At 35.1% G+C, this 65139-nt stretch overlaps 8 protein-coding genes and 1 long non-coding RNA gene across 11 annotated transcripts; 3 read left to right on the top strand and 6 right to left on the bottom strand.

The window, feature by feature from the left end:
- The first annotated feature begins 6715 nt into the window (after positions 1 to 6715).
- Positions 6716 to 9242, top strand: LOC130714766 (uncharacterized). The gene is made up of 3 exons (XM_057564712.1): positions 6716 to 7820; positions 8219 to 8491; positions 8876 to 9242. The coding sequence occupies exons 1-3, from the start codon at positions 7116 to 7118 to the stop codon at positions 8927 to 8929; spliced, it is 1032 nt and encodes a 343-aa protein (XP_057420695.1). The 5' UTR covers positions 6716 to 7115; the 3' UTR covers positions 8930 to 9242.
- Positions 9187 to 13570, bottom strand: LOC130714765 (nudix hydrolase 19, chloroplastic). Of its 2 annotated transcripts, none has more exons than XM_057564710.1 (6): positions 12881 to 13563; positions 12494 to 12634; positions 12296 to 12400; positions 11707 to 11806; positions 10273 to 10365; positions 9187 to 9740 (listed from the first exon to the last, which is right to left on the bottom strand). In XM_057564710.1, the coding sequence occupies exons 1-6, from the start codon at positions 13367 to 13369 to the stop codon at positions 9499 to 9501; spliced, it is 1170 nt and encodes a 389-aa protein (XP_057420693.1). In that variant the 5' UTR covers positions 13370 to 13563; the 3' UTR covers positions 9187 to 9498. The 2 variants fall into 2 exon arrangements, with proteins under 2 accessions (XP_057420693.1, XP_057420694.1); XM_057564711.1 differs by having other exon boundaries at positions 9633 to 9768; positions 12881 to 13570.
- Positions 13571 to 15610: 2040 nt separating this feature from the next.
- Positions 15611 to 17955, bottom strand: LOC130712113 (zinc finger CCCH domain-containing protein 39). The gene is made up of 2 exons (XM_057561956.1): positions 16821 to 17955; positions 15611 to 16183 (listed from the first exon to the last, which is right to left on the bottom strand). The coding sequence occupies exons 1-2, from the start codon at positions 17599 to 17601 to the stop codon at positions 15939 to 15941; spliced, it is 1026 nt and encodes a 341-aa protein (XP_057417939.1). The 5' UTR covers positions 17602 to 17955; the 3' UTR covers positions 15611 to 15938.
- Positions 17956 to 22731: 4776 nt separating this feature from the next.
- On the top strand, positions 22732 to 24912 carry LOC130709854 (uncharacterized). Its single transcript, XR_009010212.1, has 4 exons — positions 22732 to 23648; positions 23748 to 23825; positions 24129 to 24245; positions 24555 to 24912. It is a non-coding gene; the product is annotated as an uncharacterized LOC130709854 (long non-coding RNA).
- A 149-nt stretch (positions 24913 to 25061) lies between these two features.
- LOC130709853 (RNA-binding protein involved in heterochromatin assembly dri1) lies at positions 25062 to 29878 on the bottom strand. Of its 2 annotated transcripts, none has more exons than XM_057558978.1 (4): positions 29821 to 29878; positions 26408 to 26749; positions 25457 to 25527; positions 25062 to 25320 (listed from the first exon to the last, which is right to left on the bottom strand). In XM_057558978.1, the coding sequence occupies exons 2-4, from the start codon at positions 26743 to 26745 to the stop codon at positions 25307 to 25309; spliced, it is 423 nt and encodes a 140-aa protein (XP_057414961.1). In that variant the 5' UTR covers positions 26746 to 26749; positions 29821 to 29878; the 3' UTR covers positions 25062 to 25306. The 2 variants fall into 2 exon arrangements, with proteins under 2 accessions (XP_057414961.1, XP_057414960.1); XM_057558977.1 differs by lacking the exon at positions 29821 to 29878 and adding an exon at positions 27348 to 27465.
- A 5626-nt stretch (positions 29879 to 35504) lies between these two features.
- On the top strand, positions 35505 to 38743 carry LOC130711777 (pentatricopeptide repeat-containing protein At1g08070, chloroplastic). Its single transcript, XM_057561516.1, has one exon. The coding sequence runs from the start codon at positions 36542 to 36544 to the stop codon at positions 38741 to 38743; it is 2202 nt and encodes a 733-aa protein (XP_057417499.1). The 5' UTR covers positions 35505 to 36541.
- A 43-nt stretch (positions 38744 to 38786) lies between these two features.
- Positions 38787 to 40048, bottom strand: LOC130711779 (early nodulin-93-like). Its single transcript, XM_057561518.1, has 4 exons — positions 39573 to 40048; positions 39354 to 39415; positions 39157 to 39232; positions 38787 to 39061 (listed from the first exon to the last, which is right to left on the bottom strand). Exons 1-4 carry the CDS (start codon positions 39667 to 39669, stop codon positions 38973 to 38975), a joined length of 324 nt encoding a protein of 107 aa, XP_057417501.1. The 5' UTR covers positions 39670 to 40048; the 3' UTR covers positions 38787 to 38972.
- Positions 40049 to 41747: 1699 nt separating this feature from the next.
- LOC130711778 (early nodulin-93-like) lies at positions 41748 to 42931 on the bottom strand. The gene is made up of 4 exons (XM_057561517.1): positions 42706 to 42931; positions 42484 to 42545; positions 42264 to 42339; positions 41748 to 42039 (listed from the first exon to the last, which is right to left on the bottom strand). The coding sequence occupies exons 1-4, from the start codon at positions 42914 to 42916 to the stop codon at positions 41951 to 41953; spliced, it is 438 nt and encodes a 145-aa protein (XP_057417500.1). The 5' UTR covers positions 42917 to 42931; the 3' UTR covers positions 41748 to 41950.
- Positions 42932 to 54372: 11441 nt separating this feature from the next.
- On the bottom strand, positions 54373 to 56603 carry LOC130715013 (protein kinase PINOID 2). Its single transcript, XM_057565000.1, has 2 exons — positions 55898 to 56603; positions 54373 to 55332 (listed from the first exon to the last, which is right to left on the bottom strand). The coding sequence occupies exons 1-2, from the start codon at positions 56503 to 56505 to the stop codon at positions 54474 to 54476; spliced, it is 1467 nt and encodes a 488-aa protein (XP_057420983.1). The 5' UTR covers positions 56506 to 56603; the 3' UTR covers positions 54373 to 54473.
- Positions 56604 to 65139: the final 8536 nt, after the last annotated feature.

Genomic DNA, 65139 nt, shown 5'->3' with positions numbered 1-65139 from the left:
TAAGTTTATTTGGTTTCTTGAACATTGATTTACTGTTTTATTCCGTGATATAGATGACTTTGTTGTCAATGTTAGTTTGATTGTCTAATATTGCACTTTTGTGTGCCAAAGTTGGGGTGGGTTCTTTCTTTTCATATTGATGTCAATCTGATGTTATTTGTGTGGTTTGCCATTAGCAACCTAATTCTTATATAAGTTTTCTGGAAAAAAAATTTCATAGATGCTTAAAGGTCTTCATTATCTTTAGTTATTATAACATGATGCTCATCTGTCTTGATGATGAGTGTTAAAAATGATACTCAGGTATGTTTTTATAACATTAGATAGTAGCATGGATCCCAAGGCAGCCCCTAAAAGGCATTTTATGTGTGGGGTTTTAACCAAACACATAAACTTCACAGTAACATGAATTCCAACTGCAACATGGTTCAGAATCAAATTTTATCAAATAAAGAACCTCTTCTGATCATTGATCTGACTATTGTGTATCTGCCAATGTTTTTTCTTTTTGTCCATGTCTGCCCGTTGTAACAGTTGCTTTACTACCAAGCATATGTTTAGAAATTTGATTTGATAGACTTTGGTGGGGGAAAGTGATAATTGAAGGTTTAATCATTGATGCTCTGTTTGGTTTGGTCTGGCAGTTGCAGAGCTTGAGAGTGGATGGTGTCACCGTGAACTGCTGAAACAGTTGAAACAACTTCCATTTTCAGGAACTACTTTCATTCCCTGATTTTCTTAATCCTATTGTGCCGCCACCATGGTAATCAAGTTTGTTTCCTTTGTGGGCAAATTGAAATTTGAAATGATGATTAAAGAAACTTAATTATCAGTATCAATTAGTAATAATTGAACAACTTCGGTTGTGTGTGAAATCCTCCCTACTATTGCTTATTGCAGGACCTTGCCTAAAGTTCATTTGCACTGAACTATGTCAAGAACTAAATTCTATTATGTTCTTATGCCTATTTTTAAGTCAACTTTTGACCTATGATGTTTTATTCTCTTTTTTTCTCTATTTCATTAGTTGAAATTTCAGAAACAATTAGAACTAACTGAACCATGTTACTGATGCTGCTATGCTTTCATTCCTAATATTGCAGATGAGTTTTGCTTCAATTGCATTTTGCGTTGGTCCAAGGTGGCTGCTGGGAAGCAACGTTCTCCACCTTCTGTAAAATTAGCTACTGATTATATCTATTATGTAGACAGAATTTTTTTTATCATATATGGAGTTGATAGTAGTTGCTTCCGGCGTCAATATGTAAATACATATGTTAAGGATAGGTTTGGCAAAACTTTTCTATCAATAGTGTTGTCAATTCAGAATTAGTATAAGCAAGATCAAGAAGCAATTTAAAATCACCCAGATTTTGGAACTGGTTAAACTTGGTCAAGTTAGTCAAGCATTTAATAATTCATGAGAATGACCACCTCGATCTCTAATCTTTGATTCTTCAATTACTTTTAAGTTTTAAGAGTTGCAAATAAGTAGAATAAAAAAATCTGCAAAGAGTACTCTAACTTCTTTTTTTCTATCTATGGAACTTACCTTTAGAACTTCAGTAGGTGTTCTCTGTTTTTCCTCATACACCAATTATGTAAAAACGGCTTCGGGTTTTTTGTTGATTAATCTTCATTTATGTACTCAATGGTCAATTCTTTTACTTACATCAACCATGTAACTATAGGATAGTCCAGCAGTTGCACACTCATTTACCAAAACGCTCCAATTCTTTAAGTGAAACACACAAATTTAAGCCCAACTTCATTTTCCCTTTATCTATTATTGTTAGATAAGAGTAAACATCAAAAGTCTCATGTCACTTTCCCAATATAGATGTATCAAACAATGTAGTCCAAGTATAAAATATATACAATGGACATGATCAATTGATCACAGTAGTTCAGACTACTCTTCGGTTCCTTCACAATCCTTTAGGATTTACCTTTCACAATCTTGATTTGTGCTATTATCACACCTTTTTTCTAAGATTAATATGTGTTCTGAATGCTTTATTGGTGATTTCTTATATGTATGCTTTGTGTTATTGTCTTCATGTTCATGAAGAATATGAAACGATTTTCTGTTGACTTGGATTAAGCTTAGTTTGATGTATCAAATACAATAGACATATTCTCCGTGCAACGCGCGGGTAAAAAAACACTAGTATTAACTTAAATAAAGTACAAGGAGTACTTTAACACACATGTATCACTAATGTGAGAATAATACCAATCAACAAAATCTTACCTTATAAGCTCTCTTTCTCTAGCAATAACTTTCAACTCCACTTTGCAAGTAAAGCATTATTTAATACTCCCAAATCTCTAATTCTCAACCCACCCATTTCTTTAGCCTTACAAACAAACTAACCCATGATATTTTATTTTGCTCCTCATTTTACCCCACAAGATAGTCTTTGAACACCATGCAACTTAGCACTCACAAATAAATGAACTTTCTAAAAAGAGAAGAAAAATAAGGGTAGAGAAGAGAGTATCGATTAATCAAGCAGATGTTGTGTTTCTTCCACAAGAAAAATTTATTCCTTATCCTATTCAACACATGTTCCCACAATGTCACCCTTCTTAGATTCCCACCAATTCCAATTGGGATACTCGAATAGATAAAAACTATATCTATAACTCCACAATAAAGCGATGGTACAAACATATTCATAATCTCATTATGCTCTTGTGAAAATTAATCTTTAGTTTCGATTTGAATTCAAAGTTCCTCAGCACACTCTTAACCACTAGCATATTCTGCACCATAGGCTCACTCATAAACAATGTATTGTCTACAGATTGCAAGTGACAAACTACCTACATACCTCATGCACCATCCCACTCAACCCTTCTGCAACCAAAAGATAAAGGAAATACGTCATAGAATCACATTGCCTCATCCCTTTAAACATTTTAAAATCAGTTGTCGAGCTCCCATTAATTAAGGCTGAAACTTTAACTATTTCCAAACAAACTCATATCGATTGCACTCATTTTCATCAAACTTCACTCTTCTTATCTAAGAACTCCCACAACACTTAATCATAAGCCTTTTCAAAATCAACAATTAAAACGAAACAATGTTTACCACCATTTCCCCTCATTTAGCAAATTACTCATGGCATCTTTATAACCTTTCCCCCCCCAACTTTCAGCATCCTTTAATCTAGGTTCTTCAATTCTCTCCATCTTCCCTATAACATGTACATCTTTATCCATGGTTTCCCCTATTTCGCCATCTTACATTGCTGAGGTTGGGCCTTCGCGCCCGGGGTATCTTACCCTGTCCTATGTTATTTGCTTCGGGCTTTCAGCCTCGTGTCTTTGAATGGATTTGGAAACTTTGACAAAAAAAATACAAACCTACTTCTATGATGAAATAAATATGAAAGTCAACGGCATGGACATCTATGGCATTATAAAAATCACAACCATCATACCCGTATTTGCTCTATTAATTCAGAACACACACAAAAGCTAAGAAAGTTCCATTGAAAAACTTTGCTTTATCAAACATGATTACACAATAGGAACTACTCGCAACTAAACGTAGCACAATAATGAAAATAATCAGCACACTCTCGAACCACCTACTCACCACAAACAACAAAAAGACACTTCTTTAAGGAACAAATCTATTTTGAACACAATTTATCACAAATTGACCACAATACACCCCAAAAAGTGTTAAACTAATCAACTTCATAAACTCATATGAGGAGAAATCTACCTCTATAAGAAAACTACGGGGGATATGTTGTCAGTTTGACGGATTACAGTAGTATATTGAAGTGTTTTATGGTGGAAACTTTGGTTAAAGGCCACATAGGGTGCCACTTTGGAGGCCAATATTGATCTACGTTGAGCTGAACAAAAATTTAAACGCACACGCTAGCTTTTTTGGGGAAAATATTACTTACACACTTAAAAAAGAGGTGGAATGAGGAGAGAGATAGGAAGAAAAGAAAAAAGTAAGAGAGAGAAATTATGAGATGTGATAGATGATAAGATGAAAAGTAAGAGTGTATATATTATTGTTGCTTCTTTGGTTAGATTTTTTCCATACTCAAATTAATTTTAAAAGAGTATTGAACACATACAATATGAACCAAGTAAGTTTGGTTTAATTATCTTTGATGAAAACGGTACCCTAATAATTACTTCGTCAATTATTCCATGTTGATATGCTAGTGTATGATTTACCCATTTGATAGTGTAATTTGGTCACGATCACTGAGATAATCTTTCAACCCTTGACAATCGTACACACCCTTTTCATCACGGAGAGCGGTAGACCCTTCATCCTAGAACCTTCTTGTAGAGTTCCAATCATTCAAAACAACAATCAAATGCACAAGCATGTCCTCATCTCACTTGGCAACTCTTGGGTCCCCAACTTCCTTTGTAGCAGACATCAAACACAAGTGGGGTAGAAAAAACACATACCAAGTGAAGCTAGTTAATGTGTAACTTCCGACACAAAGTTTTGAAGCATTTCAACTCTAGTTCATTCAATACAAAACAATTCATAACCGTTAGGCTTAATCAAGTTTTTGGTCCCTAACCTTTGTCATAAATATGGCTTTAGTCCCTCGCCGGAGTAAAGGTGGGGATTGGTCCCCAGTTTTTGGCAAAATGATTGGCTTTGGTCCTTCCGGCCGGTTGGGTCAACGCCGGAGCTCCGGGATGCCCATGTGGCATGGCCACGTCATTTAATGAGTCCATTTGGAATTTTTTTCTTTTTCATTAAAAAAAAACCTTAAATCCCTCCTAATTAAATTCTTCCCTTCCCTGTGCAGATCCTCCTCCACCTTCAATCTCTGCACCGTAAAGAACAAATTCATCTCTTCTTATTCACTTCAATCATACCACCATTCCCAAATTAACTCACCAACTAATACCAAAATTAAATCACCAACGAACAATTAATCCCAATCTGATTGTAAATTACAAATTATATACTGAAGATGTGCTGAAGCTGCTGAAACGGTGGATGATTCATCCTCTGCGGTGGTCACCACTCACAACCACGGGCACAACCTTCTCCTCCTTGTGGTAACTGTCTGTTTTTCTCTTATCAAGTTATCATCTTATGAAAAAAACTGGAGAAATTCATCTTCCTCCAGCAAACATTCATCTACACTCAAGAACCCAGATTTCAAGAAGATAATCCCAAAAATTCTTAAAACCTCTCCTTTTCCTCCTTCCTTTTCGTCCTCCTTTCTCTCTTTCTCGTGTGCCCAAAACCTCCATCTCCAAACCCAAAACCTTCATCTCCCAACTTCTCCGGAGAGAAAACCCATAGAGAAAAATTCCAACTCCAATGCTTTCTTCTTCCTGAAATAAAACTCAAAGATCAATAAAACCCATTTGTGTTTTACTCCGATTTAGGTTTTTCTCATCTTCTACGTCCACGCTTCGAGCTTTCTGCTTCTTTTGGTTTTTTTCTTTCTTTCTCAGAGATGCCTCGATCTGGGAGGGGCTTAGGTTGGGGTGGCTCGATCTGGGTGGGTTGGGGTTGGGGGTGACTCGATGTGGGAGGGGTGGGGTTGGGGGTGGTGGCTTGGTGTCGGGGCAGCTCGATCTGGGTGAGACTGGGGTTGGGATCATCTTCATCTCCATGTTCATCTATTTGTTATTTTATGGGTTTGGGATTTTGTTTTCTAGGATTTCTGCTGCACTTAGGTGAGTGTTTTAATTAATTTAAAGGAGGTTAATTAGGGAGGGTTTAGTATTTTAATTATGGGTTTTTCTTAATAAAAAAGAAAAAAAAATCCAAATGGACTCATTAAATGACGTGGCCATGCCACATGGGCATCCCAAAGCTCCGGCGTTGACCCAACCGGCCGGAAGGACCAAAACCAATCATTTTGCCAAAAACTGGGGATTAATCCCCACCTTTACTCCGGCGAGGGACTAAAGCCATATTTATGACAAAGGTTAGGGACCAAAAACTTGATTAAGCCTCCGTTAAATATGTAGACATATGATTTCGAGCAGATATTCGATTGACATACGGTTTAGCGGCGATTTTAACTGTCGGCCGCTAAACTTTATCTCACTCTATATCATATGTGGAGTAACATTAGCTTATAGAAAAATGTATTCATTCTACATAGTACTAGATATTTAATGGTGAAGACCGCAAGCAAATAATTAGTGATGGGGAGTGGGGACAACCACTCAGCACAAGACACATTTCCTGTGACAACCATTGAGCATAAGACAAATAATTCTTCCCTTTCTTTAACTTGAAAATTTCAGAAAATATTCCATTGGCTAGTGTGTATGAAGCAAAGCAATCAGACTATCAGAGGAAAGAGTTGATTGGTGCATGAACATGACGTCCTCAGATTTCATCAAAAGCACACGTATCAAATCTTCATTCATTCCTGTGTAGTCCTTGCAGAAAGAAACGAAATGGTATCTAATAATTCAGTAAGACAAACAAACCGCAGAGACATGATATCACATGTATGGCGGCTGAAGATCATAAAATAACAGTTTGCAGTAGTTTTAATGGACGGACCATCACTAACGTTGGTATGTTACAATAATGAAACCTTGGCCCTTAGTGAAAATTAATAATAGATATAATGCAAGTGGACAATTATACAACCACTAAAAGACAGACCACAAATATCTTAAGGTTAATTGTTGTTACCTACCTATATTTGGATGTAGTGGTAAATCACGGTGAAACCAAAATCACGGTAGACAGCCCCAAAAGCTAAGGGAAGTTACTCCTGTCTACTTGTCTACTGTGATTTTGGCTCACCGTGTATCCATACATGCACTAAGATCCTTGGAGGTTATTTGAATTTGAACTATAGCCCCTTTAGTCATCGAACATGTCTTGTGTACCTGCGGTTCTGGCTTTAGAATCTGTGCTAAGATTGGCTAGAATCCGAAAGCTGAAACCCATGAAAGCTCAGCAACACTCCTGGATTTTAGTGCTGTGTTGACTGTGACAAAATTATCTTTCAAGGGCACTTGTCAAGTTTTCACTGGTAAAGATGGTAAAACTGATGGAAAGAACATCTATACATAGATGTATAAAGTTCTGACACATTCAGAGAAAAGCATCTTGTAGATTGTTAGAGATGATAGAAGGGGGCATAGTGATGTCCATACAGACACCAAATCACCCTCTATTTCTTACTGGTGATGCCTTTAAAAAGAGAATTCAGACTCAAAGCAGAACAAGATCAAGTTCAGGTACAGTTTTGCAGGTTTCTTCAGCTCTGCTTACAGATGAGAATGGAAGCTATCCAGAACCAGGTACTTCCTTCATGAGATGTAAGAGACCTTCTTGCCTTCTAAGCCAACCAAACACTGTTGGTGTTATAGGTGGTGTATCAGTACTATCAACTCTTATTTTCTTGGAAAAGCTTGCTTATTGGGGTTCAAGAAATGGTAAGGAATGTCCGCCTTTTGTGGTCTGCAGTGATCCTATGTTAAGCAAAGTGCTTTCATCACGCGGTCCCTTTCCTTCTGCAAGGAGCAGAATGGCTCATATCAAACTGAAGCAGGACCAGGTAATTGAGAATTTGAAGTACACAATGAACTTTCTTCAGCAGTCCGGTGCGCGTGGCTTGGCCATGCCCTGCCATCTATCACACGCGTGGCACGGCGAAATTTCGGAGGATGGTTCCCTTCCATTTCTTCATGTTGGTGACTGTGTGGCCATGGAACTCAAGAAAGCTAAGCTGAAGCCAATTCATGCTACAAATACTGTGCGGATTGGACTGCTTACTACAGATTCCCTTTTTGTAGGTAGTTATTACCAGGATAAGCTTCAAAGTCAGGTATTCCTAATGTTTCTTTTCTTTTAATCTACCCCCCCCCCCCCTCATGTTAGTCAGTAGTCTAAACACTTGGCAAGTTCAACGTTGTATTGGTAGCTATCAACTTATCTACAAGAAAATGAACAAAATAAGCTTCGATAAGTGCTCTTTGGTCTGCATCCAAACAGGTACATTATGGTGGTGCATCAGTATGAATTTTCTTTTCTGTGCATATTTGGTGGTAGGAATAATTCTTGCATGAATATAGTACTCATTTGTCATAACCAATTAAAATAACTTTAGCATGAATTTTGATACCTTTATCATTATTAGTATTAGCCTTGAACGTTGACCTATAGATAGTAGTGACATAGTGTACTTATACAAGAGTTGTTCATTGTGGTAAAATTCTTATGCAGGGATTTGAAGTAGTGTTGCTAGACAAAGAAACTGAGGAACACACACTGGTTCCTGCAGTGGAGGCTTTGTCAAGAAAGGACATTGAAGGGGCAAGGAACTTACTGAGAATCGCGATCCATGTTCTTTTGGTCAGGGCAGTGAACGTGGTGATTCTGGCATCTGATGATCTGCTCGGTGTTCTCCCTCACAATGATCCTCTTCTCAGGAAATGCATAGACCCCATGGATGCTTTAGCCAGATCAACTATACATTGGGCAGAAACAACAGCAAAGGTACAGCAGAAATTGTAGTATTCCCTTCTTCCAAAATCCTGGCATCATGATTTAACTATTCCTGTAAAAAAGCATATCCGTGTATACATAACCTTTCTTTAAAATATAAAAGAATAAAAAGAGAATTTGTTGTGAAAATTGGTTTTTGCATCACTAAGCAAATAACAATAGTTAACTTCATGAGTCATGTGAGTTCTTAAAATTTAAACTTCTGAAGTTGACCAATTATGGGGTAGCTCAATAGCAGAATTTAAGATAGGCTCTCATACCATCTTGATATTCAGGTATGGGCCTAACTTTACATAAAAGCTCATTAGAGCGAAACACTGAAAATTGTACTACCGCTTACAAAGATTATTTTAACCACATTTCTACTCAATACAGAGCCTTAACCATAATGCGTCATTCACCAATAGCAAGAAAGCTGGAAAATATTGAGAATGTCTTGAATGTCAACCTTCCTCCACAACAAAAGAAGCACTAAATTTCAGTGTTCAATCCCCAGTTCTGCAGAAGTAAACAAGCAATGGGTCCAGAACTGTCCTTGAATGAAGTATCATACCAAACAAGCAAAGAAATAACAAGACCAACACTAGCCTTGCATGTTAGATAGTAGAAGAATGGTGCAGTACTACCACAAACTTTAGGTAACATGAGAATATGATCAGTTGTATGGTAAGCACAGGGACAAAATGTAACCAGAACAGAAAGCAGATCTTGTAATATTAATAAGATCATTGATCATATAGAATATTAGTTGTACATGAAAAAATAATGCAGAATAGAAAATCAAGCTATCAATTTTGAGGAGTGTAGAATCTTCGTAACAACTTGATGAGAAAATTCCATCACCTGCAAGTACCTCTCTATATTCTTGGAGATAAAATGATAGATGACACAAATAATTTTTATTTCCAACTGTGAAAAATAATTTCAGCCACTCCTATGACTTTGTTGACTTTGTCATAGAACCTATATGTCGCTTTGAATTGCATTAACACCATTAACTACATTTGATCTGAGAAGGCCCAAGAGGAAATAAGGTGATGAGCTATTGCATAGGGTCCCGGAACATATATTGGAGCATCTTCCCCACTTTCCACATTGAAATCAGTAGCCAAGCTCCTATTATTATTATCTACTCCTTTACACATTTGTTCCACCTTAGCTGCTGCAGTTCTTTGGGCTTTCTTGTATTTAGCAGACGCCAATGCTTTTCTTACATCTTCTCTACTGTACCACTTAGCATCTAGATAAGCAAGATGCAGAATCAGTTGCTGCAGATCCAATAAACAGAAGCAAAGGCAATGGGAGATTGTAGTGTGGGAAGGAAGAAAATGCTTTTAGATATTAATCATTGCACAAGTTTATGTCTAAAAAATATGCCATATATACAAAAATAGAGGATTGCAAACGGGAGTGAGGGAAAATGAAGAAAAACAGTATTTTCTCAAGACATCATCTACTTCTTTCTTCTCTTACTGCTATTTTTCTCTGTGTTTACAAACAAAAAGCTTACCACATACCATTATTTCTAATGACATCTTCCTAACAACTTGCTGCATATTATTTCATGATATTGAAGCTAATACCGAAAGAAAAATAGCCTGTGTAAGTTCACAACCCAAAGGAAATATATGCATGAAGCCTGTCTGACTCACATACAGGTTTTTACAAGTTAACTCACCACTAGAAGTCAAGCTCAAGCATATAAATAAAGGAAAAAGGAATCATCAGCTGGTTAATAGTTAAGTTCAACTAAATAAAGGAAGTCAATGTACCTTCTAACTCATTCTTGTCCACAGTTATTTCAAGGGATTTTGCATATGCAAAGAATCCAACCATCAGCTGGTATGGAATGCTACTTGGGCCAACTAGCAACAAATGCAATAAAATGATACCATTAAAGTATTCACATATATAAAAAAGGGATAATATATTTGTAAACTCGATAAGAAAAATAGTAAAATACACTTTACCACTACACTAGACTATGTTTGGCTGTTTCTGAAGACTATCTAGTGCATACATACGAGAAGAACTACAAGTTTTAAATAGACTTAACATATTCAAGATATTAACTCTGATTAAGTTACTTTGATCATGGCCAAACCACCACTTAACTGCAAGTGATTAAATTCACATCTTCCAATAGCCACATATAACAAAAAAGAAGAAGCAAGGGAACAAATAAGATGGATCAAGTGCTGTTGTTAATAACAGGACTGCAAATGTTTGAGCTATTTACAAATTATTCGAACATTAAATTTTGATAAAACTCGTTTGTTTAACTGCACATAAGCTCAAAGCTTGAATTTAGACTGGATTATACAAATAAGTTAAGCTCAAGCTTAACACTCATCTGACATCTTCACTCTCATCTAATATGCTCCGTTACTGAGTATAAACATAATACATTTACTCATTCTACATAGATGGTACAAATTCAATCACAAAAATGTTATATTGTAGATGACAACGTACGTTCTATAGATTTTTCTTCACAAGTTGATTTAACACTAAATGCAGTGCATGTATATGTTAAAAGAAGCAAGCATAGTTACCAAGCAAGTAATTATATTTCCTTATGAGGAGAAAGACATTATGTAGCCAGAAATCATCATAATAAGAAAATCAAAACTACGTAACCTCACCAGAGTTGTCTCACTAATGAAGATTTTTTTTAAGAAAATATTTTTTCTTTTTTTCTATCATAAATATGATTACTAATAACTATATTAATTAAACTTAAAAGACACTTCAAGGATAATTTGTTTGAAGGGGAAGAATAATCAAATCATAAATGAGCTAAATAAGTGAAGGTCAAGCCTCATCATTTTAAACAAGTTGAGCTTAAGCTTTAAACTTGGCTTGTTTAAATAAACAATAATGACTATTTGACATCTATTTCATATACACCGAAATTTCATGCGACATACAGTGGAAACGGAAGAGAGGGATGCAAAGAAGTGTGAAATAAAAGGGGTCTGACTTAGGTAGCCTTTTTTTCACAAATGAAGCTTGGGCCATCAAATGCTCAGCTTTGTTTGAGTGTTGCTCATATCCCTAAATATTGTACAAATTACCAAAAGATTTTCTATCAGATTGTTATTAACTCAACATTACATGTTTCTCATAGGCAATAAACAGAGAAGTAATAAAATCATCAAAGCACATAGTTAAATTAACATTAAGTATTGTAGCATGAACCATACCAGGCCACGGTTGAGAACTGTGATATACAACCTCTCCCACTTCAATACCCGTCTCTTCCCATGTTTCTCTTCTCACAGCTTCCTCCAAGCTTTCTCCTGGCTAAATGCAGAGGATACGAACTAATAATTTTTTTATATATGTGAAAAAAGGATCAAAACTAAACAAGTAAACAAACAGTAAAAGATGAATTCTTTAGCCTATGAAACTGAGCTTTATGGGCATCTTTCTTACTTTTATATAAGAATGTTGAACTTTTCAAAGGTTAAAACCTTACAGTGTTTTTTTTACTGTCAGCATGCACCACTACTTACCAACTAGAAGATAGAAATGAAGTCTGAGAATTTCAGACCACAAAAATGGGAGTTTTTTGGGATCACAAACAGAAAATGTCACTTTAGAAGATGAATACTATAGCCATTGCCTGTTATTGTACACAAAACAAAATTCAAATGTATTTCTTCTCTATTTAGTCAGTAAATGGTAGCTAACAGGAACAAGAAATTATGTTTCATGCTGTAACAAAAAAGTGAAAAAACTTTTGAGTGCCTACAAAATTATAACGGTTTTAAATTCAATTAAGAGATGCACCTCTGTGAAACCAGATAAGCAGCTCCACAATTGATATACATGCTTCGGTCGTTTACCCAAAAGGACAAGATCATTCTCTCTATCAATTACAAGCATAATGACCACCTGCATCAAGGAAGACAGGAAAACACTTGAGCCAAAAAGCACTTGATGATCATCCACACATCAAATCAACACTTGAAACAAAAGCCATCAAACCGGGTCAAGACGTGGATATATCCTCTTTTTGCACGAATCATTGGAACATTTCTTCCGTCTCCCAGCTTCCACAGGGACAGTTTTCTCTCCACAATGTCCACAAAATCGTGAAGCATTATGCCATTCTAGCAGTGCCTTAGCCTGGCCACGCCAAACCCAATAATTAGAAAGTTGCATTGACATTCCCATTTCCTAACAACTACTAATAGACTAAAATTGATAAAAGGCCAGCAAACTAAGATAACTACTACATAATTGCTGAAAGCTTCTATAAAATTTTAGTACTTAAAATGAAGAAATATTATAGATTTCAGATTTCACAAGCAATACAATACAAGCACTAACAAAATCTACTTGTATTTATCATCATGTTACAGGATAACTTACATGACCAGCAATAGCCAAGTCCCCCGTTGCCTTCAAATCCTCCCAGTCAGTAGCCACCATGAGCGTCCGGAGCTCCACAAAACCCAACTCCAATTCCCCACCAAATTCAGGTGCCTTAGCAGAAACATCAATTGCCCATAAAACAGCATCGTCCTCTGCACTCAAACCCAGGTACACCATCGACTCTCCACTCAACTGGGCACCCGTATTTCCCAACATACCCCTGAAATCCTCCAACTCGATCCAACCTAGATGCCAAATCGGCGGCGAGCCACCGGAGCCGGCAGTGGAAGAAGAAGCTAAGGGCTTCCCATTTCTAAACGGCAGCACCTTAAAACTCGGGGAAAGGGAAGAAGAGAGAGTGGTGTCTAGGATTCTGGCGTTGAGAGCTTCTAGAGCTGCAGAGGGTGAAAAGGGGTCATGGGAAATCGGGAGTTTGGGCCGGAGTGGGTTGCCGGCGAAGGCATGGAACTGCAAGCTCATGGACATGGTTGGTGAGGGAAGAAGAAGATCACTTGGTTTGTAAGATAGACTCTGTTCTGGAAAGAGATTGCAGTGCAGGCGAAGAAGGAGGAAGAAGATTTTCAACGTGTTGTTTTGAAGGTACAGTACAACAACTGAGGAAACAAAAAGGTTGTCTGGTAATGGTGGTTGGTCTTCGATGAGTGTCTACGGTAATGACACGCTTCATGTTCTGGATTTTGGGTCCCAATCATTAAAATATCAAATACAAAAGTCAATTTTTCTCACCTTTTTAGTCTTTTTGGATAATTTGCTATTTGCTATGAATTTGCCATCCGGCTAATTTTTTTTTTTTTTTACATCGGAAAGATAAATTACATTCGTCGGGATTCGATCTCTGGACCTCCCCCTATCTAACTCATATGTCCTACAACTTCTACCACTTGAGCTATCCTACGGGGACTTCAATCTGGCTAATTTATATTCATGCAAGGCTAGTTAATTTTTTTTTAAAAAAAAATAATTCAAACCAAACCACATAGTTATTTTTACAAAGCTATATCAAACTAATCCACATAGTTATATATATACAATCAAATCGAGGCCCGACTAAAAAAACAGCTAACCTAGCAAAACACCCAACTGAGGGAAAAAAAAAAAAGCACTACCCTCCACAACCAAACCTAGACACCAAAGCATCAAAATCCTAATACCAACAGCAAAACCACAACCAAAAACCCAAAAGAGCACCCTCACCTAAAAAACCACAAAATAAACAAACTCAAAACCAGCAAAAGAGAAGAAAAAAAAACAAAACTCCTATGCATAAAGGAACATAATCAACAAGCGGAAAAAAAAATGCCTCCTCCTTAGATCAAGGAAATGTTAACCTCCTCCTCTAAGACGACCTACGCACACGAATCTTAGTCGCTATTTGGGTCAGAGCAATCTCATTTGTACAAAAATACATCATGTCTAAATTTTCCCCCATCAAAAGGGGATTACTCACCCTAGTCAAAATACCATGTAGCTCCAAAAACTTCGCCTGTGAAAGCCTCACATGATTCTCTTTGTTTGCTTCCACACCATTCCCTCCGCTAAATAAGTACCACTAGAAACCCCCACTTGATCCTTCTTCTTTGCTTTCTTCTCACATTTCATGGGTCTTCCCCTAGGCCTTGGGTTTTTAATTAACGACCTCGAGGTTGAGAAGCATCACAAGGGGGAGTCGAACGGAGCTTATTCCCCTCTCTCAAAGATGCAGCCTCCATCACGAGAGACATCCTCTAGAGGTGAATCAACAATCCTCTCCACAAATCCAACAGCATGGCAACCCCCCCCCCCCCATCATGAGGAGAAGAGCCCATAGCCAACACCCGCTCAAACACAACATCGAGGGGGACCTCATAGAAGTTAAAAATCTAGGTCCCATACAAAGACTAGAAGAAGAAAAAAAAAGAAATCATCTACAGAAAAATCTCGAACGCGTAGCACCATCTCTTCCCAATAACAATGCACATGCCGAGATAAGGAAGAAACTGTGCCAACACAAGCCGAAGAACCCAATGCCTTACAACTAGCCTCACCTCCAAGTTCATTAACAACAGTTAACCTGCGAACAAAAAAACAAAATATATGGGAAAGAACCGTGATCGTTAGCCTCGAACACGACGAGCAATCCCTTCAAAGAACATAAAACATCCTCTCTTCATCCGCAGAGAAAAACACCTCCCGCCAATCTTCCACATTCCTTGGCACGACCCCTCGCCAAGAAGGAACAAGAGGAACTAAAGCACACGATGACCCCCCCCCCAATATTTGAGGATGGAAAAACCTCAACCTTATGCAAAAACGAAGCCCTATTCGTCACTACATTCTGCCCCAAAGTTCTCTGCCGCGAAAACCTTGCAAGAGCCACCTTTAAGACTGCTCCACCCACTCAAACGTTGTCAGAAGACGGATCACCCGAGACGCAAGCTGCAAAAATAAGTAATGAACAAAGCCGAAACAAAAAGGCCGACCCTAAACCAAACCACATAGATATAATTCGTTCTGTTTAACAAAGAAAATATTTCATTGACATTTTATTTTCACTGACAACAAGAGTAAGATAGGAAGAGAAGAGAAATGAGTGATAGTTAATACAAACAGCTATAAAAAAACACCACATACCAGCTAATAGAACTTGTTCATATAACAATTCTTCATTAACATTTCTCAAAATATAAACACCACATACCAGGTGTCAGGTTATCACAGTTCCATGTATGAATAGAAATTAAAAAAGTATATGTAACTTAACCTATTTAAGGCCTGGGTTTGGGTTCAGAAATAACACAATTGTTGAACCCAACCCTGATTCCGACACAACGACTTTAGAATTGTACTTTTGTAACAAAATCTATCTTAATTCTTAAATCCAGAAAAAATCGCCCAAGTGTGCTGACAATTGCACATCTCTAACCAGAAACAAAGTAACAATTAATAGAAAAAAGAAGCAGAAACAAATGAACTGGTTCTCAGCAACCAGTGACCACATCTTCAAAAAGAAGTATCCTCATCCAATTTGATGTAGGGGTTCTCAAGAGCTCAGAACTCATGTCTCCATTTCACTTGGAATAACAAGAGGTAAATCGTCAATCCAATCACCATAAATTCGATTGATCTTCTTGTTTATTTTCCACTTCTGTAAACGCTTCTTGGCCTGCTCATCTTCATCCATAGGAGTTTCACTTGCTGCATGGGTAGTAGTTGCTTCATTGGCAGCAACTGATAAGGCTTTTGGTAAAGTTGCAACTGCAGCACTTTCTACTTCAGTGCGTCCACCAGGAACTTGTAACTCTGATTTGCAAGACAAACAAAGCTAATGAGTCAGTAGAAGATAGATTGAAACCAAACAATTATAGTGGTTAAGATCACCTTACTACTCTAATGTTTTGTTCACAATATGCGGATACAAGTTACCATTCAGTAATTACTAGTTAGAGTACATTTCAAATTACTGATGAGCCAGCATCAAATTTGTAAGCCAACCATTAGCAAAAATCAAAGGAAGAAAAAACTCAGAACAGATTAACAGATTCAGGAACATTATCCCAAATTGATCCAAACAACTAAAAACTTCAGTCAAACAACAAAAATGAAGATCTGCAAATAAAAAGTAGTTTTAAGATTTAACACCATACTATACAAATTGATCCATTACAAAATGGAGATGATCAAATGCTTAAATTTTCGAAATTGAGACATTTGTACCCAAAAATTCCCTAAGCAATGGGGTTTACAGGAAATGCAGAATCTTCAATCATGCCCTATGAATGCCTTAGACAAAAGTAATCACTAATCATACATACAGATAAATTCAACATCAAAGAAAGTGACCTTCTAGATATCATCTACATAAATCACAATCCTGAATTGATATGATTGAACTAAACAAAACACAACAAAAAGTAGATTGAAGATGAGTTTTCATTACCTCCTTCTCCATGAGCAAAGTGACAATCCTCCCCGAAGGGACAGTTCCCTGTTTTATCCCACTTGATGCACAGTTTAGTCTTCCAGTAAGTGGACTTTACGTTTCCCTTGGAAATGTTTGAGCCTGTGTCCACAGCCTTGCTATTACCTTCAGAATTATTAGAGCCATCACCATATGACTTTGGAGATCCATTAGTTCCGATGCTTATAGCCGAGCTCTCCCTGAACCTCCCTGAATCATCCCTGAATTTGCCAGGGTCTTCATGGAGAAAACTGCACTTTTCACCATAAGGGCATTCCTCCCCATTGTAATACTTCTTGCACAGCTTCATCTTTTGAATGATTTTCTGGTCATCATCCCAATTCCCCGACAATGGCCGTTCATCACCCCCGCGCAAGCCAACAATCTCCTGCCAATTTGGCGGTGGCTGCCTCATGTCATCAACACCATGAGCAAAGTTGCAAGTCTCACCGTTCCTACAAGAACCATGTCTGAACTTGGCACAAAGGCGGGTCTTGAAGAAAATGTGGCTCGTTCCACGGTTGGGTTGGGAATTCTGCGGCTGCTGATTCGCCCTGGGAGGGCCTGACAAGCCATTGGAGTGGCCATTGTCAAAATTCCTGGCCCTTTTGAATGGAGGGGCTTGATCAAACCCTGAACGTGGGTTCAATGGTTCGTTGCTCATTGGGAATTGATGCCTCACATCAATGGCGTCACTGTCCGATGAAAATCGCGCCGGCGACATCATCGCAAAAGTTGGAAGGTGATCAGGGAAAGTCATGGTGAAATTGCCAGAGCACAAAAATTTTGATCAAGTTTCAATCAAATTGGTTCTTTTTTATTTGATTTCTTGGTGATCAATCTGATCAACACTCATCCAGCACTTAGAATTCCACACTGAATCACCATTGATGAAGAACAGAATCAATGAAATTCAATTGGATGCAATGTGCAACCAAAGAATCAAGAAATTCTGAGACAAACCAAAGGCAAAAATGAAAGAGAATTTGTGAGAAAAAGAGAGGACTAAATCAAGAAATTTTGAAGACCCAGATGAGAATCTTGGGAGAGAAACATGATGGGTGATCAAAGTTTGAATCTTTTGAGTGATTGATCACTGGTATTTAAAGAGAGAAGAAACAAAAAAAAAACAGGGAATGTAGCCGCGAGGTTTAAGGTTTCAGTTGGCATAGGGAAGTCAAAACCCTAGCCGCCAAACACACAACTCTCGTTGACTATCACTAATTCACACAAAAAAAGAAAAATTAAAAATTAGGACAAAATAATATTATTAAATATTTAAAATAATTAGTTTTCCTCTTGTAAAAAAATATTTAAAATAATTAATTAGGGTTTTTAATGAAAATTAATATTATTAAAAATGGTATCCTATCATATCTTATCCTATCCTATCATCATATCATATCATCATATACTATATATTATTTCTGAAACTAAAAATTGGCAACTTTGACAAGTGTCACTTCACTCATTCTATATCTTCCTTTATAATTTTTCTCTTTTATAGTATAATAATAATTATTATTAGTAGGTATATGATTCATATTTATATTTTCTGATTTTTTAGTAATTTAAATATTAAATAATTTCATATTTTTGAAAATAATTAATATATTAATTAATATTGCATTTAATTATTATTAATTACATTAGAATAATTAACAAGTCAATTATGACTTTTTTTCAAAAATAACTACTGTATTAATTTGACATTTAATGACATTTAAATAATTAATAAAAGTCAATTGTGATTTTTCTACCATTAAGATATATGCTGACAAAATATTAATGTAATATCTTAAATAATTTAAATATTTAAATTATAAAATAAATAAAAATTAATGTAATATCTTACGTTCAAAATGATATCAAATAGTTTAATTGCTCGTTTGATGGTCAGGGTAGGATAAGAGTATGATAGAATAAATGATTGGATAATGACAGAATATGATAAGAGCAGGATAGACTCTTATCCTATCCTGCGTTTGAGGTGGACATGATATTGATAGAATATGATAGAAGCTAGGGGTGTACAAGACCCGGCCCTACCCGTCAACCCGTTCCGACCCAAGCCTCTAGGGTCGGGTTGAACCCGACCCGATCATTAAAAGATACTGGGCTCGGGTTGATCATTGTGTTATTTTGCTTCGGGTCGAGTTCGGGTTGACACTCGGGCCACCCGGCCCATCCTACATATATATTTTATAAAATTTTAATTTGTTATAATGATCAAAATGTGATAGATAGTGCTCAAATTTTTCTTACCATGTGGATGAGATGAAAATGTTTAACATCTATCTTATGAATTAAATAAACGTTGGTAAAACAATTGACACTTTCGTGCTCTAACAAGAGAAAATCATGCATGTGGATTATGCACATGTGAGACAAGTGAAGAGAGATCAAACAAAATGAGTGACACGTGCATATAGATCAAACAAAATGTAAACCTCTCAAGTGCAATAGATTATGCAAGAATTAGATCCTTTCAAGTTCTTTCTTCTAAAAAATAGTTCTAACTTATAACTCTTTTAGTATGTTATTATCTTTAAATTTTACAATTAGTATCAAATAGTCTTAGATTTATTGTCCCTCGGGCCAACCCGGTCCCGTCCTACACAGACCCGTCCTAAATTGGACCCGCATATTGTCCGGTTGCTTCGGGTCTAGGGACGAGTTAGGGTCTATGAATTGGCCCGGTCAATGTTTAGGGCCGGGTTGGGGTTAACCAAAATCCGTCACAACTCGTCCCTTGTACACCCCTAATAGAAACAATGAAAAATGTATCAAATTTTTCTTTGAAATAAAAATTCATAATATTCATAAACTGATATCTTATCCTGTCAGAATAATTTCTATTATAACTCCCCCCTCAGGATAACTTTTACACATGATAGACATGATATGATAAGGGACAGGATCGTGTTATCCTATCCTGCCGGCACAACAAACGATATATCACAGCAGGATAAGATTACTGTTATCCTATCTTGTCTGCTTATCATGTCCACCAAACAGGTCCTTAAAGGATTGATTTGGAAATTAACTCAATTTTTTATTGTATGCCTTCGTATATACATCTAGAAGATGAAAATAATTTTGATATATTGATTCAAAGCATAACAAATTAGAAAAAAAAGGAATTAGAATGTAACTCGGATTAAAAAAAAACTTAAATAGGTTACATACGTATTTAAAAATGAAAAAGGAGAGAGGAAATATGAAAATGTATGATGTATGCCGACAAAGTATTCTTAATCTCTTTTCTGCTGCCACTGCTTTGTATTGGGTTTCTAAAACCCTAAACTCTTGCTAAATTTATTTTACTAGTATATGACCCGTGCCTTGCACGGGGGAATTTAAAATTATATGTAAGTTTTATTGTTTTTTTAAGAAAATTGTGAAGTTTATTTTTAATTGTTTTGTAAATTTTATGTATTTTGTCAAAGTTGTTTTGGTTGCGGTGAATAATCCTAATATGTTATATTAAATCTACAAAATATTAATTTTTTTGTCAGAAAAAACGTTAATCTTGGCGAAGTTGATGTTGTAAAGTATGGTGATTTAAGTATAATTTGTCAGCAATGTGATTTTAAGATCTTTTGTAAACTATAGAATATGTGTTATGCAGATTGAACAAATCAAGCAAGATGAATTATAATAGACATTAATTTGAAAGACACTGCTTCTGTAATGGCAGGATTAAACATAACTTTGGTGCATTTTAACCCAGTAGTTAGCTGATATTCACCGGAGATTTTTTGTCTGACAGGTGTTATAAAGATAAAATATGTGTTATTATAAACAAAAGTTGGTTTAGTACGTAGAACAAAAAATGTAAATGTGCCTTGATTAACGTCACATTTGCCATGATTATGACAACAACATGTTCAATATCGCTAGTACTTAGAAATGTGTTCAACTCATCACACATTCATCGAATAAAACACATTTAAATTTTTTCCTTCGAAAACAACGAATAACTTAACTGCATGTGTAATATTTTACCTATTCATTTTTTAAAATTGAAATAAGCTATTTTTTTCGGCTTATAATTAACCATGAGATTCAATCTCAATTTCTTTGATTTTCAGCACTACTCTTTTCCCTCATATGAGATTTTGTTGCCGAAGTTCGTAATAGACTAAAACTTCAATGATAATATCTTCAAAACGATTAAGATTATAAAAATAAAAACATAAATGAATGCTAAAAGTCAATTATCTTCTTATTTGGTTAGCAGTTTCTTTTTGGGCTTTTGACTCATTACTTCATTTTTTCATTTTTTGGATTTTGTTAGAAAGATGGGAAAACTAAATTATATTTTTGTATTTTATTCTTTTTCTCTTATTTCAAATATCAAGATCGGACAAAAAGGGGTTATCCGCACCCGAGAACAAAAAATATAAAACTTGTACTAAACCTGAGAATGTTACATAAACCTGAGAATGTTACATTCCCAACCTCACAATAGTGAGAATGTTTTGAGATACCTCTCAAACAAACGCTCCCAAGAGTGCATGTGTAACTTACATACTGGGGAATCCATTATGACGATGTCTTGGGTGGGACAGTGAGTTTGGTGACACACCGTGGTTCACTTCATAAATGGTTTGAAAGTACTATTTTGTCCCTTTGATAGTTTTGTTTTTCCACAAATACCCTTCACCCATGGTGAAACTCTGAACTGAATCCATTGTGGTTTTGGTCCCAGTGGTCGGTGGTGGCAACTATGGCGCGCGACAGCGATAGAAGCGGAGTGTTCGAAATTAGCGAGGCCCCTCCTCTCTGGTCCACCATCAACAACCAGAAATCCCCACCCTCATTCTCATCCTCCTTCTTTCAGCCTACCTCAGAAACCACCACCACCAATTGCCAGAAACCCATGCTAATCAAACGATAAACAAGAAACCCATGCACTACCTGCTAGGCTGAAGGTGATTTGGGGTTCACCCTTGCTGGATCTGGAAGAAAAACGTTTCTTTCCTTATCCTTTTGCTGGATCTGAATTTTGCAAGGTTTTGTGGCAGATGAAGAAAAAGGCATTGCAAGTTGGGGTTTTCGTCTTATGTCGATGATATCCATGCTGCTTGTGTTGTGCGGAAGTGGAAGGAGAATAATGGATTTGCTGTGGGATTGCAAGTTGGGGTTTTGTGACTGATTTTTTTATTTTATTTCTGGACTTTCTTCTCTTGTGTGTGATGCTATTGAATTGAAGAGGATAAAACAATGTTGATTAAAGAAAAGGGTAAATGAGGTGTGGGTCTGATGCTATTAGATTGAAGAAAAGGGATAAAACAATAATGCCATCTGATCTTCTTGTGTCTAATGAACAATGAAGATTTCATTTTGAAGTGCTTGTCTCGATGTTATTAGATTGAAGAAAAAGGCTTCAATTATTCGGTACCAATTTGGAATTAGAGTTAGGATTTTGATTAATTTCCGTATAAAAACATTTGGGGGGTAAAAGAAGAGATAAATTCATGGATTGAAACTCAGAACTGGAAGAGATGGAGTGGTGGCTTAGGTGAGAAGCACAGTGGTATGCCAGAGCTTGGTGGCAGAGATGGAGTGAGAACGGAAGAGATTAATTGTACCAGTGAGGAAGTGGATCAGGGGTTTTTTTGTTATTGTGATTATTTGGGACCTTCAATTTGAATCACCTAATATTTAACCAATAAATCCAACGGTGGAGGATAAAATGTATCACCGTGGATCAGTTTTCCACTGACCCACGGAAGCCAACACCATCCATTATATCCAAGAATGGAATTTTTAAAACTAGTGCCAAACTCGGGAATGTTATGTTACATTGTAACATTCCTAACCTCACATTCCCCAATAATGTTTTGAGATGTCTTTGTAACAAACACTAGTAATTTCAGCTCGTGCAACACACGTGGAGTGCAATCAGGGTCAGGCCCTGAGCTAGAGGATGTAGTCTCGCCCCTATCCTGAGCTAATTAGCTATGACATTCTCCTACAAGAGACTCAATCAAATGGGTACCAAATGAAAAGTGGCGCCCAATGCGAGCCAAGTAGTCAACAATGGAGTTTGCTTCTCTAAAAGTGTGGTGGAACGCCATTGCCTCATGCTCCAACTATAAGTGACAGATATATGGTGCCAAATCACCATAAGGATGAGAGTCAACATCATGGGAAGAAAGCAACCGAATAACCTCAAGAGAATCACTCTCTATGTTGACCCGCAGAATATCAAGCTAATAGCAATCTCCACCGCTCTTTGAATAGTAGAAATCTCGGCTAGGGAATACATTCTTGAAGATCAGAGAAAGAATAAAACCCCATAATGGAATTAAACTAAGTGTATGAAGTTTCTATTTTAACAAACTCTTATCATAACTTCAATACATTTTATATAACATCACAAGAAGTTATTTCCCTATAGAATTTCTATGGTTGCATTCTAATGTTGACCCTTATTAGCAAGTGCTACATCATCAGAACATGTTATGAGTACATTCTATCCAAGTTACATTGGTCAATGCAAAAACATCATCAAACCTTTGGAGCATAATTATATTGAATGAAATTCCTGCATGATCTATTAACCGAATTATGCCAGAAATCCAGTTTCCAAAAGCATCCACAAAAAACAAAACCACTGAACTGTAATAGCACCTCGTCGAAGATGTTTCATGATTCGGGAACAAAAGGAACGAGGGAGTTTCCTCTTGTCTGCTTTTCTTCCATGATCGATCTGTGTGCAGTTTTAATTCTGAGCAATTGTTTCCTGCTCCACTATGATGTGCCATCTCAGCACAACTCTGAACTTGCTACCATGGGGTGAGTGAGTCTTGCTTTCAGAGTGTTTTCTAATGACGTTGTTGTGTTTGATAAAATGACTCACAGAGTTGTTATTGCTCTACTATCAATGTTCTATAGGTGGACCAAATATGCTGGCTATTCTATTGATGGGGTATTGATGCTTGCATTATTGCATAACATTTCCACAAGCATGAGGTGAGTTCTTTTATTAGCATGTCTATAGAATCAAACATTTACTTCACATGTCCATGTAGTTTTCGATGATTACTGATTGCGATAGTTCAGGAATTTAAATTTGCAGAATTTAGATGCCTCTTGAAAGTGATTACTTTATTTCTTTACTAAGTGTTGAAATGGATCTTTTCGCCTTCATTATTTTGCATAATCTATTGTGCTCATCTGAACATGAAATATGAACCTATTGAAATCGTTTGTAAATCCTGTGATATAGTTAAATGGTATTATTTCTTTCCTTAATCTGATTCATCTTTTTCGCAGATGGGGATGGCCAGAAAGGAAAGGCATCGATCTATGCAGATAGCTGGTCCAGCTCTTTGGACCCCTGCAACATGCTGGGGTCTTTGCTTGATATCCTCAAAGCATTTAAACAAAAAGGTAGCTTAAGGAAAGTTTAGAATATTTAGAAAGAACATAAGTATGCTTTTTGACTTGAAAAAATTCCAAAGTTGCTATTATGTCAATGAATGGATGATAGCAGAAAGATAATGAAGCTTTGTGCATGAATTGATAGTTAGATTGCCTTCCCTATTTTGGGTCATAACAAGGAATCATGACAGTACTCATGCCCTACAACAAATTAATTAGTGCAAACAATTTTATTTGATTTGTTTGGAATTCAGTTTTAGCATCTCTGCTTTTATATAATGCATTAGTTTCTTACATATTTAATCTTTTGTTGCTCAGAGACTATATGCTTAATAGAGATTGGAGATTAGGCTGGACTTTGAAATAAGCTGCCCATACAGATCCTCTGATTGTGGACTTAATGACTTATTGTGAATTGGAAATCCTTCTACAATTGATTCTACAGTCAGAATCAATTCTGCGGAGAAACATCTGTAAGTAGCTTCTTGCTTTCAGAATTAATTTTTGAGAAAAGAGAAGCTGGTCCATGACATGGTTCTGAATAGTATAGTCGAATCTATTGGTTATGGTGGCCCATGACTTGGTTCTGAATTCTCTGCCTGATATATTATTTAATCATGCTACACATTCTTTAGACCACCTCAACAGAAGAACCTCCATGAAGCAGATGTTCCTGACCAGCATCCAATCTCTCTTCCTTTCCACTCTTAGGGTGTGTGTGATAAACAGAAGCAAATACTCATGTGCATCTGAATTTGAATTTGGGGAGCTAACATGGGAAAGATTGGCAACTGTAAAGTAGGTTCTAAAGCTTAATTACCTCAGTAAAGAACACACTTAAAATACGATATATGGAATTCATAACCTTCATGTCATTACATTTAGCAAGAAACAACAACGGCCAGATATCCTTCCTATTGAAAAAACATTGCTATGATAATAACAGAGGCCTTCATCCATGATTTATCCAGAGCTTAACATAGGAAAAGCAAAATGGAAAACTGTTGTTTGGAGAAGAAAGATGCTAAGAGAAATCAGTGATCTTGCAAGTCTTCTGAAATATTTTTGTTTCAATCTTCCCCACCTGAAAAGGAAGAAGTAAATCTATCATTGAAAATGAGGTTAAATTAAATAGCATCTTTTCTTTTCTGAAAAACATCTTGACAATATTTTCCAAAAAAGAACGGATGAAAAATGTAAGAAGACTAAACTTTTCTTACCAAAGTCCCTTGGCATTTTGCACTTGAAGCATTCTGCCCTGCTAGCATAATTATGCACTCCACAGCCAATTCTGTTACGTAACATAAAGAAATACAAAGGTGAAATAATTAAATCAGGAAGAAATTTGATACATGTATTTGTATCATTGTGAGTAATAAAATTAACTGAGCTATTTTGGCTTGGAAAAGTACTGCATCTTTTATTCTTATTGTCACTCTATGCCAATATCCAAGGGCTGAGTGTAACCTCTCCTTATCTAGGAGGAAGAAAAGGAGATGGAGCCTTCAATGCATGAAAATGCAGCTTTTCTTGATGCATAAATTACATTATTCAGCATTTATGACAGTGGACATCTAGGCTATATAATCTGTCTTTCAAGTTGCAATTGAATGCTCTTTATTGAACAAATGCAGAGAGAATAACGCTTTAGAGGGTTGAGCTTGAGATAAAACACATGCACAATATGATAATAAACTATACGTATTTAAAATCTCAAGTATAATTTTTTTTTAGTTAATGGTTATAAGTTATAACTCTTTCATCCTCAATTTAGAGGTTGAAATCCTCTGTTCTCATTTGCTGTCCTCTTCCATGTTCCACCAATCAAATTGTGTCATGTTTTTTAAAAACCACTCATGTAAGGTTATAATTGTAAAACTCATGCCTACATGGCGCAATTTGATTGGTGGGACAATGAAGGGACACCAAATGAGGACGGAAGATCTCATCCTCACTTCAGAGCATCAATTTCCTGAATCAATAATGATATGTAAACATACATAAATAGTGTGACACTCAAGCGACGTGTGTTAGTGGTGGTTTTTAACGTCCACAAGTATTTTCATATGTCAGGAGGATGTCGACGATTTCAGTATGTATACATATCATTACTCTTCCTGAATAGATTACTATTTCAGTGCTCAAAATATAAGAAGACAATGTGAACTGACCTAGGGCAAATCCAATCTCCACTCTTCCATCCAGGTGGGAAACTGCAATCAGATCCATATCCTCCAGAGCCTGCCATGTTCCCCCCATATCCAGAAGAATAATCATCCCTCATTGTACCACATCTATAGCAGTTTGATCTGCTTGCATAGTTGTGAGCTCCACAGTTCATAGCGGAGCAATACCAGTCCCCTGCCAAAGTTTCAGTCCTGTTGTATCTGTAGGTTGCTGGGTCAGGGCCTCCATATTTGGGGTATGCACAACTTTGGCATTGTTCCCTCTTCTTGAAATTTACGTGCTGGCAAGCACCACACATCCAATCTCCTCCAGACCAGCTCATTTTCCTGTTCAATTTAGTGAAGTGGTAAATTATAAGAAATTTAAGTTACGTCAGTTCTCAATGCAGCTAGATAACAGTTCTATGACTTAAATCCTTGTCCATGTGGACAAAGATCTTTGTCTTTATGTGGCGACCCCTGTCTTGCACCATCAATCAAATTGTGCGATGTTGTGCATGACAATTATAACTTTACATGGGTGGTTCTTAAATGGCATGATACGATTTGATCGATGGAATGAAGAACGAAACATTGATTGGGGACAGAAGATTTCGGTTTTGTGCATCTAGACTCATTGCAATATTACCAATCCTTCTTTAGTAAGTTGTGACCTTAGCTTCTATTAAAAAGCATGCAAAGTGATCCATAGGGAAGTTATTTGTAGAAGGTTCTTAAGTCTTGGGTGATAGAATACTCTGTCAAGATAGCATAGCAATCTTATTAACTTTTCTATAACTATAGAAGTTTTGAGAACTTTAATTTCAATATAAATGAACCATGAGGTTCACCTGGCACTGCATTTACAAAGAAAGAGTACATGCAACATCTACGTACAAGAAATTATTTAAGATGTGAATGACAAATATAGAAACAAGAACTTTACCTTTCAAGAAGAATTATGAATAGTAGAAATAGAAGAATCACACAAGTAATGGCTTTATGTTGTTATAGTAGTAGCTTAAGAATGGCTTGTAAGTCTAGGTAGTGAGTGTTTCTAGTTCTTGAATTGTGAGGCTTTATATACTGGTGGAAAGACTTGTTGTGGGGGGGACATGAATGTCTCTTTTCGTTCCCTAAGTGGGTTTTGTTTATTTGGGAATCTAAAACTAGAAATTACTAAAGCATGTGGACCAAATTTGGAGTAAAAAATCATTTTGGTTTCTAAAGATTTTGAATCGGTTACTTTGGTTCTTGAAAAAAATTCGTTTTTGTCCCTGATAGATGAAAACAACGATCAATTTAGCCTTTCATGAACTAAATTGATGTTGCAAAAGGACTACATTGATCGCATTTTTATCTTTCAGGTTGAAAATTAATTTATTTCTCTAAGGGACTAAAGCGACCGACCTAAATAGGAACCAAAATGATGGTCTACTCTTAGAACTTTGGTTAAGGCCTAACTCTACCTTGAAAACTAGCTTAGAGATGATGGTTGTTCTACCCTTTACAAAAACTTATTTGGTCTCCAACAAACGGATCTAAGATAGGTTGTGATACCATTTTAGAATTTAGGTTAAGCACTAACTCCACCCTAAAAGTTAGCTTAGATTTGAGAGTTATCCTACCATTTATAAACATATGTTTAATTCATATCTCTAATTAACGTGAGATTTATTTACATTTGCGTTTCTCTTGTTATTCTTAGAAATGGTGGGAAAGATGTGCAAATAGTCCATTTTTACACGTTTTGCTCTATCTAGTCTTTTGCTCATCTTTTCATGATTCCTATGCATTATTGAGAGGAACATATCCTGGGGAAGTTAGGCTATATGAGGGGTAGTTGTTATGTGCAATAGAATCCAATATCCCCTGAACCCACCAGTCAATGGCTTCACAACAATGTGAGCTCATCCGAACACCAATTATCTGACCCATGTCTAAAAATGCATTAAGCTCCTGCACATTGGACTCAACCAACTTGCAAATAAATAAACCTTTACTTTGTAGGCTTATCGTGGTGTGTGTCTGTGCATTTAACCGGGGAATACAGAGAATAAAAACACTATGGGGAATTGATTCCAACTTCATGCACATCCATTTCCAAGTTCTTCTTTTCTTTTTTTCAATTGCTTTATAGCAATAATTGAAATGCCATTCGAAGATTCATATCCAGTGTCAATATACTTTGTTTTTCTTTTCTACTTAAGAGCAAACTAAATGCATGTATAAATTATATTTAACAGTAACATGAATTGAATTTTTATGCAATTGAACGCTTTGACATGTGTTGTGCATATACAAAGTGGTAATGATACTCTTTTCTAGAAAGAAAACAACCAATTAAGTAGGGCTACAAAATTTTACTTATTGCTTGCTCTTTGTTTTTTATTTGACGGGGTAAACCCGTTTGCAAACTCCAGCCGTCCTCTTAAGAAATAAATGATTTTCTCAAGGTTCGAACTACTGCATGTGATCACCTTTACTATAAGATTAGGGTGATTTTACACGACATTTCCCTGACAAACTTTTTTCATTTATTAATATTATATTGTAAAAGGAGATGCTAATATAGTTTAGATTTTATACATTCAACACCTAGTTTCTATTCCATCATACTTTTAGATTTTCGTTCTGAATTATTATAGAAAAGTATGTGGCGATCCGACTGCACAGAATGGAAAGGTGAAACTGGTTATGTAGGTTTCAAAAAAGTGCTACAGGGGAATCAACCTCCTTGCAAATTAGAATTTATATGCAAGTGGTAGAAAAGGATATATAAACCTTACCTATTCCCCACTTCTCTGGTTAGATTTCTATATTCTTCAGAAATATCTGATCAAAGTGTTATGTCAATTATTAAACTATCAATCTTCTAATAAGAACTGCTATAGCTAATAAAGACAAGTGGCAATACGTATGATTAATGAATTTGATTAGTCTAAAAAGTAAATTTCATTTGATTTATAAACGTCCTTTATTTCTTGCTGCTAGACTAGTACTTATTAAGCAGATAATAATTTATACACATATGTCATATACCTTCACGTGTATGCTGAGCTCAGATGAAGAGGACCACATGTGAAAACCGAATCTTATAATTAATGTACTGAGGCTTTTAAATTTTGATTCCGGTTCTATTAATTAAAATGATTGTTCAAATTTATAACTTTAAGTGAGTCTCATTAAATGTTTGAGGTTCAGTGTCACAATGGGTATGAAGAGTGTCAATAAGAGAAGTACAGAACACTTAATTTTTTTTTGAAAGTAGAGAATGAAACCTGTGAGATCGCGTTACAGTGTGTGAATTGTGAATATTTGCTTAAGTGAGCCTGAAATGAATGAAGAATGCAAGTGAAATGAGAGAAAATACTTGTCACATATTCAAGTATGCATCAAGTTGAAGTTTGTGGGCTTACAGCTTATTAATGGAGCAAGCACCCCCTGAATTTCTCAACCCTTTTACAGTACTAAGTGAAATTTCTGCTATTCTCCTCACTTCCAAAATATTTCTACTCCAGTCTTATATATAGTCAATTAGTCATATACTAACAAAACCACAAGAGACAATGGTCAATTTTGTCTGATATTGTGTGTTCCTGCGTTGTTGCATGCTTATTACTTACTTTTTTGACTTTCTTTCGATCTCTGCAAATGGGCTCATTACTTGCCTTGTTATTCTTCATGCTTTTTACTTGTTTTCTCTTGTATGCAGCACGCCTCAAGAAAGCAACAATGATATATACACACCTTCTTTTTTATACACTTCATTTTCACTTATTTTTATTTCTATCTTTCTCATCTTATCATTTATCATATATTTTACTTTCTCTCTCTTACTTTTTTAATTTCTTCCTATCTCTCTCTTCCTCCACCTCATTCCACCTCATTTTAGAGGTGTCAACATATCATTATTCCTCAAGAAAGTCACTAGTTTTTCATTTTTCATTTAATTTTAAGGCTTAATAGCAATTTTGATCTCTCACTTATCACGATTTGACAGTTCTAGTCCCTTTTGGAATTTATTAGCATACAACGTCCCTCACGTTTACTAATTGTTGCAGTTTTGGTTTTCCTTCAACTTCCATCCAATATTTAACGGATTTTTAATCAAAAAATCAATTTAAAAAAACCAGAAACCATAAAATTGTTAATCAAAAAACATAAAACGGTTATTCAAGCCTTATTTTTAATTGATTTTTTAATTAAAAACTGTTAAATATTAGATAAAAGTTGATGAAAAACCAAAACTGCAACAATTAGTAAACGTGAGGGACGTTGTAGGCTAATAAATTCGTTGAGGGATCAAAACTGTCAAATCGTGATAAGTAAGGGACCAAAAATACTATTAAACCTAATTTTAAATATGTATAAATATTGTATTAAATAAAAACCTCAAGATTATATTAATGCATAGGGGTAGTTACACATCATTTACATCAATCAAACAAACCTCATGTCAGTAGTATAAATGAGCAATATATATTACAATGCTACATAATTAAACATTACAAAAGAAAGTTTGTAAGCTCACAAAATCGTAGCCCAACAACAGAAGAACAAAGCACGAAGAAACATAAACACAAAACAAAAACTTATCCATCATTAATTAATTTTTAGTAAATTAGTTCCTTCACCAATAGGTGATTGGTTCAAGTGATACATATTTGATTCTCCTTAAGCAAGGTCTCGAGTTCGAGTCTTGTGGATGGAAAAAATCTCCTCTGGGAGAGCTAGCCCTACCATAATGTGGATGTTCCTGGCTCGAACGGGATTGCCTCCGAAGGAGGACACCTGTCTTACACAAAAAAAAGTTAGTTCCTTCACCAGGGTTTCAACCTTGGCCCTTCACCCTTCAATACCCTTCATTTCCCTTGGTGAGCTAGATGTCAAAATAAACTTCTCGCTATTTTTTTTCCTAATATTCATACATTTGATTTTTCTTCAGAACCTAGTTGGCTCCGTCTGTCTTTTGTGAGGGAGGCCAATGCCAGCAAAAACGACTCAACCACACATAACTTTATAGGTCCATAGAATCGGTTTTCAATAGTGATACATAAACACCACTATATTATGGACATAAAAAAAAACACATTTTTCTTACGGATTTTGCTTTAGATTTAGTGGCGATTTGAAACCGTCGAAAGGTTATTTCTTGTGAATGTGATTTTTATGTCCTCTTTGTAGTTGTGTTCACGTATCATTATTGTTCAACGATTTTAGCTCTCCAAGTCTTTTCTCCTAGGGTTTGAAGAAAGCACAACTACCACTCCCTTCGAGGGGGGGGGGGGTTCCCTCATCATGGATGTATCCCCTTCTTTTAGGTAGGGGTTTCTCCCACATTAGGTGAGTTCTCTTCCACACTAGGTGAATTTGCTATCCAATAAGTGAGTTTTTTTTATCTGGTTCTCACCTTTTCTGACCACCACTATTTTTCCTCCACCCCACTGGTCTTTGTCGCCGTCACTGTGCAGTCGTCATCGTGCCACCATTGCAACGGCCACAGTCACCATCATGACCTCCACAAGTGCCACCTCCGCAATATCCACATGTTCCCACTAGCCACGACCACCACTGTCTGCAACGGCTCCTCTGTAGCCTCAACTTGCACTGTTTGTCCAATCTTTTCATCCGCCATGTAGTTTGTTGCTTCTCTTGGTTCTTGTTTTACAGGTGCTACATGCGCACCTGTGTTGATGATGACCTTAGGTTATTTCCGCTGATCCGACAAAGTCGACAAGGCTTGAAAATAAAAGAAGGGAAAAATAAAAGAAAGGGCATTAAAATATGATATCAAATTTTCGCTTTGAGAAAAGGAAATTAAGTTGTTGGATGAAACTTAGGAGCTTTCTTTTTGTTTGAGGTTTATGTGTGGTTTTCCCTTTTTGTTTGTGTTTTATGTATCTCAAGTGGATTAGAGCATGCTAATTTGTTTTGTAATTAGTATATGTAGTGCTATGTTGTAGTGCTCTCTAGGATTTGATTCCCTTGTTCTGTAAGTGTCGTTCGACTTGACTTAGGCCTTAATCTATCACAAAGCTTTTGACAAAAAAAAACTAAAATATTGTAGAAATGGACGATGGGAATAGGTGGTGGCAAATTAGGGGAGTGAGAATACAAAAGAATGATGGTAGAAAAGGGAAGGTGAAAGATGATGGGAGGAAAAGGAAGAAAAATATTAGAAGAATAATAAACGTTAAAATCCTACGTAGAATGATAGAAGACTCAAGACTCTCATGAGAAAGGGGAAAAATCTACCTAAATAAGTAGAAAAATCTCACATGAGAAGTGAGAGCCCGCCGACGGAGGAGGCTCAAAAATGAAGTCTTGAGAGTTTCTATGTAACATTGCACAAATGAAGTGATTATACTTTAGTTTTTCCCTTTTTATTTTTCTTATGCTCCTACTAGATAGATGTCTTATAGTGTGCTTGACACCCAATCACCCCACATAATTTCTGATGGTTTTAAACTCCAATAATGTGCAAAGCTAACAAATATCTTTCGGAAACTAATTTTTAAAACTGAAAACTAATTTCATAAAGTGTTTTATAAGGCTTTGCACAATATTCTTAGTGGTTTAAAACCGTAAAAAATTATTAGTATCTTTTTTTTTTTTGAAAGATGTGTCGGTTAGGTATCATTATTATGCGGGATTTTTATTTTTCTTATATAAAATTAAAACAAAATTGAATGCTCGTGTCGTGGTCCATTTCTCTGCTCACTATGGCTAGGCTGACATGGGTTCGGTGTATGTGTGGAATGCATGCACAGTAACATGCATCAATGCTGGCATGGTGACAGTACTGGGTTTGATAAGGAGGAATCCTAATCACTAATTTGATGTCAACAGACATGGTGAATATTCTACATATATTTAATCAAATTGACGTGAGATATATAAAACCTCAAGACTGACATTTCTTACCACACAACTCTTTATATTCTCAACGTCGTGAATCTTTCCTCAAGGTGGGGTGGGGGCATGTCATTGCTCTTCTATAATACTTGGAGAATCCACATCCTGACTTCACTTCCTCTCCAAATTACATAGCCGTTGCTTTTAGATTTTGAAAAGGAAAATGCTTATCGTTATTGGGTGGTGGATAGCTAATGTTAGGTGTAGAAATAAGTGATAAATAATATGATGTTATAGATAAAAAAAAATAACAATGCATGTAAGGGGTTGTTATTATTTGAAAGTTTAAAAAAGCGAAGTTATTTTGCCACCACTCCACCAATACAAACTTACCATAACCCATAATATATGGCAAGGAAGAGATGTCCATTTAAAGCTTATTCGTATCATCATTTAAAATATGAATTCCAACATAATCTTGTGTGGTTAGTAGTAGAGTACTTTTTTCTTTTGGGCATATTTTTTTTTTTTGTCAAAGGAACAACTTGGGCATATATATTGGTCTACTTAGAAATTAGAATTGGGCCTTGGGCCTTTATGGTATCTTTAGGATTTGTATTTCCGGCCTGTATATGATAGGTTATTGGTGGGCTGGCGCTTTGAGTCCAATTAGATAGTAGTTATTGAGTTATATTCGGCCAGGTGTGTGTTTAGGTTCGTCATTACTATTAGGCATCGCCTTACTTTATATAAGAGTTGGTCTCTTTGTAATTCACAACTTGAAATTAATTTATAAAATTTGAGATTAGTTTCTCATAGAGTTTTCTCTCTAGGAGCCTAATAGAGAATTATCAAGCTTCCTAGCTTATGACTTCTCCTCTTAGACTTAAACATTTTTAAAGCATGGTGTCATAATCACCTCAACCTCCTCCACTTTGATGTTTCTTCTCTTTGCTTACATGATCTTTCAAGGAGATTTGGTTCCTTAGGCTTCAAGCAAGCCAAATCCTAAAATTATGAAGGCGAATCTTTATCGTTGAGGATCCATTCACCTAAGTTATGTATTTCTATCTATGTTCTTTCATGCACCACAAAACAACTAACGTTCATCAATAAAATATTGCTTAAATGATAAAAAATACTTAATATGTTACAAATTGAATTTTGAAAGAGCTTCAAACTTAATACTTTTACACTTTTACGTCTTTTGTTGGTTGCTTAAAGGTTTCTAAACTAGTAACGTTGTGCAAGGGCAACACCTCCCACACTATGTCGCTATATATTTTGGATTAAACCAAGATATTTGAGTATCTTAATCCAAGCCAAACTGCATGGTTACACAATATAAGATGTGTTGCTATCACACAATATCTTCCAACTCAAAAACCCGCAAACAACTAAAAAAAATTAGTAAGCTAATATAAATCATAAAATTGAAGGTTTTTAGAATTCAACTTGTTGTAACCTATGAAGTAACTTTAACCAATTAACCTATAGAACCCATATGAGTGAGTATCTCATTTTTGTTGTAAAGGACGTGATAAATTAAAAATTAAAGTTCTTCCTGCCAACATAACACATCATCCCTACATTTTTTTTGTTGGTTCAGTAGTTAATCCAATGTCGAGAAAATTTGTATCTCAACACCCTTTGAATTCAATAAAATATTTGCTCTGAAAAAAATCCAAAGCAAAGAAAGTTATTTTCATTCAAACAAAAAATATAATACATACAAAACATTTACTTACAATATTCTTAAATTAATTAATTACATGCAACTGTAATGATACATATCCACAAATTTTAATTTCATACTTTAATAATTATACATGCTCACAATATATTAATACTTTATATAATAAACATTGTGTGGAAATGAGTTGTTTTAATAGGTGTATCATAGTAGGAAAGAGTGATGGTACCAGCGTGGGGGTCTCACTCCTCGTCCCCATATCTTTCTTCTTTCCCTGCCCCATCCCCATTTTCCGCGGCGGGATTCTCCATCTCCCCACGATCCTCACATGTACCACAAGAGGATCCCTAACATGTCATTAGAAAATTAAACTAAGTAAATGAAATACACAAGTGTATGCAATAAATTTAAATACCACAAGTGACAATGCAACTACATCAAATTCAATATAAATATGTGACAAATTTGAAATAAAATTCATCACACAAGGTGTGAAGACTACAAAATAAGCAATTTAGAATGTAAAGTATAACATTCAACTAATAAAAAATAGGCTAAAAAACACTTTTGGCCCCTGATGTTTCAAGTTTGTGCAAATTCTGCCCCTACTCTATTTTTGTCGATGTTTCTACCCCTCATGTTTTCAAACAGTGCATCGTCTACCCCTCCATCAATCAAACATTAAAAAACTAACGGAATGAGCTGATGTGACTTTTTTTTATATATTTTTTGGAACTGCCACGTGGAAATTACAAGTGAAATTGGAAAAAAGAGGCAAGGGAGATTCAAACTCAAGACCTGTAAATAGCAAAACATGCATTTAACCAGTTCAATTACATGCATAATTGATATAAACATCAAGCAAATTTAATTTATATCATTTCCTTGATCATCATCAACTTCATATACTCTTCTTCATCTCTCCAATCCACTCAGGAACCTCTCCTGAGAAAGCCTGACTGACGGAGGGGTATACAGTGCACTGTTTGAAAACGTCAGGGGTAGAAACATTGACAAAAATAGAGTAGGGGCATAATTTGCACAAACTTAAAACATCAGGGGCAAAAAATGTTTTTTAGCCTAAAAAATATGAAGTCCAACACCCAAAGTATTCTCTCGAGCATTCAACTCATTCAATAAAAGAAATTTGTATCGTTAGTAATTCAATATTTAAAAGTGTGTTATTGTTGTATTTTAACTTATATATGCAGGTTGAGACTCCGTAGGGCAGGGAGAGTGATCCTCATCTTCATCCCCAAATTCTTATCGAGAAAATTTTCACCCCTATCCCCATCCCAACGGGGAAAAATTCCACAAAGTAAAGGCCCAAACGAGGTAGTCCCCACAAAGATCCCCATCTTCAAGTTGAAATTACCATAAAAGACAAGTCATAATTCTAATTCCACGAGCCATTTAAGCAAAACGGTAATAACTAAAATGATATTTCCAGAAATTAAAAATTAAGAAATTATTTTCAGGGACTAAAACAACACTTTCTATATTCGAAGGACCAAAAAAATATTTAAGCCTATCCTTTATTGCTCCGGGGGCGGTAACCACCACGAAACAAAACAAACAGACACAGTACTATGGCAGTGTCACCTTCCATTCTCCACTTTCCTCCCAGCTCCGACCCTCCCTACAAACTCATCGAAGACCACCCTTTCATGAACCTCCTCACCAAATGCAACAACATCCACACCCTCAAGCAAATCCACACTCTCTTCATCAAAACCGGTCTCCATAACACCGTCTTCGCCCAAAGCAAACTCATCCACTTCTGCGCCGTTTCACCCTCCGGCGACCTCTCCTACGCCGTCTCCGTCGCCGGAAAACAGCAACCGCCTCTCAACCACTTCATCTGGAATACTCTCATTCGCGGCCACGCTCTCAGCTCCTTCCCTATCTCATCTCTGCATTTCTACATTCGCATGCTCTGCTATGGTCTACAACCCAATTCTCATACTTTTCCTTTTCTATTCAAGTCTTGTGTTGATTCCAGGGCTGCCCATGAAGGGAAACAGCTCCATGCGCATGCTATCAAGCTTGCTCTTCACTCTCATCCGCATGTGCATACTTCTATTATTCATATGTATGCTTCTGTAGGTGAATTGGAACTTGCACGGTTGGTGTTTGATAAAAGTTCTCTGAGAGATGCTGTGTCTTTTACGGTTCTTGTAACTGGGTATGTCTCAATGGGTTATGTGGATGATGCTCGGGGACTTTTTGATGAAATTCCTGACAAAGATGTGGTGTCCTGGAATGCCATGATTGCTGGGTATGTTCAGAGTGGTCGCTTTCAAGAAGCATTGGATTGCTTTCGCCAAATGCAGGAGGAGGAAAACATCTCGCCCAATGAAGGTACAATGGTGAGTCTGCTCTCTGCTTGTGGTAATTTAGGATTGCTTGAATTCGGTAACTGGATCAGTTCTTGGATAAGAGAACACCGGCATGGTTCCAATCTTCAGCTTAGCAATGCACTCATTGATATGTATGCTAAGTGTGGTGAAATTGACGCGGCTCGTGAATTGTTTGATGGAATAGAGTTGGAGGAAAAAGATGTGATTTCGTGGAATACTATGATTGGTGGTTATTCTTGCTTGGGTTTCTACCAGGAAGCATTGGCGCTCTTTGAGCTCATGCTCAGATCAAACGTGAGGCCTAACGATGTGACCTTCTTGGGAATTCTTCCGGCTTGCGCTTCCCTTGGTGCTCTTGACCTTGGCAAGTGGGTTCATGCCTACATAGATAAAAATTTGAAGAGCACGAGCAGTGCTTCTCTTTGGACAAGTCTCATCGACATGTATGCAAAGTGTGGCTGTATTGAGGCGGCGGAACAAGTGTTTAGGAGTATGCATTGTAGAAGTTTGGCTTCATGGAATGCGATGATATCAGGATTGGCTATGCATGGACATGCAGAGAGGGCTCTGGGGCTTTTCTCAGAAATGGCAAAGGAGGGGTTTCAGCCTGATGAGATAACATTTGTTGGGGTATTATCTGCTTGTACACAAGCTGGTTTGGTAGATCTTGGAGACCAGTATTTCAAGTCAATGATTCAAGATTACAGAATTTCTCCAAAATTGCAACACTATGGTTGCATGATCGATCTCCTGGCTAGAGCTGGGAAATTCGATGAAGCCAAGATTCTAATGAGAAATATGGAAATGGAGCCTGATGGAGCTATTTGGGGTTCTCTGCTCAGTGCTTGTAGGGATCATGGAGATGTTGAGTTGGGTGAATATGTTGCAGAACGCCTATTTCAGTTAGAGCCGGAAAATCCTGGGGCATTCGTGCTATTGTCAAACATATATGCAAGAGCTGGAAGATGGGATGATGCAGCAAGGATAAGAACCAAGTTAAATGACAAAGGAATGAAGAAAGTTCCTGGTTGCACCTCTATAGAGATTGATGGTGTTGTTCATGAGTTCCTTGTTGGAGATAAGCTCCACCCTCAGAGTAAAAATATTTATACAATGTTGAATGAGGTGGATAGGCTTTTGAAGGAGAATGGGTTTGTGCCTGATACTTCTGAGGTACTTTATGACATGGATGAAGAGTGGAAGGAAGGGGCTTTGAGTCAACACAGTGAGAAGTTGGCTATTGCTTTCGGTTTGATAAGCTCAGAGCCGGGGACTAAGATTAGGATTGTAAAGAATCTTCGTGTTTGTGGAAACTGCCATTCAGCTACCAAGCTATTATCCAAGATCTTCAATAGGGAAATAATTGCCAGAGATAGAAACCGTTTTCACCATTTTAAAGATGGGGTTTGCTCATGTAACGACTGCTGGTGAAACTTAGTCTATCTGTTCATGGATTATCATGTGCACTTGTGCAGAAAGAAAAGTGAATGACTTACATTCATATAATTAATGGTGATCGGTACATATGAGCTCTTTCACTATTGGAATGTAAATCCTTATTTATCAATACATATGTGCTGAGTTCACGAAATTGGGTTAAAGCTAAGATAGTTCAATTTGGTGCTGCATAATCCAACATCCAAAGTTAGCTTTTTGGAATTCATGCATTAGAAGGTGGTTTGAAGGAGTTCTTTCTTGCAGTTGCCAAAACAGTCTTGTCAGCTACAATGAAATATGCTGCTCCTGCCACTGCAAACATAATATGGTAGTTAGATAACTAAATCAAACAATGGCTGTAATGATTATGAGGAGATCAACACAACTCCATGGATGAGTAAGCTAACCTGTGGAAATTAGGAGAGCTTGAGCAGTGTGATTGAGGTTGGCTCTTGCCCAGGGTAACATCCTTACACTTGTTAGCTGCATATCAAACCCAGTTTCCAGTTAGCTATATGCTGATTGAATGTAAACTGATCAAGTGAACATTTTAGTAGTGATTGAATGGAGCAGAGAAATTTGAATAGGTGGAAGGAGAACTTACTGTTGGAATAGCAGTGGCAATACTAGCAACAACAGCTGCCCTAGCTCCTGCCATCACACCCTCTGTTTATACACAGAATGAAAAATGTAAATCAATATCAGGTAAAAAGATGTTGGGAAATTTGCAAACTACAGCAACGAATATAATTCTGAAACCAGATATATGGTCCTAAGCTTACAGGATTTTCCAAATCAGTCAAGAAATAAAAGAAGACATTACCATGGGAACAACGCTTGGCTATGGCCAACCTCTGATCCAGAGAAGGCAAGCTAGTCCTCTCAAGAGGATAATTAGCACTAACATTTCTCTTAGCCATCTTCAAAGATTTTAATTGAACAGAAACTAATAAGGAAGAAGACTTAGTAAACAGATGAATAATTGGAGTTGCTTTGGATGAAGTATATGGCTGAAGTTGCTGGTATATTTATACTGTGTTGCTCATCACAAGGTAGGATTATTAACAACAACAAGAAATTCCCAAGAGGTAGCTCCGGAGTTTGATGGTTTCAGATGAAATCCACCGTCTGAGGCAGTTGTTTTCACTTAGTGCGGTGGGTGGATTCTTTTGCTGCTGCCTAATTACAGCTACTTTATTCCCCAAGGGTTGTGAAAAAAATTACTAGTTTTATGCAAAGGGCACGTGAGGGACTTTAGCTGCATAATGCACCATCTGATTTGGCACTTGGAGATGCTAATGTGCCGTTTCCTATATTATAATGTAGGAAGGGACTTTTTGTTATCCACTGGTGTCTCAAAACTGACACAGAAGTCCATAATCCTGTATCACAATGTTTACTTGCTACATTTTGGAGAGTAAAAGAAAAGCTCCTTCAACTTTTTGGCAGTGGCAACTGTACTGTAAAAGTTAGTAGTTTTGTTTAGTCCAAAGTGGCTAAAAACAATGGGCATTAGCCACTGACGTACCTGTCATCCCAATAACCAAAAGTTTGGACAAAACATAATCCATGTGAACATGTGAATATATAAAAGGGAAGCATATAAAACATCATGGTAGATTGGGAGTCAACATCATAATACCGTGGATTAATGTGGGGTGGGTGAGTATTGGGTTGATTAGTCGGGTAATGATAGATTGACATACAAAAATCCTGTGGCATACATCAGAGATCAGACATACATGTTAGGGACCATTTTTAAAAAACTGCCTCTAACATGTATGTTGGATGTCGAAGTTTTTGTATGTCCTCACATTTGCTACGTTGATTGGATGTCTAATTTTAACACCTGCAATTGCAACAGTGCACTCACAGAAACAGTGACTGAGTTTGGTGGATTTTTGTTCTGTGGTAAAGGGAGGCCATGGTTTTCAGTGAGTGGGCTGAAGCATTTGGACTTTAACAACTTATCCATGTTTCAAAAAACAAAACATCTTATCCAAAGCTTTTCTTCTCTCCTCTGCTTTTCCCATAATATTATCACTAATATTTTATTCACTCATTTTCACCTCTCATTAAAGTAAGAAAGAAACAAAAGAAAAAAAAATAGAGATATAATGAGTGAATGAGTGATGTGATTGTAAAAAACAAGGAAAATTATATAAAGTTGGGATGAAAGGAAAATTATGTGTGTAAATATATACAAATTATAAGGTTTAATAATACTTTTAGTCCCTATAATTTTATATATTTGAGATATTGGTCCTTGTAGTTTCAATTGCTTAAATTAAGCCTCTTTAAATTTAAAATTGAACAAATATGTTCAAGATAACTTGTCATCTAATTATTAATGAAAAATTGATATAGATCACACATTTTTACACAAATGACATGTTAAAGATAATTTATGTTACATTACACATCAAAATTTGTGATATATGCCTATTTTTCCTTTCGTTATATTGGATGAAAACATTTGAATTTAATTTGTCCAATTTTGAAAGAGACTTAAACCCTGTTTGGTGAAATTTTTCAGCTAACTTAAAGCTTATTTGATTAACTTAATAGTTTTTTTTAATGTAAGTTAAAAAAGCTTATTTCAATAGCTGTTAATAAGCTACTTGAGGTAGCTTATAGCTTATAGCTTAAAACTTATTGAATTCATTTTTATTGTTATCCTTATCGTTTTAATAAAACTTCATCAGTGCCATTTTATATTTCAAAAATCACTAAAGCTTAATTATGACATTCCTCTATTAGACCCATCTCTTCTATAATTGTCATCTCTGCACTCACCTTTAATATTTTATTATTTTGGAGAAATATAAGTTTTTTAATTAAATTAAAATATAAATTTATTTATATCACACTATTTAATGTAATAAAAAAGACACTTATTTTTCCATATAATTCAAGACAGATCCATTTTCACAATGTTAAATAATTCTACTAAATTTATCAGGTCATGCTATGGAATATATATCACGTGCACTTGTGCTGAGAGAAAAGTGAAAGATTTGCATTCATATAATATAATAAGTAACAATGATCGATACATGTTGCACTTTCACTATTGAAATGCAAATCCATCTTTATTTATCAATACACCATGTGCTGATCCTACGAACATTGCTTAAGCAATTAGATAGCCCAATATGTTGCAGCCAAATCCGACATCCAAGCTATATTTTTACTTGGAATTCATGCATTGTGGAGGTTTTTGAAGGAGTTCTTTCTTGCAGTTGCCAGAACAGTCTTGTCAGCTACTATAAAATATGCTGCCCCCGCCACTATAAACAAAATAAACATAATTTAGCAGTTAGTTAGATGACTAAATCAAACAATGTTGTAATGATTATGAGGAGATACACTAACACCATGTTCTTCTCTTTCCTCATAATCACTTTTCGCATCTAAAAGCTACTTTCAGAAACTTCTCCAAAAAAATAATTCTTAACTTTTAAAATCAATTGTAAAACGATTTCCAAACGGGACTAAGAATGAGTAAGCTAACCTGTTGAAATTATGAGAGCTTGAGCAGTGTGATTGAGGTTGGCTCTAGCCCAAGGTAGCATCCTAACACTAGCCAGCTGCATATATATCAAACATTCATAGTTAAATTAATTCCAGGTAAAAAAATAGTGATTATTTTAAATGTAAACTGCAACGTGAGCATTTTATCCAAAGTGATTGAATGAAGCAGAGAAAATTGAATAGGGGAATGGGGTACTTACAGTAGGAATGGCAGTGGCAATGCTAGCAACAACAGCTGCCTTAGCTCCTGCCATCACACCCTCTGTTTACACACAAAATGAAACATGTAAATTAATTAAAGTCAGGTAACAAGATATTGGGAATTAATTTTTTAGAGCTGAATTTGGTTTCCAAATGTAGCACAAAAATACTTTAGAGCTGAATTTAATAAAAAAAAATTAAAATGAAGGTTATATTATTACCATGAGAACAGTGCTTGGCCATGGCCAACCTTTGATCCAGAGAAGGCAAGCTAGTCCTCTCAAGAGGAGAGTTAGCAGTGATATTTTTCTTGGTGGCCATCTTCAAAGATTTAATTGAACAAAAGCTAGTAATGGAATTGGAAGGAGTCTTTGTAAACAGATGATACTCTTGGAATGGCTTTGGATGAAGAGTGCCTGAAGTTGCTGGCATATTTATAATACTTATGAGTTGGTGAGAAAGAATATGTTTTAGAAAACAATTTTTCCCAAGAAAAGAAAAAAGTGGCACAGTTGCTGAGGGAGTTTGATGGTTTCAGCTGAAATCCACTGTCTCAGACAGTTGTTTTCACTGGGGTTTCTGTTGCGATCAGTTGATTATTTTGCTTTCCCTAGATAAGTACTCCTACATTTTCTCCTAAAGGATGTTAAGGATTGTAACTTGTAAGTTAAATGAATTTGATTAGAATAATAATAATAATAATGCTTATACATCTTAATGACAGAGATAGAAAGAAAATAGGAATAAATTGAAAGGATGAGATTATGAGAAGCAGTGAGTGATGGTTAATTTTATGTAAGTGAGGTAACAAAGAAGTGGATATTTAGCTTACCTCAAGGTACAAAGTATCCTATTTTATGTGGATTAACATATTTAAGTATAAAAAAAAGGTGTAATTCACAACCACTTATTTTAAATATTAGTAATTAATTAACTTATAATAAAGATATTTATACTTGGATTAATAAATTAGACAATCATGCATCATGAAAAACTTAGCTTTATATGTATCTGTCATCTAATATGGCACCTGGTGATAACATATTGGAGTATTATGCAGGAACTAGGATGGATACAATGTACTTGGCTTATCCACTAGGGTCTCAAAACTGACAAAAGAGAATCCAAAATATAAATAAATAAAACTTGATTTTATTTTCCCCCTGATCCTGTATCTCTTTGTTTATTTTCTACATTTTAGTAAGAAGTAAAGGTCCTTTATCAAATTTCGCAAAGGTATCTGTAGAAGGCACTAGTTTAGTCCAAAGAAGGCTAAAAACCATGGGCAATGGTCACTGACACATTGGTCATCCCAAGAACCATATATATTTGAATAAGACCATTTACATTGGTCACTTACACATTGGTCATCTCAACACCATTTTTTCTCTTTCCAACACTCCACATCATTTTCTCTCTCTAATTCAACACTCATTCAACTTTTACCCACTCCAATGGTTTTTCATTCAACACCAACACCCTACCCCACCACTTTTTTATTTCATATTTTTATTTAATTTTATATTTTTATTTTTATGATTTACATAAAATTACAATTATTAAATTACAATTATTGATTTAAATTAAATTAAAATAATAAACACTTAACAATTTAATTTTTTTTAAAATATAGACAATAATTTATTTTATTTCCTTAACTTATTTTATTTTATTGTTGGGATCCATTTCAAAACAAAGGCTAATAGAAAGATAATAAAAATAGTGAAAAATTTGATTTTTTTTTTTCTGTGTCCAAATCAAACGAACCAAGTCTCTATTTATAGAGGAAAAAAAATCAGGAATTTTGGTTAAAAAAAATTTCCAGAATTTTTTTTTTCAATTAAATAATTGAGTTCAAAAGATTAAGATGATAAAAATCTGGACAACGAACCAGAACGCGCCACGTGACACCCTTACCCCCTCTCAACATTGTTGAGAACTCTCATTTGTTTTAGATCTTCATTTGTACTAGTAAAAAATAATTTGTACTAGCCAAATCTGTTTTAGATCTTCATTTGTACTAGTCAAAAATATGACAGAAAAAATCATTTTAGAAACTCCGTTCATCTGCCTGTTATACCCTATTGATAAAATAGATGAAAAAGGAATAGTTACAACAGTCTTAGGTAAGACTATTACTTTTCCATTTATAAAGCCTCATCAGGTAAAAGAATTAAATTTATTAAAAGAAATCTCCACCTCCAAAATAAATATGATCTCTAGGAAAAAGAATCATATTAATTCCTTACAAAAAGAAATAAAATACTACAAAATAGAGGAACAACTCAGGAGATCTAATATTCAAAAGATTATTAAGGATTTTCAAGATCGAATAGAAAAGGATCTATGTGATTTAAATCCCATGGCCTTTCATCATAGAAAGATACATACCATATCATTACCATATATAGATGGGTTTAATGAGAAAGACATCCCTACCAAAGCCCGGCCCATTCAAATGAATGAACAATATTTAAAATATTGTAGAGAAGAAATTGGAGAATATCTCAATAAGGGCCTGATCCGCCACTCCAAATCTCCTTGGAGTTGCACAGGGTTCTATGTCATGAATGCTTCTGAGTTAGAAAGAGGAGCCCCTAGATTAGTCATTAATTACAAACCCTTAAACAAAGTATTAAAATGGATAAGGTATCCATTACCTAATAAAACAGATCTCATTAAAAGACTACACAAAGCAACAATATTCTCAAAATTTGACATGAAATCTGGATATTATCAAATTTCAGTAAGGGAGGAAGACAGATATAAGACTGCATTTGTCGTCCCTTTTGGTCATTTTGAGTGGAATGTCATGCCACAAGGCTTGAAAAATGCGCCTAGGGAGTACCAAAACATCATGAACGATATATTTTATCCATATATGGATTTCACCATTGTATATCTAGATGATGTCTTAGTATTCTCAAAAGGTATAGATCAGCACGTTCAACACTTAGGAAAATTTATAGAAATCATCAAGAAAAATGGATTAGTAGTTTCAGCAAAAAAGATGAAAATCTTTGAAACTAAAACTAGATTTTTAGGTTATGAAATTCATCAAGGGCAAATTACCCCCATACAAAGATCATTAGAATTTGCAAAAAACTTTCCAGACGAATTAAAAGAGAAAACTCAATTACAGAGATTTCTAGGTTGTGTAAATTATGTAGCAGACTTTATCCCCAACATAAGGATAATTTGTGCCCCCTTGTTCAAAAGACTTAGGAAAAACTCTCCACCATGGTCTGAAGAGATGAGCCATAGTGTTAGAGAAGTCAAGAAATTAGTTCAAAGTCTGCCTTGTTTAGGAATACCAGATCCAGATGCCTCATTAATTATAGAAACAGATGCATCAGAACTAGGATATGGTGGGATACTTAAACAGGTAAAACCCCAGTTTTCAAAAGAGCAAATTGTTAGGTACCATTCAGGAATTTGGCACCCAGCTCAACAAAAATATTCCACAGTCAAGAAAGAAATTCTTTCAATAGTCCTATGTGTTCAAAAATTTCAAGATGATGTTTTTAATAAAAAAAATTTAATAAAGACTGACTGCAAAGCAGCACCCTCAGTTTTACAAAAAGATGTTCAAAACCTAGTTTCAAAACATATTTTTGCTAGATGGCAATCTTTACTTTCATGCTTTGATTTTGAAATAACCCATATTAAAGGAGATAGTAACTCCCTTCCAGATTTTCTAACAAGAGAATTTTTACAGGGAAAACATGAGTGATACAAAACCCAAATCAAAGGATCAATATGGACCCCCACTGGGTTCATCAGCATCATCATCTCCATCAGGATCAAAAGCAATAGTAGTAACCCCTATCAAGGTTGCTGGATCTTCAATACCAGCCACCCCTTCAAAAACTTCTCAAAAACTCACCATAGCTCAAATTGTCAAGACACCTCCCCAAAAAACTTCATTAGTTCCATTAACCAATAAATATACAGTATTAGCACAAAACCCTTCAAAATCCTCTGTCAAAACCGAGCCAACCGAATATCTGGAAAAACCAGAAGGTGAGCCATCTCTCATTATAGAGAAAGAACATTTCTCTTTAAGTCCTAAAGAAATAGCCACTCAATTATTTCCTACCAACTTTCATTATGTCCCTGGACATCCCAAAAAGACCAGATTATTTTATGAGTTCATTCTAGTAGACTCTGACTCCATAGAAGTCACACATAATCAAGATAAACAAGGAGAAATAGCTTTCTCCAAGATCAAAATCCTTAAAGTCCTTACACCCCAGGACTGGAATGCTCCTCTTCATTATTTTAAACATTTTTTTAGGCAGTTCGACCCGCCTAGTTATAACTACTTTGATTATACTGATGCCTGGTACTATGCCTTGTATCTCCGTCCTTAGCAACACTCCTGGTTCATTTGGTTCCAAAAGGGAATCTCTTTAAAGTTTCCTCAATGGTTTAAAGTTTGGTTTTGCAAGGTAGGACTCGGTGAGTCCATCTTTCCCGAAGAAGTAAAACCATTATTCAAGTACTTTGCTCAAAGGTCAAATTTCATTATGGAAGACAAACTCCTCATGTTCACAGCTTCTCAAGCTATCTCTTGGATTTTAACCTGGGATTGGAGAACTATAGATATTTATGAGGATACAGAACTCTATCAGCTCTACCGCATTTTTAAAATAAAATGGTGGGCAAAATTCAATATCTCTCTAATTCAACAGACAAAATTTGAAGCTTGGATAAAGACTTATCAGCTTACTCAGCAAAGCAAGAAACAGCTGTCAACTACCCCTGTTTCTCGTCTCAATCAAGAAAGTTCATTTCTCCAAGAAAGATCAAGGCTCATAGCCGAATTAGCCGCAGCCAGCTCTCCCCAAGAATTTCAAAAGAAGATAGATATGATGAGTCAGAAATCAGGCTCAGATACTTCATCAGTCAACAGCCAGAACTACCTTCAAGAAAATGAAGATGACTGCTTAGGCATCAACTATCATCCATACACTTAAGGACAAAAGGTCATTATCAGCCCTTCTCATCATGATCAAGAAAGAATCTGCTTTTCAATATTGGCCGACAAGGAATCCACTTTCATTATTAAAGTTACTTTTCATTAACTGTAGTTACTTTTATGTAAACCAGAGTTACTTTCGAAAGTAATCATGGTCAGAACTTGTATAAATAGGTAGCTTAGTAAGAGTAGAAGGCATCGGGTTTTTCCCTCTGCTCTCTCTCTCTCTCTCTCTCTCTAAATGTTTGTAAGTTTCTTCCGAGTTGAATAAAAGCTTTGTTTCAGTAAGTTCTGCTATATTCTGATTTCAATAATGTTTTATTATAGCTTCTGCAATTTCTGGTATCAGAGCCTTTTCCCGTGAGGAAAGGGTTCTGGTTCTGCTATATTCTGATTTCAATAATGTTTTATTATAGCTTCCGCAATTTATATATATATATATATATATATATCTTATTTTCAATTTATTTCAATAAAAATTTTAAAATAGCTTATGTATAAGCGCTTATGACCATAACACTTATGTTATAAGCGCTTATGACCATAGCACTTAATTAAGCTGTGTTTCCAAACGAGGCCAGTGTCATTAGTCTTCCAAAATTTTAATAGTACTTTTGCGCGTTTTATTGTATAACTGGAACATCAATTAGTAGGAAATATATGGACAATTTTCAGTTCGGTACAAATAGAAAAAGGTGATTGATACCTACCATGGTAGAGATCGCAACTAACGAGGGAGATCCAACAAAGGAAAAGAACTATCAAATCATATTAGTTGGGTTGGATTGCTAGCTATAATGGCTCCAACATGCATAATTAGCCTTTTTTCACACAATTTGTTTAGCCCACCAAAAAGAACTATCAAATCATGCATATTAATTAACTTTTTTTTTACACAATTCGTTCAACACATCTGATAGACACATTGAAACTATGATCACTTTTCTTCCGGGTAATTATTTGCTGAAAGTTGAGATTTTCTTTTACTCAAGGGGAAGCAAGGACGAAACCAGAAAAGATGGATGAGGACGAAAATTTTAACACATTTACTCACCCTTGAGGAAATAAAAAAACTCAAGAGCTCCATTTACTCCAGGAGTAAGATAAAAAAACTTACTCCAAATCTTAGCCCTTGATTTTATTAAAAAATAAAGATTGAGATTAAAACATAAATTCCTCTCACGTGATCTCCTCTGTCAAGATTTCTCATTCTTCATTTTGTGAAAACCTAGAGGAAACACCACCTCATGTTCTTCATCCTCAATCTGAAAACTGCAAACGTAAAAACTCATTTTCTTCTGGTATATATTCGTCATATATATTCTTAATTAATCCCGCCTCATGTTTCTCTTGTACTCATGAATCAAGATTACAATCCTATTATTGGTCACAAGTTTAAGCTCATATGAATCCAATTCTATAATTGGTCAAAATTTTAAGCTTCTTTGGATCCAATCCTATTACTTTTGTGTCAGAAACATTGTGAATTCAACTTTGAATCCAATTCAACCTTGTCGTACATTTATCCATTAATTGTGGAATTCTTTTGTCATTGCCGTGGAGGTTACTCCCGTCCCTGAAAGTTGCTCCTAGAAGTGTCGTTGCCATTGCTCCAGAATTCAGATTAGGGAGAATTTAGAATTTAACGAAAAGAAGGTGTTGATAATTAGGATTAAGAACAGGGGTGGTGTTTCCTCTAGGTTTTCACAAAAAAGAAGAAGGAGAAATCTAAGCAGAGGAGATCACGTGAGAGGTATATAAGTTTTAATCTCAACCTTTATTTTTTAATAAAATCAAGGGCCAAGATTTGGAGTAAGTTTTTTATCTTACTCCTGGAGTAATTGGAGCCCTCCTCTTAAACAAAATAACAAATGTTAAATTAGAAAAGGCAGTAGAAAATTTTATATGGGCAAATATAACACCAATATATATATTATGTTATTTAAGGAAAGAATTTATTTTGAACGGCGACAACCTCATTTTTAAAACACTTGAGTCCGCCCCTAGGGAAAAGAGGAGGGTAAAAGGAAAAAATCTCTTCCACACTTAGACTATGTTTGGTATGTCATTTCAGCTAGCTTAAAGCTTATTTGACTAGCTTATAAGCTTTTGAAAAGTGTTTGGTAAATGAACTTATTTCAGTAGCTTAAAGCTTAAAGTTTATTGAATTTATTCTCATTTTTATCCTTATCATTTTAATAAAATTTTATCATTACCCTTTCTATATTATAAAAACAATAAACTCTAATTATTTATATTTTGAAAAAATTACTATTCAATTGTTAATATAAAATCTTAAAAAATATTTTGTAAATTTAGAGAAATATAAACTCACCTTATTAAATTGAAATATAAATTTATTTATTTTATTATATTTAAATTAATAAAAAGATAAAATCGAAAATAAATTAAAAATTAATTATATTTTGGAGATGATAAATAATTTAAACTAAATTTCAATATTTAGAGTAATAATTATTTTAATATTTTTTAAAATTAATATCATATATGTATTGATGTGTAATAAAGTAATATTGAATGCAAAGAAGATTTATATAAGTATGTCTTCTTATGCCATTTTACAGTTTCAGCTTGTTTAACAGCTAGTTTTACCAAACATTTTTTTACAATCAGCAAGTAGCTTTTCAGCTATCAGCTTTCAGCTAACTTATAAATAACCTTTCAGCTAGCTTATCAACTAGGCATGTCTAACATAACTTTAATACTCACATACACCAAAAGATACGAATGAAGAGAAATGAAATTAAAGAAATATATAATAAGTAATGTAATGTAAAAAGAAAAAAAGTGTAAAAATCAGATAAAATATAAATATTTTTCCTGAATCAATAACTACTACTCATGTCTTTTCGATGTACCAAAAAAGAATACTAACTACTACACTCAACTATGTTGTTAATGTTGCTGTTGAAACACCCACTCACAATCTCACATGATGGGCTCAATAATCTTTTATGAAGAATAATTTATTGGGAAATCTCTATTTTCATGCAATAATCTTCGAATTTTAAGGAATTAATTAGTCTCAAATGCTCTCGGCAAACAAAAAATATGCCCAAGTCATTTCTAACCTTGAGAGAATACAAAATTAAAGCCAAAAGGAAAATGAGAAAAAGTCATGTGAGTACTTGGCAATTTGGGTTTGGACACACACATCTTGCCTCTGGTTCATGTTTAAAGAACTGTATGACAAGATGACATTATAAAAGCTGATGATGCTTGCACATTATTAATATTGCTGGATTCCATTTAGATGAAAATAAAAATGGTAACTTATGCTGTCTTCCTTTTGGTGATATATGACAAAAGTTGCCATTTAGATGATAGAAGATGTTGTATTATTTGAGTTAAAGGGGTGCGGTTCTATTTTCATCATGTTTCTTGTTGCTACTTGCTAGAATGTACATTTGATGATTTTCTGTTTTAAATTTTATTAAAATTTATGAGATCTAACCCATGTCATGAAGTTTTTTTTATAGGCAAGTGTTAGTTGTTAGTAAAGCAGTACAAATTATCCCTCCTCAGGGTTCGAACCCTGACCTTTCACCTGCAATTACCCTTCGTGAAGTGATATTGCCTTTCCACTAATAAGCACTTCAGTTGTCAGGACAACCAATGCAAGACTAAGAGCATCTCCAATGGGGGTTGTTTAATCCAATTGGAGCACTTAAGAAATGTTACTTATTTTGGAGCATTATTCGAGCAACATGACATGACAAACTGGTTGCTTATTCTCGATCTTTCTACTTCCTTTTTGACTAAAAAAAATATATTTTATCTTTCATTCCGAACTTAAATAGTGTCATGACCTTAAAATAATATAAATATATGAAACTTAGTTGAACTCAACCAAAAGTAAAATAAGAAATCGTGGTTGGAGTGAAATCTGCTTAAGTTACTTAAATCCGATGTGACAGTTTGGGCTCACCAGAATAATGTTTAAGTAACCCAACTAACAACTCATGGTTGGAGATGCTCTAACACAGCTTACACACTTGACATTTGGAGCATGGAGATCAAGAATCATGCCCATGTCTCTATCCATCATGGGGTATCTTCATATGACGATTCGAGTGTCCATCCAAGAAAAAATCTAGGGCATTCTCTCATACATATTATTATAATTTGAGTTATGCCTAGTTTTATCCTAAAAACTAATTTAAAATGTGAATATTGTCTTCCTACTTATAAGCAGTAGTCATACCTCTATTAATGTGTGGCTTAACAAACTTTATTTTTTGGCTCAAGTTCTTCTCATATGATTCCAACGAAAAAAATAAATAAATCACCTAACATGACATACCACTCTCGCATATTCACTTTCGGGACCATTTTTTACCATTATAAAACATTGTGAGGTTTAAAAACCGTCACAAAAATGTGTTGAAAGTGGTATGTACTCCCTCCGTTCCTATATATAAGTCACAAATAACTAATTCTCTTAGATTAAGAAAAGTAGTTACTAGTAATAAATTTGTAAAAAAAATGATTTACTTTCCTAGATTACCCTTATTTACTTTCCTATAATTTTCTCTCTCCAAGTTAATACTTCTAAAGTTTATCATCTCTTTCATATTAAATATGAGGGTGAACATGGAAAAAATTATTTAATGCTTCCTAGATATTAGAAAGTGACTTATATTTTGTAACAAATTTTTTTCAAAAAATGTGACTTATAATAGGGAACGGAGGGAGTATTATATTGTGATATATGTAGAATAGTTATTTTTCTAATGATGAAACATTTTTTATTTTTAAAAGTAACATAAAATTAACACAACATTATTGTGATTAAGTGCATGTTTGGAAATTTTCATTTTAAATCAATTTTTTTTTGTTTTTGGAGAGAAACTTAAATCAACAATGTCTAGATGTTAAGAATTGATTCTGAAAAGAGAAAAACAAATCAAATTCAAAGGTGTTGTTCTCTATGTAACATATGAATGAAACATACTAGTTTATCGTGTTGTATATGTTCTGTTTTCATCATCACACTTGAAAATGAAATGCTTATTGGAAATAGGAACATTTCCCTTTTTTCACTAAGCAAGCAGAAAGAGAGAAGGAATCCCAGGCACCTAATGAATGTTCATTGTTATTTGGGTTGTCATCCATTTGCACTGACTCATAGCATATGTATATTTATTGATACTTTAGGTAAGAAAAGGATCATTCCTCTTATTTAAATGTTTTTGCGGTCATTTTTCACTGCATTCAAAGTGGTCCACGTTTCCTACACTCCTTTTGTTCCCCTCTCTCACCTCATCATTACTGTTAGCAAAACATTGCTAAATCTCCTCCACTTTTCTTATTACTAATTAACTATTCCACACATTCATTACCCTTGATATGTGGCTCTTTAATGGAAAATGTTTTCTTCACACCTCATTTCGAGGTGGAAGGAGGTGAAGGAGGAGAGAGATAGAAAGAAAAGAAAAAGTAAGATAGAGAAAATATGAGATGTGATAAATAATAAGAGGAGAGAGGTAGAAACAAAAATAGGTGGAAATGAAGTGTTTAAAAAATGAAGTGTGTATATATCATTACTCATGAAATTAATCATAACTTTGTGATCATTAGGTGGATAAATTAATCATCTCAAGGCATTAAGATCATTAGGTGGATACATTTTTTCTAATAAATAATTTATCTATATTCATCATCTAAGCATTGAATTATTGACTAAATATTTAAGAAGTTTAATTATTTACCAACTGTGAGAAGTTGTAAGTATTTTATTCATATCTTGAAAACAAACACAAAGAGCTATAAACATCTACAATGAGAAGTGTGTAAATAAGCACACCATAATTTACTCTAATTACAAAATTGGAAAAATGAAAAAGGAGCACCGGAAAACATTTCCTTTTTCTTTCTTCATATACTTCGTTCGGTGAAAGGGGCATGTGAATGCGCAGAAATGAAAATAGCCATATGGGAAAAAGTATCAAGGTCATAAAGTATTGTTAAAATAAAGGTATCTCCTTTCCCTGCTATTCTCTCAACAATGAGAAGTGTGTAATAATTGTCATCACATGACTTCATATAAGCTTTCATGAGAATCACATTAGAACAATTATGGGATCCGACTTTTTCACACCTACAAATCCTCAACTACTGATAATTTATTGGTGGCCACATAAGAATATTATTATAATGAGCAAATAACCGCGAGTTCAGTGCATAGTACCATCATCAACTAATTTCTAATTCTTTCTCTCATCATTCAGAAAAATAAAAAATCTTGGAGAAATGAGTAGGAAAACTTTTCTAATGGTTAGTCCTAATTTTACTTAATAGTTATATGTGAGGTCTTTTTTTTTTTTAAAATAGAGGTTGTTATACCTTTATGAATTTATTTTGTAATATATTTAATCAATACGATACTTTTTAACTCAACAAACTCTCTCACATTTAAAGTTAAATATATGGATGTAAATCTAAAACGAACTCTAATATCTAAGTTAGTTCAAACTCGATCTCAAATGCTAATTTAGAGGTGAGAGTTACTTCATCCTATATAAAAATTCATTTGATCCTAATTTGAGTTACATGCCACTTCTGCCACTTCTCAACGAGATAAATGAATAGGATAACTATGTCTAATAATAATCTTTTCCTCACATTTGTAATACGCTTGTATTGGAAGAGAGAAGGAAAGATAAAAAGAGGAATGACCAATATGATAGATGATGCAATATGGAAAAAATAAATGAGAGATAAAAAGAGAAATGAGTAGAATTAAAATTAAAAATAAAATAATGCATAAATGAATCAAAACATGAAGATTAATGAGTAATGATTTAGTGTAATAATAATAATGTCATATCATAACATAAAGTAATAAAAACATCTAAATTAGAGAAAGAATGAAAGAGCTTAACAGTTTAACAAAGAACCCTTCATTAGTTTTATGGCAAACACATATTTTTCTGGAAAACCTATTTAACTTTTCCTAAACTGTTAATTACATTCTGCAGTTAGAACTTAGAAGTATTCAAAATGATGAGTAAGCTGAAATGGCTGATCCCTCTCTTTCTTGCTTAATTTGGGCACCAAGACCCTACTCCTAATCTTGTTCGTATCAGCAGGGACCTCAGGGGGTCTAACTGATCTAATCAAAGCCCAATTCACACCCTTGAAGAACTCATGCCTCTTGATCTCAACAGAACCCATGCAGCTTCCAATTCTCTTATTTGGATTCTTCACCAACAGCTTGCTAATAAGCTCCTGAACCCTCACCATCTCCTCAAACTCTTCACTACTACTCACTGCAATCCTAGGAAAACTCAATGGCTGCTTCAGAATGTTCACCAGTGTCTTCTCATTGTTCTCACCTTTAAAGGGTGTTCTCCCATACAACATCTCATACAAAAACACCCCAAAAGTCCACCAATCCACTGCACTACCATGCCCTTGTCCCAAAATCACTTCTGGTGCTAAATACTCATGTGTCCCCACAAATGACTTGGACCTTGCATCAATTGGCTCTGCCACAAGCTCAGGATCTTCATCAATTTCTTGTTCCTCATCAACAACGTTTTCTCTTATGAGTGTTGTCAATGTTGCTGCTTTCTTTTTCTTGCTTGAGAAACAGGACAAAACAGGGTGCATGGGGGCAGAGCAAGCAGGGGAAGATCTCTTTGTGCTCTTGATGCTCCTCTCCAACTTTGTTTTGCTCCTTAAAAGCTTAGGAACGACGTCACATTTGAGAGAAAGGTCGAAATCTGAAAGCATGATGTGACCATCCTCTCTAACTAACACATTTTCTGGCTTCAAATCCCTGTACACTATTCCCATCATGTGAAGATACTCCAGTGCCAAAAGTGTCTCGGCTGCATAGAACCTGCCGTACATTGATTTTTTTCATTTCATTAGTACTTTTAAACTGATATAATTACATATACTTAGTGCATATGTGGAGAATTTTTTTTATTAATTGAGGTAAAAACCTACTCTTGAGAGAAGCTTGTGCAATCAGCTTTTTAGTGCTAGAATTGTTTTTGAAGAAATAGAAGCTGACACAAACATTTTATAGATGCATGTTTGGATATCCAGTGGAAAACCACCATGAAATTAAAATTCCAATGGATAACAAAAAAAAACTAATAAAAGTTATTTCTGTCTATTATAATTTTGACTCATTGTTTTCGACGAGTATCCAAACATTCATTGAGTTTACTTGCAATAAGTTTATGGTGTGTTTGGATGAGAAGTGGTTGTGGGAGACTTTATCAGAAGTGGATGAGGAGAAGTGATTGTATTAGCTTTTAGCCCTCTTAGAATCACTTTTCTCCATAAAAGCTAGCTTACCTCACTTCTCCCAAAACATGAAAACTACAAACTTGCAAACAAATACTAAAAGTGGATGCAAATTAAGATGCTGTTAACACAATGAGAAAAGTGCTTACTTAGTGGATGATATGGTAAAGCGTTTCCCTGGCTGGCGTTGGCGAGCAGCATACAAGTCACCACCGGGACAAAACTCCATGACCAAGCATGAATAATGAGAAGCATCAAACTCAGTATACAAAGTAGGCAAAAAAGGGTGATCAAGCATGCCCAGAATCTCTTTCTCCATCTCTGCTCTCTGAAGCTTCTTCCTTATGGCAAGTGCTTCTCTGTCCACCACTTTCATGGCGTAGAAGCACTGCGGCAACCCCACCACGGGGTTCCTTATCTGGCAGAGGTAGACATTGCCGATGTCGCCGCTTCCAAGCCGCCGCAGGAGGCGGAAGTGTTCGAGTCCGAGGCGGCCTTTGTCGCTTCGGAGTCGCCTCATGGCCTCCCAGGCGGCTTGGTTTGCCTTATGGGGCTTGGCGTGAGAGCCAGGGAACAGAAAGGAGGTGTCTGTTGTGGTGGAGCAGACAGAGACAGAGCTCCGGCGAGGGCGGCTGCCGAAGCTGAGGTTGGTCATCCAGCTCCGGGTTGATTCAGGGACGGTGGTGATTGAGGAGGAGCTGCTGTCGTAGTCGGGTTCATCTCTGCAGGGTGTGGTGGTGGTTGTGGAGGTGGCCATGGTTGGTGCAGTAGAACATGTACGTTTGAGAGTGTGAGTTTGTGAGGGAGTTTTGTTTGTGTGGGTATCACATTGGCATGTGAAGTGGGGGTTTTATATGCTCAAGCTTGGTTTTGGTACTTGGCACCTAGCACATGGGAGATGATATATCCATTTTTTTTTAAAGAGATGATATATCCATTGAAATGTGAGAATTTTATAATATTTAGCATTTTTTTTAAAATAAAGTATCATCAGCAATCCCATATTATAGCTGAAACATTCACATAAGTGTGAGATTAGTTCTTCCATGAGACTTTCAAAAAAAAAAAAGCTCTTCCATGAGGGTTTTTCTAATCAAAATTAAGACTGGAATTTTAAGGAATATATTGTAAAAAGATGGAAAATACTCATTAAGTAGACAACTAAAATAAGAAATGAAAATAATAAGACAATTAATAGATATCATGTATATAATATGAAGGATATATCTTATAAAAAATATTTTTATACGAGAAAATAAGAATAGATCGTGACTGGTAAATATAATCATAAATGGTTGTGTAATTTTTTCAAAAAGTCACAAGACATTTTTAATTAGTCATGTGACAATTAAATTCTTTTAATTTGAACAGTTCATGATTAGATCTAACGTTCGTGATTTATTCTCATATTTTCACTTAAAATCACATTTTTCATAAGATGCATCCCTATAATATGATATGAAAAAGGTAGAAAATAAAGAGAAAAGAATTTTACTTGCTATACTCATTTTGATTTTTATTTACATTTTTATTGATTGGTTGAAATTGATGTTTTATTCACTAAAAGAATGAATCTCATTTAACAGTGTTCACATGAATTTTATTCAATTAACGAGAGAATGTTAAAAAACAACATTAAAGTGAGAGTTGTTAGCGCTCTAAAGAGAAAATTGAATATGAGTTAAGTTAGTGTGTAAAAGATATTGAACATATATATAAAACATCAATTAGTATTATCCAATTGTCTATTTAATTTTTGGCTTAATTGCAACTTTAGTCCTTGATGTTTACATAAACCACGATTTTAGTCATTTACCTTATTTAATTATAATACTAGTCTCTCACGTTCTCTCCTGTCTCTCCTGTTTGCACGTTAATCCTTCAGTCTAATTATTAACGGAGAAGGCTTATGTGGCAACGCACATGCCTCTCATGTGACTAAGTAAAATGGTTTAACTGCACTTTTGGTCCCCTACTTATACACATTATGCAGTTTTGGTTCTTAAAGTTCAAAAATTACATTCAAATTAATAAAAAACAAAAGAAAAACTATAAAACGATGAGTATTTATCTTCTAAAAATTTAATTACATGTTTATAAAATCATAATCAGGCATAGTAAAATAAATTTTAACTTTAAATAATTAAAAATACATGTGCTGATTTGTTTACATTTTATAGACTAATTAAAATATCTTTAATCGATACATTCAACCTAATACAAAAGATATCGAGAAAAAACATGGAGGATTATAAATAAATAAATAATTTCAATTTAAATTAAATAGGATAGAAAGCGAAACAATTATGATTGTTATAAAAAAATTACTAAATAAGAATTTAAATAAATATTTTATTAAATAAATTAGGTGAGGGACTAAACTTGTGGTTTTTGTAAATGTCAAGGACTAAAGTTGCAATTAAGCCTTTATTTTTCTACTTACTTTATTATACTCCATGATTGAAATTCTCTCGTTGAAAAGTGACTGAAGAGAATTCCCTTCTCAAAATTTTAGAAATACATTCTTTTCCAAAATATAAATGAAATAACAGCCTAGCTATAAAATAATTTGAAATAACAACAAATATGACTAGAAATTCTCTTGAAAATTAAAAACAGATTATACCTACTCAAATAAAAGAAATTCACAACAGAGTTTTTTTTAACATAATCTATTAATAGAACAATTAATGTTCTTCTATTGGCCTATGCTTAAAAGATATAAAAATATTGGTGCCACCAAAAATATTCTCATCATTTTAATGATACCAAATGGTTGAACGGAGGAACGCACTTCCCGACCAACAAAAAGACTCACTCCTAGCCTAGAGAAGTGAGAGTTAAATCTAAAACATATGATCGAATGTGTGAATTGAAGTTGACAACCTTATATATTATTTTTTGGGTAAACCTAGGGCATTCATTAGATACATTAATGACTTAGATCTGATTGCATTTTATGAATTGGAGTTTGGCAAAATTATTCTGTTGAGGGTCCCCTATTCTTCTGGCAGAACCTTTCAGTGGAAGAACTCTTAGTTGAAAAATTGTTTTACTGCTTTGGATGGGTTGTTGTGGGTTGGGTCGAGGAGCACTTTGTCTTGTTGTAATTCTTGCTCTGATTAGTAGTTCTCCTTGGAGGGTCACTTTTGATTTTGGTGATTAGGTACTCTTTTTCCTTGTCCAGGTTTTCCCAAGGGGGTTTTATCCTGGTAAGGTTTTAATGAGGTCTTTTCCCTAAAATCTCGCTTCAAGGTGGGGGGGGGGGGGTCGGGTAGTATTTGCTTTAGTGGGTTTTCTTCAGTTGTATATTTCGTTGCTTGTTACTTTTCTTTCATCACCTTCCTCTTTGTATTGGGTTGAAGTACCCCTTGTACTTCTCTTCAATATATTCTTTAGCTTATCAAAAAAAAACATTAATGACTAATTTTCTCGTCACAGATACTCGCAATAAGCAGTATAGTATACGACTGACCAAAATATGTGCTCCATTCCTATGGAGGAGAATCGAACCCAGCCTGGTAGTTAAGATAAAAATTGAACTAACCACTATTCTACACCTTATAGTCATCTAATATATCTACTTTCATACATTTTAACCCCATTTCTTCACCATTTTCCCACTTCATATTCTTTTTATCTTTCATTTTTTTTCTATCATAACACTTATACATTTTTCTGATCTCTTTTAATTTTCTCTCTCTCTTCGACATATTTACGACATACACCTTAGTGGCACCACAGTACTAAGCTGTGTTCAAAATATGTGTGATGAAATCCGTATGTTGACTCATATATAATTTGAAAATTAGATGATCAGGAAAGGAGAAACCAAACAAAGACGGGAGATTTTGGTCCCTATATATCTTTGTTTCATTTATATCTTTACTTGTTACAAAAATCTTGAATCATGATCTCAATTAAACAATGTTACAAAGGGCGAGCTGCTTTTGCTAAATTCATTGAATGTCCTGTTGATTAAATTAGTATGCACAGTAATGAAAATGTTAAAGCCCATATTTCAGTGACAAAAGTCACACTATCATATTCATATTCACAATTGATTAGGCCATTCTTGTTTTTTCCATATATTGTTCACTGGGAAAATTGACAGATTGTATATTTAAGTATGTATTCACTGAATAACGTAAGGAATCTTTTACTGAATGAGAGGCTACTAGGCAGCAACATGTTGATCCTAGGAAAAATTGTCAAAAGAAGAATAGTGAAGATTCTTTAAAAAAAAATTAATATTCTCTGTGGTAGGGAACGTTCAGGATTAATTGAATTAATAAATCTTTAGATTTTATATATGCGAGCTAGCCATGGAAAATATGTTCTAGGTCATTCATTTTTTCTCCATATATATTTGAAATTAGATTTTCAGTGGTGTGAAGAGGGTATCAAGGTATATTTTTGATCGCCCTCATCACGTTAGGATTTGTATAAAAATGAGACGACCAAAAGGTATAGTTACTAAAAAGCTTTTGGTGTTCTTTTTGTTGAGGCATGCTAGCTCAGTCACCAGGCTGACGAACCCACTAGGTTTTGTTCTCTCAAAAGAGATTTCCAAAATTAATGCCCATAAACTCTAATATTCTGCAAGATGTATATTATGCTATTTTGAAATTATAATAGATTATAACATTTATCTAAACCTCACATCTGTCTCTTAAAATAAATAGGTTTAGCTCTAAGGGATATTGTTGTCATATACGATAATGATGAGAAAACACTCAATATGCAGATTATTAGTAGTTTTTAACCTCCACAAATATTTGTAGCTGTTAAAATTCAGTCGGGGTTAAAAAATCATTTATTGAAGTTAAAAATCGTCACTAACATATCTGCATTGTTGGGGTTTTGTTGTTGCACTGGATAGTCTGTTTTGGGCATTGGGGTTGTTTATTCTCTAACTAGATCTGTTTTTTATCCCTTTGAGAAGGGTTGTGAATCCTGCATTATTCCTCATCTTATATTGAATTTGTTTCTTCTTAAAAAATACATGTATCTCCATTGTATCTTCACGCTAGACGACGGTATTTTTATGTATAATGACTCTATTGTATGTATTATACGTCTATACCAACTCAATTAACCACACTAGAATTCACCAAATCTTAAATATGTTTGAGAAACACTACACTCAATCTCACAAAACAGTTATGATTGCTCAGTACCATGGCCCGGCCAGGGCTTAAATGATTTCAGAATGTGCCCTGGAGAGAGGGGGACCCCTGCCACTAAAATATTTAATTTCCATACAACATTCCAAGGATAAAACCCTTAACAAGGATACAAATACCAAGGATATATAGAAGGCGATTACAGCAGCAGTAGGCCAGTACCAAATGGAAAGCCAATTGAGCATATATAAGTAATTGGTTACCTACGCGTGTATGATTGACAAATTAAATCATTTTACATGATAAATATATACTGAAAAATATTTTGCATTTTTGTTCTTCCTCGATCATCAATCATAACAAAGCTACAATCATATATATAAATATTGTGTGTTTGGAACAAAAGTAATGATAGCATAGCACGTTATACATAGATGATGAATCAAACACATTTTTTTCTTCTTCACTTTTTATCCCGGTAAAATACATACTACATTAAAAGGAACGAGTTAAAAGTAGACGACGGTCAAAAGCACTCGCTCTTTGTGTTTAAAGCAAGCTTGCGTAACCGCATATCAAGAATCTATGTTTATTTTTCTTCTTCTTTCCAAATAACTAAGCCAAAAGCAGAAGCAGCTAGGATACAAACGAGGGTGCGTGATGCTCACCTGGTATTTTAACCATGAGACTTCAATCATCACCTAAGACTGATCACTTAATGTAAGCATCTACGGTGAAAAGATTAATGATTATTACTGGCAGTAGGATGAACTAATATATTCAGCAGAAACAAAGCAATAAATTGTCACCCATTATTCCGTGAAAATAAATTGTACTGACTAGTGAGGAATGAGATCATGCACGAAGAACCCGTGCCTCCAATTGAATTCATGAGCACTTCAATTTCAAATTGAATGGGATGGGAGGTAAGTAACATTAATATTATTTGCTTAGGTGTCAACGTATGAATGAATATACACAGTTACAAGACATAATGTAGAGTGTATTCATCTAAATTTATGGTATTCTTATCATGCTTGTGAAGTGGGCTAGCTAGGTGGGCACTAGTTTGGTCCATACCCGCCGCGCCCACATCAGTAAATATGAAATATTTTTTTACTCCTAAGCAACAAAAAAAAAGTAGTGTGGTACTGGTGCCATATAATTATGTATGTTCATGAATCATGATTCTTTTAAATAAAGAAAAAACTCTAGGTAGAGATAGGTTTTGAATACTAACAAGATCTAATACAGTTGGTTAGGTAGGGGTGTCAAAGCGGGCAACCCGCCCCGCGCTAAGCCCGCATAAAAGCGGGGTGGGGCGGGCTAGCCCGCATGAGATGCGGGTTAGAAAAGTTCACCCCGCCCCGCGTAATGGCGGGTATGCAGGCTCGCGGGCTAGCCCGCACAAAGGAGAAAATTAGTTTTTTTTATAAATAAAATTGTTATTTTTTCCTAAAAAAAACAAAATTCGACCCAAATCACCCAATAATAAATAAAAACAAAAGCTTGTACTGTGATCTCTTTTTAGCACACAACACAATAACAAAACTTGCGTACATGAGCCGTAACAAAGCATGCTATCAAGAGGTGCAAGCACTTTGAGATTGGTGGTGACAAGAAGGGAAAAGGAACCTCTCTGTTCTAGGTGTTCAACTACTACCATTTTGCAGTTTTCCGATTTGTTTTTTGCCCATTTTGCTTTTCATTTGGCTGGCTTTTTAGTCTTGCAGAAATACTGTGTTTGAGAAATGTTTTAAATATCAATGGATGATTTCTCCTTTTTGTCATAGTTGTTTCAATTTAAAAAAAAAAACAAAACTTGCTATTATATTTGAATAGTCAAGCATGATAAATTATATCTGTATAGCAAGTTGCAGCAAAACTTGCAAGCAACATAGGACAATAGCATTAACGATCCCTTATGTGGTTTTACATGAGTCTCAAAGTGCATAAAGGAAATACAAATGCATGAACATACTTCAGCTCTGTTAAAATGATTGGGTAAATAATTGTAAAAATTTGCTACTCACATTGTGCCATATCCATATCCCACGATCCTCAACTGTATTCAAAGATAAATGCCCTTTTGCACCATAATTAACTATGAAGTTTAAAAAAAAAAAGGGAAACCGTGGGTTGGCCCGCCCCGCTGCGGGTTGACCCGCAATATTTGCGGGGTGGGGCGGGGCGGGTTGCATGGTTTGCGGGCTCATTTTATGTGGCCCGCCCCGCCCCTTTTTTGCGGGCTTGCGGGTTGAGCCCGCGGGCCAAGCCCGCTTTGACACCCCTACAGTTGGTACATAGTTTAGTTTCATAAGCATTGAGTGAAGGTTTTGATCTTTGAGTTGTATGTATGAAATAAAAAATTGTTGAGAGAGATCTACTAATCTAATGTGATCTCTGAGTCTTGAGGGGATTAAACTCTTAATTGCATGTCAGTTTTGGGATATCTTAGAGAAAGAAAAAAAAAAGAGAAAGTTTTGAATAGAATCCGTTGGAATTAACACTAATTAAATCTAGGGTTGTCCGATAAGTATCCCTTAAAATTTCACCATCACCACAAATACTTTCTTTTATCTAGATTTACTTTGAAATTTTCTTACGGATTTTACTTCAAAAATAATTTGTAGGATAATTCATAAGAAACTTTGCGTGAAACCTTTGTGGTAACTAGTGATGGAAAATCTGCAAGAAATTAATTTTGTAGCGAGTTTTGGCTGTCACGAAGTTACCGGCCACCACAATTTTTTTCCTTTGGGTGCCTAAGGTGGTGCTATTGTTTGGCGGTAATGTTAAATTCATCTAACACATACTATTATTCTGTCTTCAACTAGTGGGTGGGTTTTGTAATTCTCCCTTTGGTGGTGTCGTTTTGGTTTTCTAAAATATGTACTTTTTTTCTTTCTTCAGGTTTTTTCCAAGGGGGTTTTCTAGGTAAGGTTTTAATGAGACATATTTAATTAAGCTGTGCCTCCATTTGGCGAGGGTTTTTAGGTTCTGAGATATTTCTTCCTTGTATATTAGTTCCTTTCTTAGGTTCTTCATTGCTTCTTCTTTTTCACTCTTTCTCTTTGTATTGGGTTGAAGTACCCATTGTACTTCATTCAATATATTTTCTTTGCTTATAAAAACAAAACATAGTCCGTATAGAAATAGAAGAGAGAAAAATGAGATATGTGATATATGGTGTGTTATATCATATATGACAAAAAATAAAGATAGTAGATGAAAGTGAGTGAAAATATAGTAGTAGACAATGGATATGAATATATCAAAGTTTGTGAAAAATGCTTATAAGAATTATTTCATGATGGATTGTTTCGCTAATGTAATTATTAAATTTGTGTGACCGTCTCGGGTCCCAAGTCGGCGGTCGGGATTGGTCGAGTAATGGGGTGGTCGGTCTTACTAACTCCAAGAACAGTATACCCCTAGCTCTGGTCTACAAGAACTGTGGAACTTGAGCTAAGGTGGTGGTCGGTCTTACCAGCTCTCAAAATGGTAGTCCACTAGCTCTGGTCCACAAGCTATGGACTGTGGAGCTTGAGCTAAGGTGGTGTCGGTCTTACCGACTCCCAGAACAATTAGTTTAAATTATACTAACGAATTAAAATGTGACAGTCGCTCGGCATAAAAAAAAAAATTTCTCATCTTAAAATAATATTCTAATATTTCTTTCTCCCATAAATTTTTTATACTCTTCTCTTTTAACTAGTGACTTTTAATTTTATTTCACATGTTAATTTTTTTCTCCTTATTCTTTTTCCTGATTTCGCGGCTGTCAATATCCAAACATAACCTATAGTGAATAAGTTATGCAAGTTTATTTCCTCAAGTGGAACTTCAATATGATCCATGTCCATCTTATTAGTGTGATGTTTAATTTGCTTAGGATTATGATCTTTCTTCGCAAGTCCACTAGAATTGTTAATCTGCAAAGGCATGAAGTCATCATTCATATTCCCCACTTTTTCAAATTAACTTTATACATCAGTCAACAAAGACATATCCCCCTTCCCCATATCTTCTCTTCCTAGAGAGTAGAGAGGAGACTAGCTGTCACGTATCCCATTTCATGATGTTGATCTTGTGGACCCATAATAATTTTTTTTTCTATTCCCTAAATAAATTGATTAATTAATAATCATGGGTCACAAACAACAAGATAATACAATTCATGCAAAATTGTGATGATCTGGGGTTACTTTGAATTGAATTTGATGTGAATAATGTTTGTTGGGATATGTATATACAAACAATAA

Source organism: Lotus japonicus, chromosome 4 (assembly GCF_012489685.1).
Source record: "Lotus japonicus ecotype B-129 chromosome 4, LjGifu_v1.2".
In the NCBI taxonomy this organism is placed as follows: Eukaryota; Viridiplantae; Streptophyta; class Magnoliopsida; order Fabales; family Fabaceae; genus Lotus; species Lotus japonicus.
Note: the sequence above shows the minus strand (reverse complement) of the source record. Positions and strands in the feature narration are given on the sequence as shown.

What these genes read in the sequence shown, in the direction of transcription:
- LOC130714766 (XM_057564712.1), top strand. Translation starts at nt 7,116, where the DNA reads ATGATAGAAGGGGGCATAGTGATGTCCATACAGACACCAAATCACCCT. An exon ending in AGGATAAGCTTCAAAGTCAG is followed by an intron (nt 7,821 to 8,218) that starts GTATTCCTAATG and finishes ATTCTTATGCAG; the next exon opens with GGATTTGAAGTAGTGTTGCT. An exon ending in GGGCAGAAACAACAGCAAAG is followed by an intron (nt 8,492 to 8,875) that starts GTACAGCAGAAA and finishes TACTCAATACAG; the next exon opens with AGCCTTAACCATAATGCGTC.
- LOC130714765 (XM_057564710.1), bottom strand. Translation starts at nt 13,369, where the DNA reads ATGTCCATGAGCTTGCAGTTCCATGCCTTCGCCGGCAACCCACTCCGG. An exon ending in TATATCCACGTCTTGACCCG is followed by an intron (nt 12,401 to 12,493) that starts GTTTGATGGCTT and finishes TCCTTGATGCAG; the next exon opens with GTGGTCATTATGCTTGTAAT. An exon ending in GGACAAGAATGAGTTAGAAG is followed by an intron (nt 9,741 to 10,272) that starts GTACATTGACTT and finishes TTGCTTATCTAG; the next exon opens with ATGCTAAGTGGTACAGTAGA.
- LOC130712113 (XM_057561956.1), bottom strand. Translation starts at nt 17,601, where the DNA reads ATGACTTTCCCTGATCACCTTCCAACTTTTGCGATGATGTCGCCGGCG. An exon ending in CTTTGCTCATGGAGAAGGAG is followed by an intron (nt 16,184 to 16,820) that starts GTAATGAAAACT and finishes CTTGCAAATCAG; the next exon opens with AGTTACAAGTTCCTGGTGGA.
- LOC130709853 (XM_057558978.1), bottom strand. Translation starts at nt 26,745, where the DNA reads ATGAGCTGGTCTGGAGGAGATTGGATGTGTGGTGCTTGCCAGCACGTA. An exon ending in GGAGATTGGATTTGCCCTAG is followed by an intron (nt 25,528 to 26,407) that starts GTCAGTTCACAT and finishes GTTACGTAACAG; the next exon opens with AATTGGCTGTGGAGTGCATA.
- LOC130711777 (XM_057561516.1), top strand. Translation starts at nt 36,542, where the DNA reads ATGGCAGTGTCACCTTCCATTCTCCACTTTCCTCCCAGCTCCGACCCT.
- LOC130711779 (XM_057561518.1), bottom strand. Translation starts at nt 39,669, where the DNA reads ATGGCTAAGAGAAATGTTAGTGCTAATTATCCTCTTGAGAGGACTAGC. An exon ending in AGCCAAGCGTTGTTCCCATG is followed by an intron (nt 39,416 to 39,572) that starts GTAATGTCTTCT and finishes GTGTATAAACAG; the next exon opens with AGGGTGTGATGGCAGGAGCT. An exon ending in AGCTCTCCTAATTTCCACAG is followed by an intron (nt 39,062 to 39,156) that starts GTTAGCTTACTC and finishes TTATGTTTGCAG; the next exon opens with TGGCAGGAGCAGCATATTTC.
- LOC130711778 (XM_057561517.1), bottom strand. Translation starts at nt 42,916, where the DNA reads ATGCCAGCAACTTCAGGCACTCTTCATCCAAAGCCATTCCAAGAGTAT. An exon ending in GGCCAAGCACTGTTCTCATG is followed by an intron (nt 42,546 to 42,705) that starts GTAATAATATAA and finishes GTGTGTAAACAG; the next exon opens with AGGGTGTGATGGCAGGAGCT. An exon ending in AGCTCTCATAATTTCAACAG is followed by an intron (nt 42,040 to 42,263) that starts GTTAGCTTACTC and finishes TTTTGTTTATAG; the next exon opens with TGGCGGGGGCAGCATATTTT.
- LOC130715013 (XM_057565000.1), bottom strand. Translation starts at nt 56,505, where the DNA reads ATGGCCACCTCCACAACCACCACCACACCCTGCAGAGATGAACCCGAC. An exon ending in TTTACCATATCATCCACTAA is followed by an intron (nt 55,333 to 55,897) that starts GTAAGCACTTTT and finishes AATGTACGGCAG; the next exon opens with GTTCTATGCAGCCGAGACAC.